Here is a 72,089-nt window from a genome sequence, read left to right as displayed (position 1 = left end):
AGAAGTTGGACAGGAGATACTGATTTATTGATAATAATGGGAAAAAGTATTACAATGCTACCCTGAAGGGACAGACAGGAGTTGCTTGATAATGGACCTGCTGTTTCCGTTGAATGTAGCACATGGCTCCAACTTGTGATGTGGAAACTTTCAGAAACTCTGAGAACAATACTGGCTGAAATCACCCAGTTTGCCCCAAACTGAAAATACTAAGGTGGACTCAAAGATCCTTGGAGATATAATACTGGATAAAAGACCCATTCTGATGACTTTGTAGTACCCAGTCCTTTTTCATTCTTTATATTTCATTGTCTAAAGTCACATTTACATTCAAGATGGTCTGTAAGGACAGTATTTAAATATTGTGAAGAAATAGTAAGATAGGCCATAGAAGACACAGTAAGACCAAAGTCTTTGCTGTATCCATATGTTTTTGAAATGGATATCTCGAGATAAAACTTTACGCTTAAGCATAGGAAATTACTTCCTAAAGAATGTAAATCTTTGAGAAGGAATATTCCCATGCATTTGATGATGTTCTTTGGGTTGATACAGCAGTATTTTAGGATGGCTATTAGGTGGAAGAATGAAGAAGAGAAAACAAGTAAGAAATTACCAATGGTTGCATCTCCTCAGCGGGACTTTAAGTGTCCTGAAGCCCTGTCTCCAGTCTCTGGCAGCACAAGGTTCATGTCTCTTTTCCCAATATGTCAAAGTGAGACATATACTCACTGCTTCTGCCAGGGGAATTAGGAATTAAGACATAAGACATGTTCATATGGAGAGGAATGTTTCCATATACGTATCTAGGGTTTGTGATTCAGAAGACTAGGAGATATGTGGATGAACGTCATTTTGAATCCACTCTTCTTTACTTGCAGTCATTTGAAAGCTCATTTTCAACATATGCTCAGATTCTGATGTATAACCTTGTCTATCAACTTTGCTATGTGTTGTTCTAGGGAATTTGGCTATTCTCACCTGTTTCTGATTTATTGTGCTCTCTGAGATGAAAGTTGAATAGCTAATTCCCTGACTTCATTTGAATGTTAGCTCGAAAATTTTTTCACTCTAATTGTTTTGTCATTTACCCAATATAGTTCAAATTTAAAAACAAAATCCATGTGCTATAGTACTAGGTTGTTGGGTTTTTTTCTCTTATGCTGTAAAACTCTGGTGTTTGCAAAAGGTGCTATAAATCAGTAACAGTATTACTTAGCACTTAAATAGTGCTTGCTATGTTTAATGTGCTTCACAAACATCCATCCTAATTAACTGATGATCATTACTGAGCCAATAAGAAAATACCAATATTTCATATTCAGGTCAGAGGGAAACAACTTTCTGTCACAGTAGCAGAAACCACATTTTTGGTAGAAATACCTGCTATACAAAGCCAGTTCAGGAGAAACGCATTTTCTTTCTGTGTTATCTCTGTACATTGCACAACGAAAACTTTTAAGTGTAACTTGAATACCATTATGGTTACACATTATGGTTACACTACATGAATGGATCCCTATGCTTTGCAACCTGCAATTCGAGGACTGAAGACATCTGAGAACTAAGGACCATTCTGCTGCATGTGCTTCAATATGCACTAAAACTGTTGCCATAGTTCATTATTTGTTCTGCATCATGTAACAAGATTTTGCAGATAATTTAGTCTTCTGTTCTACTCTGTTCCATATGGTTTTATTTGCACACTCCTTTTACAGTTTTTCCTCCCCCCCCCCCCACCCCCCCACCCCCCAAGAAAGCTTTCCATTACCAGTGGAAATGAGACTGTAAATATTCCAGGGAAGGAAGCATAAGACTTTTGTTAACACACAGGATTAGAAGGCAAGAGAACTGAGTTCTACTCCCAGCACCACTATAAATCTTATGTAATTTTAACAATTCATCTTCACCTCTTTCTGCCTTAATTTCCTTGCCAGTAAAAGAAGACAATAAGCTTTTCATCCTAAACACCCCTATGTTTCAAGTGTAAATTCACCAATGTTTTTAAAGCTAATTCTAGTCTAGGAATTAATTTCTAGCATAGGTGTGGCAGTAGGAAAATATGGTGATGGAGTTCAGATTATATTTGCCAAAAGAGGAGAAAAATAATCTATTGCTTTGTGGTGTGGTGGCAACACAGCAGATTTTACTGAGTGAAATGTATACCACATTACTGAATAAACTGTAGATGGAAATTTTTCCTATTCAGAAGACTTGTGACTACAGAAAACTTTCCAAAATTATTAATGCTTAACCAATGGTATAAAAGAGAAAAGTTTCAAGTGTTTTGAGTTTCTCAGAAGAGAAGCTATTTTACTGATACATTGCTGTCAGTTGGAACTTTTCTAATCCTCACATGGATGGTGAGGATACTCTGCAGAAAAAAAAATGAAGAAAACCTCTGAGGCTGACAATTCTTTTGTACCATCCTATGTTTGCTTTCCTTGTCTCTAACACTCAAAAGGCTCCTTTTTGTTTATTTGGGGCTTTTTGATTACTGTTACCATTTATTTTTATTAAGGAAAAAAATATTTAATTTCAGATCTTTCCGGATGCCTCTATTCACAGTCTGAAAAGAAAGTGCCTTAAACAGCTATTCATTGAGGTACCATTCAGAAAATTCCTGCATTAGCCTAGCATGACTACCTCCATTTCCAGAAAACAAAACAAGAACCAGGCACTCTGGGCACAGACTAACAAGGTTTTTTGCAGATGATGTTTTAAGTTACTTTCCAATGCCTAGGGGACAGAGCAAATTGAGAATAAATCTTCAGAAAACAGCTGGCTCCAAGTTTAACATTGTAATACCTCAAAGCAGTGCATGCCTGTTTAGAAAGCACACTTAGAACACATTCCAGGCAAGGTTCATTTCAGTCCTGTACTACATGCCCATTTTAAGTATGTCCAGCATGTCAATTCACTAGCTTGCAGGCTTGCTGTGAGTAGTCATAGCGATTAAAGTTGTCAAAGGAGCCCTGATCCCATCAAGCCTAGCCAAAGAGATGACAGATCTACAACTAGCCCTGGAGGAAGGAAACTGAAAGCACCACATTTTGTGCATGCGTATGTGTTTTCATAGTGTCCCACCCACCAAGACAGACAGAGTGTATTGAACAATTTTTACAACTCAATCCCTGTTTCAGTAAACCTTTCCCACTCCAAAGGAGGCAATGACCACGACAGAAAGTGAATCCTGAGTGTAAAATACTAGCACTATAAATTCCTGAGAGACACATTATTAAAATTTCCAGCTGTATAAATGCAGCTATTAATCACTCCCAAATTAACCTTATGCCAGCTAAATTATTATGAGTGTGTAAATTAAACAGCTATTAGTTCCACACTCTTGACATAGACAGCAGCATAAAAAAAAAAAAAAAAAAAGAAAAAAAAAAAAGAAAAAGTAAACCCCACTGGTTTCAATTTACAAGAAAAACTGAAGAAAAAAATCCCTTTATTTTACTTGATTACAAAAGCAAAGCCACTTCACAGTCTAATCTCACAGTAATTGTAGCCATATATCATAACATGTCATAACTCTAGGACAAAGCTAAGCTGCCTTTCCTGCAAACAGCTAAGAATGCAGAGGAAGGTAAGTGGTGAGGTCATGGAAACTTTTCCCATATTCCACTAGAGAGCAGTATTCTTTTGTACAAAGCAGGTAGGTTATCCTCTGCAAAGCAAGCTGTGGGGAATCTCTCACTGAAAGAAGCTTCTGTGGTCCTTTATAAGAGCGCTTTTGCTTATTCTGTAGCATCATGTGTTCCCAAACTAACAGTAGAGCAAACATCCACGGCAATGTCTTCTTATCTGAATTACCTGACGTAAGTAGTTTCTTGTAAGGTTTTTTGGCTTTTTTGGTTTTGTGCTTCTTTTCTGTGAAAAAAGTGAAATCTGAAAATAGCTAATTAATAGACTTCATTTTCAAGAATAAGAAACTCTTGTATATCTACACTTAAGTAAGACTCTAATCATCTGCATGATAAGAAAGCTGCAAAAATTTTAAAATTAAGATGGTTATAATCCAGAAGAATTTGCACATCTTTAGCTATATCAGATTTAATAACAAGTAAATGTGATGATAAACTATTGGGGGGGAGTAGATGGGAATTGAAATCCCTGCAGCTACAAAAATCTAGAGGAATTTTAATGCTGCACTAAAAATATAGCACTAAAAATATAGCCCTACAGGCGATTTGTTAATACTTGCTTTACAGATGACTTGGCAATACAAGATACAGAAAGAAGCCTCTGCTTTGAAAATGCAGAATTTACAAATGCTTTTGCTATATAAATATATTTCTAACCTTATGTCTTGATCACACATAAACAGAAACGGGAAAATAAATAGCTTTAGGCTGCCTTAGTTGCTTGATAAGCAAAAAACTCCTGGGTAATCCATTTACTTTTCTCCTGAGAAGGAAACTAATGTCTGTCAAGCAGCTAGGTTAAATTCTTTTCTTAGGGTAAAGGTTTGTTTCTGGTGCCAATCAGCAGCAACTGAAGTGTTTCTTCCCCTTTAGGAATCACAGAACCATTTTTATCCAATTATGCTTAGGGGTTCTCCCCACCTCCCGCATGCCATTACTGGTTTTGGTTTTACGTGATCTTGAACTCTAGTCACAGGCAACAAACACCAGGGGCTGGGGGCATGGAGGGAGAGAAAAAGCTGATACTGGTATGACAGCAGAAGGAAATCCTCTTCAAAGCAGAGGTAAGACTAAACCGTGCAAGTTTTGAGCATTTTCATGCAAGTAGCTCTGGATTTTTTTCACTAGAGCTTGGGATATTCACTGCTGTGCTCCATGATTCAGCACTGGTTGTATAGGGCAATAAAATAGGTTTCTTTCCACAAACATCCTAAGCTTCCACAGAGAAAATAAATTGATGCAACACAAGACTGAAAGGGTAAGTAGAAGATGAGGATCAGTCCTAAATATACGATAACACATCATCTAGGTACTTGAGCAGTCAGGTGTGTTGGGGAAGCAAAGCCAGCACCTCTCTCAGCACCTACCAGCTTGACAGACAGTTAAGTCAGGACTCTGACATCCCACAGCCACTTAACAGCACTTACCAAACACCCTCTCCTAACCCACCGGGTCCCTCTGTCATCCCTGTAGTCCCCCATGCCATCCCATGCCATCCCATGCCATCCCATGCCATCCCATGCCATCCCATGCCATGCCATGCCATGCCATGCCATGCCATCCCATCCCATCCCATCCCATCCCATCCCATCCCATCCCATCCCCCCGCCGGTACAAAAATTTCCCATTACCAGATGTGTAGAGCTCTTAAAAAGTTCCTGAGCTTCCCATGAATTCCCTCTTTAAAAAATGGGCTCTGATACCCTCCAGACCTGTGCAAAGAAACCTGGATTCAAAATACACATGCAGGTCACAAAGTAGAGGGCTAAAATCTGTGTGAGCAGCATTCAGAGTAACAGGTAACAATTAAAAATGTACATTCATGTGGCACCAGTCCCTGGGAAAAGGTGAGAAGAAATAACACTTGAAAAGTAACCATCAAGGAAAAAAATATGTATAAAAGCTAATTTTAGTGGTCAGGTTTGTCCAGATTTCAGCCTTTATAATTCTAGTATGGGCTTAGGAGTCCTGTGTATAAATGCACTAACACACACTCACTCATATTGTAGCTTACTCAGTTAACTGCTAAGGTAACATGTGTGTCTTATGGCTGCACTTTCCTCATTGCACACTACTGAAGCTTTGTTTTGGCTCTGATACAAAGGGTGAATTAAATTTATTTTCCTCTTACTATTTCCATTATTATACTACTTTTCTAACCCTTATAATCCAGGGGATTAGAGCAACAGGAATAGGATGGAATCCATTTTTTATGTTTGCCCATTAGGGCTTTTAAAAATGGAAAGTGCCTGTCCAAATGTGAACAATATATTTCCATTATTTTAAGGGCAAGTAAAAACATTTCCTTTCCCATTAGGGATCCCAGAATCCACCTCTGTTATACAGGTTTCTGACTTGCAGTATCAGTCCTTTAAAAGTGAGGAGGATTGTAGGCAGACAAGTATACTTTTTGTATGTCGGTATAGATGTCTTACATTCAAGGAAGTTGAAATTCTTTTTCAAGACTCCCATTGGTTTTGGATTCCATTAACAGTGGGATAAATCACTTGTAACTTGATAAAGCTGTTAGTAATTCTAAAAAAATGTTGTACTGCTTTAGCCAAGAGTCCGATGTGTGGGCCTTTGCATTTGTAATACAGGCCTGGAAACTCACTGGCCTGCTCTGATCAGGACCAGCTGTTTGTTCCCCAGTTTGGTAGATCAGCTTTTAAATAATAAAAAAAGACAAGTAATTTTCTGTAGAGCTCGCATCCAGCCTCAAGAGGCAAGCAAGAAATAAGTCTGCAACAAAACCTGAGACTTTTTTATCAGGTTTGGTAAACCCTCTTTTGCTTAATAAACTGATTTGCCTGTACCCTCATGTCCATTTGCAATTCTACTCAATATGATATTGCTCAGATTAGGGAAAGACTGTCTGCAGCACGGGATGATCATGGATCTCTGAGTAATAGTTTGCTTCATAGGGGTTTCTATAAATTTCTGCCTCATGTTTTGTTTTGCTTGTTTTGGTTTTGGTTGTTTGGTTGATGTGTTTGCTTAAGAAAATATGTTGTTCTTCATGAATTGTGAATCCTTACAATTAACATTGAAACTATCTGCTTATATTCTTTATTCCTTGTCAAGATATCTGGAAAATACTTGAAGATGTATGAAAACATAACAATACTTCATGTCATATATGATACTGATCTCCCAGAAGTTCACAGGTTCTTATTTAGTGTTAAACTCTGCATAACTTTAAGCACATAAACATCTCCACTGTCTTATTGAAAATTACTCTTATGTTTAAAAATAGACATATGTTTAAGTGTCCTTCTACTTTTCTTTACACTCCTGCTGTGTTACTTTTCTCAATAAGCATACTACCTGTACAAAGAAATTAAAAAACGTTTGCATATGTATAGGTAGAAATGTAACAACATCAGGACGAGACACATGGAAAATATACAGGATACAAAATATTCCAGACACTTCTGTTAGATTTTTCTTTAGTATGACTGAAATCAATAGGAGTTGGCATTATTACGAGCAAGACGCAGCTTTAGGGTAAGGGCATTAGGAGGATATAAATATCAAAGGGACAAACATTTCTTACCAGCGGAGTACCATTTGGTGGCAATAGGATGGAAAAGACTGTGTCACATTCCTGTGGGCAATGATGCCCTGCTGGAACCATGGCCTGAATAAAACGGGGTTGGATTGAAGCTCCTGGCCACAAGCTAAATCTGCTGAGAGGGGAAGCTGAGAAGGAAGCCCTGATGAGCAGGCAGCAGAGCACATCAAAGAGAGACAACAGCAAAAGAAAGTGGGTTTTGCTGGAGCCTTTATCAGGTTGTTTGTATGGTACCAGATCAAGTACTACAAACCCTGTGTCCAGAAGCATGCTGAACTGAACAGGACTCCACATAGATTTTTTTAATTCCTCATTTGCTGCTTATCATTATAGAATGAGGACTCCAGGTGATGGGCTGTATAGGAATATTATCTCTTGCTCACACAGATGATCCTGTTCTTGCAGAAGTTTATTCAGCTCTGCAGTTCTATGACACATAACTCAGTCAGTAATAAAGTAACAGAGGAAAGTTGTTCCATTGCATTTGTCAACAGCGGGTGATTGAGTCAATACAGCGCTATTTGAATCATTTCTCTCATGAGGCAACAGATAGATTTTATTCAGTGCAGGTGCATCTTTCATTCTCATTTAGTTTTTCAAGGAAAATCCCAGCTTCTTCGCTTCTTGGGTCATGTATGTTTATAGCTGTCAGACAAAAACAGAAAGAAAAAAAAAAAAAAAAGCCAGCAGTGCAACAGAGAATAGAAACTCACTGAACAGAAATATCAAGATCCTGTTGGAGCAGCATCTTATCTTGTTCAGTTCAGAAGCAAGTCTCAAAGATTTCAGACTAAGGAAGGCAAGAGAAGCACCATTTTTATTGCTTCTAAAAAACTTTAACATAGATTTAAAACAGGTGAAGGATTTCCTCAGTTAGCAGTGAAATTGTCCTTTTTCTGCTGATGGTGAAAGTGGTAAGATCACAAAGTTGTTAAAAACAGAGGAGAAAGAAGGGGTAGTTGCCACTGTGTCATTTAAAAATTAACAGCTTATCAACCGAATGATTCCTATATTTTCAGGGTTTATGTTAAAATTACTGGTTCCAGGATTTTCATCCTACATTTCTCCATGATGTATAATAACGTGTTCAGTTGCAACAGCTAAAGCATGCAAACTACAACTCAGTCAAGGTTTTCTAACTTTACAATTCAGGCCCATGAGCTTGATTTTAGTTTTATAGGATCACCACAATCATTACCCTTTTAAATGCAATTACACAGAGGAATGTGGCCAGGTCTCCTTTCCCTGTTAAATGATTTCCTAATATTTATTTGAGCAAGCCAACAAAATTAATTTGGAACATGCAAGTTTTTTGTATGAGACAGAAATTCATATTGGAGAGATGAAAGCAACAGCAACAGGCAAAGCAGATTTCTCAGTAACATGATTTTTAAGAAAAGCGTTATTAAATGTGAGCTTTAATATCTGTAAAAAATTTTCTTTGGTCTAAACTGCATGTTAAAATTGAACCACTTGTCAGAGCTCACACATTTGTGTGAGAACCGTACTGGGTATGCAGCACTGTTGTTCTGTCCTGCTGTCATCTGCTAATTTGCGATTAAGACATTTCTAAGAAGATGCAACTAATACATCTTGTTTGCTTTCCAGCATGGGGAAGGTAAGACTATTTTCTATAGCTTTGTGTTTACTGTGCAAGACCTAATACTGGACTTTTCAGTAAACTACCTGTAAGGAGAACAAGTGAATACAAATCTTCTTTTGAAAAGGTCGTGAAGCAAAACTTAGGAAAACTTGTACAGTGGATCCTCTCAATTAACTGAAACATTATGTTTCTGTTTGATAAATACTGTTAAAGAAAATCTGTTTGACCATCTCCTGTTCATCGGTCTTTCTTTCTCATTTCTGCACTACAGTTCACCCTTTCCTCTGTTGTGCAAGTTAGGGGGATCACGTGTACAACAGAAAAATAAAACAATTAGATTTTAAAAAATAAGCAAACAAAAAACAAGTGGAAAGAGAAGATTACAAATCTACTTTACTAATCTTGTTTATAATATCCTCACCCAGAAATTACATATATGTACTTAAGAAGCCAGTGCAGGCATAGGAATGGAATGCTGGGGTGAAAGAGCAACTTTAATTGGATTTGGTGTTTGGGAAAAAGTACCCAAACCAACCACATAGTAATGACAGTAATGAAATTTACTTCACGCTTTCTCCTCTTCTTTCCTCCACCTCTTGTTTTCCCTTTGTAAAGAGGAAGCACAAAGAGAAATCTAAAGATTCTTTCCTGTGAAGGGATTGGAAGACAGACCGGCAACGCATTGGAAGAAGCTGCCAATTGGTAGGTGTTCAACTATCCCATGAATGTAAGGAAAGGGCTTGAACTAGTCAGAAAAAGGACTCTACACATGTATACAGATGCTATATAAATCTATATACTACATAGATGTATGTAGGAAATAGATGGTGGAAATTTTTAGAAAAGATATTTTATCTAATAGCGACTGCTGGTGGAAATTTATTTTTTTTTCCTCACATTGATAAATCTCCTTGAGGGGTTATTCACATTTCTTCTGAAAGAGTACAGAGATAATCAAGGAATCGTAACTTTGTCAGAAGTCATAATAGTCTTCCTCTGACCTCAAATTGAATAACCTGCCCCTAAAGTAGGTGATGCCCATAGACAAAACCAATTACAGCTTCACATACAAAGTCATGGATTCAAAACTGTTAGATTTAAAAACAAGACCTTGAAGTTACAAAACATAACTCAATGAAAGCAATAACAACCAAAAAGGCAAATCAGGGAATTACTGGGAAAACAACTGAATGCAGTCAGAAAACATTACTATGTTGTCATGTAAGTTTGCACTTCTCTTTGAATAGTGTGCATGATTTTGGTCAGTTCTAAACACACCTGCCACATTGTGCTTAAAAGCTTCACTGAGCTGGAGATGAAAGAAGAATCTTAGGGGAAAAAATCATAGAAGCCAGCCTACCTGATCAGATAGTCATGGACATAGCTGGAGTCAACACTTTATCTTGAACAGGTATGGTTGGTCTTATCTTCTTAATAAAAGACATTGCCTACAAAGCAGAAGTATTGCCTAAAATAAAAATCACACAAGATAAAACCCAAGAAAGGTACATTGCAGGAAGGACCTCAGAGGGAAACAGATGACAAATAAAGAAAAGAGGGAACTAAAACACAAACAATAGGCAAATTGAATTAAACAAAAAATTCAACAGACCAGTCCAGCCAGAGCTTTCAGAAAGAAGTGCTTAGTAGAAGAGAGTCATAAACTACCTCTCATTTCCTTCTTAACTACACTGTAGTTATAGACTTATTTCTTATTGGTGATAATAGATGAGCTCAACAACCTCTCAGAATGCAAAGGCACTCTTCCAATTTATCCCTTCCTTTTAGAACTGTGGGACTTAGTATTATGATAAACCAGACAAAATTATTGGCTTCAATTACAAACACCTCCTTAGAAATTGTTTTCTAGTACCAAACATGTACTGCATTCCTATCTGTGAGCAAAGCAGCAAAATATAAGCAAAGCCTGAGAGAGTTCTGCAAACTCCTAGGAAGCCTTTTTCTGTGATGACTGTTTTGCATAATCTATTCAGATATGCATGAAAATAAAACTTATTGTTGGAGGTTTTTTGGCTGTAAGCTAGAGCACCTTTTTTTTTTCTTTTCTTTTTTTTTTTTCCTTTTTTTTTTTTACTTCCCAGAAGTATCTTCTGTGATAATGTTGAGGGCCAGAAGTGTAGCACTCTTGTAAGAGCTGAATAAAAACTTGTTAGTACTTACTGAAAAACATTGCATCTTGGCTCCTCATGTTCAGCAAATGTTGATAACAGAGGAGGCCACTCCAAACAGATAAAGCTGCATTAGTGTTTTTAAATTTGTCTATGGGAATATGTTCATCTGAAACAATGATTGCAGAGGTAAAATCAGATGAATGCTGCTTTTAGGACAAAAATACTGCTCCAAGAGAACAGTTCTGAAATAAATACATTTGAAGAGTCTGGAGGGTAATTTCATGGAAAACAGATTGGGTAGGTTTATTTTTTTGCTGGTGGTTTTTTGGGTTTTTTTTTTAAGGAAAAAGAATAAAGGATTATTGAAAATACTGTAAAGATATTTCAATGAAATACTATTTTTTTCACTTCTGAATTTTATTATTGACAACAGAAAGAAGTTAAAAATGCGGATGTTATACACATTATTTTTCAAAATATAGATTTTTTCAAACTTGAGTTTGTCAAACAAACCATTATTATCTTGTTTTAGATCCAAAATTTTACATTGTAAATGTCCATTAACTGTTTAAGTTATACAGATATATTAATTATTTTTTCTTACTATTATTCAATCTGACTTAAATTTTAATTTTAGGAGGGAAATTCAGGGTCTTGTATGGGTTTTGAAGTGTTCTTGTAGGAGTTTTTTTTAGTATAAAAATCTGCATTTCTAAAAATCATAATATACGTGTTGTCATTAAAGAAAAAAGATTATGTAGAATTAGTTAGTCTACAACATATACCCAGTTATATGAATAACCTTTAAGAAACTGTTAATCTCCTTCCCTTTTTTATAACATCCTTTGTTAATAGTGAACCTGCCACTGCCTCAGGCTCTTCATAATGTTGAAATTAAGTGTTGGGTAAAACTAGATGAGCATAAAAAAATAATTAAACCCATAATCAAGCAGAAATGGCAATTTTCCTACTCTGAAAACTGTTGTCATCACATTTCCTTGCCTTCACAGGATGATATCCAGCATGACAGAGGTTATAAAAGGGAAATAGTTAGGCGCCTGCTTGGTTCAAGGGCTAGAGGGAATGGAGTGAAGATGGCCATCTTCTCTGCGGTTTGAAGATGGGTTGAATTGCAAGAAATGGTCTCATCTCCATCCCTCCCAACATGAAACAATAACTATGCGGTGAAAATCTGTTATAAACTGGGTTGCTTGTCTCTAGCTATTTGATAGGTCATATTCTTTGAAACTTTCCCATGTTTTTGAGTTTTTTCCAAAGCATATTTCTTTAGTATAACTAAAGAAGTCAACAATCAGAGGAAAACAATGTTCCATCATGAAAAAGCAACCTAGTTCTAGATTCTCTCCCAAATAATAGTCAGATTTATTCTTTTCAAAACTGATATTCTTGGCAGTTATAGCTTTCAAAGAGCTACAAATTGACTTTGGTTGGTTTTTTTTTTCCCAAAATCTATACATAGGAAAAGTGATTTTGACTTTTTTCCCCTGCTTACCAAGTAGAGAGGTCAGTCCCACTACTTCAGTGTAAATTATTTGTCTTCCAGATCCGTATTTGTACTTTATGTCAAGTCCCGTTTTCTTTTCTTTATAATGCTGCCTCGTTTTCCCTTCTAATGTAGAGTAGTGGCCATGTGAAATGAGTGGCCATGACTAGAAATGAGACACTGACAACCCATTTATTTAATTTCCGTAGTCCCTTGTCTGTAATAAGATTAGTGAAAGTGGGCTGGAAAAAAATGAAACCAAAAGGTGATATTCTGAAGTCCTCTCAAGGGGTTCAAAACTTATGCTTGATGGAAATTTATTTTTTTTTACTTTTCTGAAGTATTTTCTACCTCTGATTTGCCATTAGTCTTCAGAGTAGTGTTTTCAAACATTAACTGAATTCTGAACTTCCATATATCTGTCATTTTTATTTAGAGTAAATGAACAATCAATTTGATAAATTAACCAACAATCATCTAAGAGTATAACCAGAAAGATTAAATTGGATTTTAATGAAGATGCATACAATAAAGCTCTACCTTAAAGTGTTTCCTAATTTTAATAATAACCTATGTTATATTAGGATGGAAACATGAAGATATTCTTGGCTAATGGTCCGGCTTCACTAGTTCTCAGAAAGAAAATGAGACAGTTACCGTCTGAAATTACTCAAATGGGAGTGTGAAGCAACAATGAAACAGTAAAACCATTTTTGCAATTACATTTCAAAATACAGAAATGCTTATTTAATGCCATCAACAATAGTATTTAACAGAAATGCTTGACCGTCAACAAGCCATGGATGTATTTAATTTATTCTGAACAATACGGGTTCCGAATGAATTTACACTAGCAGATTCTAAGGAATTATCCAAGAAAATCAGTCGTAATGGAGCAAAATTGTGCCAAAGAGCAAATACATCTAGGCAAATGTAATGGGTTGAACCTAGTAGTAGCTAAGCCCCACACAGCTGTCCACTCACTGTGCCACAGGAGATGGGGGAAGATAATAAGAAGGGCAAAAGCAAGATAACTCCTGGCTTAAGATAATGATAGGTTAGTAGATAAAGCAAAAGCTGTGCTCACAAGAAAAGCAAAATGAGGAATTAATTCACCTCTTCCCACAGGCAGGCAGGTGTTCAGCCATTGCCAGGAAAGCCAGGCGTCATAACGAGCAATGGTTACTTGGGAAGGCAAATGCCATCACTCCAAATGTCCCCCCTGCCTTCCTCCTTCATTCCCACAATTTTCACTGCTAAGCATGATGCCATATGACATGGCCATGGTGACCCCAATCAATCAGTCATCTGTCCCAGCTGTGTACCCTCCCAACTTCTTGTGCACCTGCAGCCCTCTTACTAGGACAGTGTGAGAGCACAAAAGACCTTGAAGCTGTGCAAGCATTGATTTGCAATAACTAAAACAACCCCGTGTTACCAACAAATCCAGAACACAGCACCATATAAACTACTCTGAGGAAAATTATCTACATCCCACCCAAAAGCAGCACAGCTAAGTTTCTCAAAGCAGATTTTGCCAACTGTATTTCACCCTTTATGTAGGACAGTTACATCAAATAAAATTGTATTTATTTTTATGTTTTCATATATATTAGCTGTTTCTATTCTACATCTTCAGGTACCCAATTAATAGAGAAAGAAACTGATAAGCGGGGGAGTAAAACCAATAGATTATTTTCATAAAAATCAGAGCATTATTATGCATTTGTGATATTTTGCTGTTGTCTTTGATGCTGTGGTGGAAACACTCTAGATTTGACTACGTACATAGACCACTGCTGACATTCTACAAATAGGGTTCTTGGGACAAGTGTTTTATTTTTGCTACTAAAATCTAAGATGAATTCAAAAATGCACACAAGAGCGCACACACACAAAATATTTGATTTTATTTACTTTTCATTATAGATTTATTTAACTATATTAGATAACTTATATCTATCTATTTATTTATCTATAACAAAAATTATATATTAAATAAATTTAGTTAACCAGTAAACATTACAACAATTTTGATTTCAATTGTGATTAGAACTGAGATATATTAAAAACACTTGATCTTATAACACTCCTTTGAATACCTAGCTCTTTTCAGGATTTAGACAAAACTGTGTGCCAGAAAATGTATTTCTATGATACTACCAGATTAATTCATCTCATAAAAGCTATACAGTTGCAGCCAAATTGATCCTTAAATTGGTCATTTGTATGTGAAGTCATTATAACAAATAGGACTACTTGTGCTCCCACAGGTAGTTCAGTGCATAAAGTAGGATCAGACTCTTATACATGTATGTACATTGTTCCTGGGAGTTATTTCATTAACTACTTAATAAAGGAAGTTTTTCACACACAGGTGTTTCCAGAACCAGAGATAGAGTTCACAGCATTTAGTAGCGTAGTTCAAAAAGTACTGTTGCATTGCTATCTCTTACATTTTTCTAATCTATGAAATACTTTTCATCTTAACATTGCTTCCCTGAAACCACAACAAAAGATACAAACATTTTTATCAGAAGCAATATATATTTACACATGCAAACATATTTTAATATTTAGTTTATATACACATGCACACACATACTAAAAATTGTATTTCTGTTTGCAAGCAGTCATCTCACTGTTACCATGTAAGATTTTAGTAACTGCTCAGGAGAAATACAGGTATATTAGTAATTCAGTTTGCATCTCTATTCAACTTGACAGAGTTAAACTTACTTCCCACCAATGATACTAGTGTTAAAACATAACATGTCAATTAAATCTTATGGAGTGTTAGGTGTTAAGGGTTTTTTCAATTTTGATTGCTATGATGATATTTAAACTAAAAAAAAAAAAAAATACAATCCCAAACGATTTAAATAATCCTCTGAGCACTTTTATAATTTTAAACACCAACTTTACCTTGTAAATTATTACTGGTTTTATGTATGTCTGTCAATTCCAAGCACAATGGGAGATCTGCCTAGCTCAGCTAACCTAAGATATATGCAATTAGCAAAGACACAGAGCGGTGCTTGTGCTGAGTAGCCAATTTCCTTCTCCTGTTGTGTTAATAATCCTCACATAATTATAAAGTAGTGGGTCATAGTAGTTCTACTTCAATGCATGGAGAATACTAGTTGCCTGCTTAATGTACTGTTACCATGAAGCAAATTCCAGAGATTTATAACCTTGTTTACTACTTTCCCACCCCACCAATAATTGAAAAGGATTCAATTCTTCATTGGAAGTAAAATACACAATAGTAGTACAGATTGTATTTGTTACCTTGGTAACAAATACTCCCTTTACAATAACTTCAAATATGTTTTCTTGTATAGAATGTTTATTACAGGTTTTAATAAACGTGGCTGTAAATAAGGTGCATTTGGCATGATGGCCTCAACATGAACTTTTTAAAGCTAGGGGTTTGTAGTAAAGAGCTATGCAACTTGTCCATAATAATGGAATTGTGTCAGAGAAAAATTGCAGGAACACTTTTTCTTTTTTTCCTATCTTATAACTAATCATTACCAGTTGACGTAAATAGTACTCTTTCTACAGTGTGGTATGCTGCTGGGTTCTCAGAATTTTCTGTGAAACTCTTGAAATATCTACACATGGGATAAGGCAGACCAGTGGACCAAATGATCATGGATTCCTGTGTCAAAAGCTGATTGAACTAATCAGTAGAATTCTTAAAATCTACATCCTTTTCAAAAATATTTTCATTTAAATTGACAGGCATTTCCCACAGAACAAAGTGCTGTAGTGGTATGTGTTTCATGTAATTCTGTCGCGGTCTAACCCCAGCCAGCAGCTATGTACCATGCAGCCGCTCCCTCATTCCCCTCCCCCACCTCTGAGGGATGGGGAGGAGAACTGGGGAAAAGGTGAAACTTGTGGGTTGAAATAAGAAAAAATTAATAATTGAAATAAAAAAAAGACAACAAACCAAATAACTGTAATGAGAAGGAGAGAGGGGGAGAAAAGAATGAAATCCAAAGCGGAAAAACCCCCAAGTGACGCACAATACAACTGCTCACCACCCGCTGATTGATGCCCAGCCAGTCCCCCAGCAGTGATCAGCAGGCCCTGGCCAACTCCCCCTAGGTTATATACCGAGTATGATGTTCTGTGGTATGGAACATCCCTTGGGTCAGTTCTGTCTTGGCTGTGTCCTTTCCCAATGTCCCGTGCCCCCCTAGCCCTCTTGCCGGCAGGGCTTGAGAAACTGAAAGTCCCTGGCTCGGTAGAAACATCACCCAGCAACAACCAAAACCATCTGTGTGCCATCAGCATTGTTCTCATACTAAATCCAAAACACAGCACTGCACCAGCTACTAAGAAAATTAACCCTATTCCAGCTGAAACCAGGACAAATTCTAATCAGTATTTTTATTGCTTATCTAGTGTTTATAATAATAATTCCAAATAATAATAAATAATAATAATAATAATAAAATCCCCACCAATTTTAATGCTTTGGCTGCAACAGCCTTTATTCTTTGCTCCAACTGGCAAAGCCATCTACTGGAGGCAGCCACTTGCTGAGAAACCTAGAAATCAAAAGCAGATATTCTAAATTTTGTCAGTCCCTTTTGCAAGCTGGGTATTTTAAGTCAGTCTCTAGCTACAGGTAAAGGAAGTGTCCCAGCTCACACTGATTCCCTGGACTATCAATTAGCTTTCCTGAGTCTGGAAGAATCAGCAACTTGGAAATGTTATTTTTTCCTATATTATATTTAGTCTGTGTCTTCTTTGTGGTAAAATTTCATACTAACTAATGTTTAGTATGGCAAATATGGGAATATTACTATGTTCCAATCATGGCCCTGCCTGAGTGGAGAGATGGACAAGATGACCTAAAGGCACCCTTTCTAACCTCAAACATGTGATTTGGCAGAAATTTCAAGAAAAAAAAGTGTGTAGACAAAACACTAGATGGATATTACTGCAGAACTAAATTTATTTTAATGAGTTACCAAATCATTACATACTAAGTTTAAGTTTTAAAGGATTAAGTTTTACCAGCTGTAGAAGTTTAAAGTTCTAACAAATTCCTCATACTTAAGCAACACATCAAAGAGGCCTATGGACACAAACCCATTTCAAAAGAGACATGACGTCTAACAAGATAATGAGACTGTTTGCAGGGATAGTTTATGATTCAAATTAAGCATTTCAAAGGAATTCAGAGTGGGCAGTCAGGCCTTTGAAGCTGTCTAGAGGTAACAACCGAAGATTTCCATTTCAAAGGGAGTATAAATCAGGGTCTGGATGGACCTGTGCAAATGGAACACAAACTGTAGTTCAAAAGTCAGTGAACAATTTACATAGGGTTAACTGAAGCCATTTTTACAATCCCATAGCCCTAATCCTTTGCAATCCTACACTTTTCCATGACAGATTGAAGACCTCCATATTTTAGTGGCTATACAGTTACATCATTAAAACATGTTTAAAAAGATATGACAAGTGTCAAGGGCCAAATAGTCAAAAGCTAACAGATCCTAGATTTATGATTGCTTATTAAAACATCATTATTTTGTCATGCTACACAGCATACATACATAATTTGAGCTGTGAAACAAACAATAGTTGTGTGAATAGACAGGAAGAGTACATAAATTCTGTAATCAAAGACTTGGATTTACAGGGACACAAAGAGAAGGTCACAAAGACCTTAGGTAAGGGTTTTTTTTTCTGACAGCTGAACACTTCTATAATCTAAATATAAATCATTAATATAGCTATTTCACATCCATATTCCTCCTCTACAAAAAGCAAAATCAACAGAAAGAATACACTGCAGGACAGTGGGAGCTAATCCTGTTGTGTGACTGCTGGAGAAATCATTCTTTCCCTAGGGTATAAGACTGTGATGTCTCAGAGTGACACACTCACCCATTTGCTGTCACACACAGTCATGCTTTTCTCCCTGAACACTGAAAGACAACTCTTGCACTCTGCCGTATTCGGAGATGAAGGTGGGGAGTTAAATCCAACAGCAAGGTCTGTCTTTGCACACATCATTTTGGCTGCTCTCATGGTCTAGGTGCCCAGTATGTTACTAGGTTTGGATAGCCTAAAAGTGGGCTCACTCTTAGTTTCCCTTAAAGTTGGTATAACTGTGTTGAAACCAATCTCTCTCTCTTTTTTTTCTTTGTTTTTCTTTTAATTTCTCCTTTTTTCTCAAGAATTTTTCATATTTTCTAAATCTGTGTAAGTTCAGCAAAAGCAGCAAAAGTAGGAGTTGAGACAGATGTGTTATAACTGAGATGTAAAGGCATTAAGGCATTAAAAAGGTATTTCTTGATTGTTTTAATCACACAGTGGTTCTAAGTTGCATTAGAGAACATCTCAGTACTCAGGATGTGTCAGCATAGTTGCCATTGTTACCACTGATGAAAACATATATTTACTCCTTCTAAAAAGGTGTTTGATGATCATTATATTTGGATATAATAAGTATAGTAGTAGTAGTAGTAGTAGTAGTAGTAGTAGTAGTAGTAGTAGTAGTAGTAAATAAGAATAAGAATAAGATTGTAGAGCAAGTTACTCTAATCAAATCATTTTAACTGAGGCAGTTGTTTCCCTACGATGAGAAACTGGTGGTCTCCAAAGACAATACTGATGTCAAGGATTTGCTGGGTAAATAAACTACCCAGCATAAAACCAATTGGGTGAAGAGATTATGATGCAATAAAATGCAAAGACGGTCTGTGTATGTGTGTGTGCACACAGTCACACACTTACAGGTGGGGGGCGGGGGGGTTGTGGGAGAGAGAGGGAAAGATTTAAGAGAAGATAAAGCAGAAATAGAACAAAATTTTCTTTTTTGACTCTGGGCTGTAAGAAACCCTGTTGCATCAAACTATTCAAAGGTCTGATAGAAGATACATGCCAGATAATTCACAGAAAAAGAGATCAGTTTTTACTTTCATCTTTACAGCTGAACATTTTGTCTGACTATGCTTGAACATATTTTCTTCAGTTCTTAAAAGCCTTCTTTTAAAAAAAGACCAAATATGAGGTATGAGAACAATAATTTACTAGACTCTTCATCCAGTTAGGCATGTAGTCAGTTTGAAAGCAGAAGATACTTCCCCTTATTTAGTCTTTATTACCCCCTTATTTCAAGGAAAGCTTTTGTTTGCTGTTTTTGGGGTTTTTTTTTTGTTTTTCCAAATTGGATTTTAGCCAACCTTTCTGATGAATCATTCAGGAGTATATCATAACCAGTAGTAGATGCTATGGAAAGAGTGTATAAACATCACAGAAATTCAGTAATAGTTTTCTGGATCTGCATTCCCAGCTTCTAGCTCTCTAGCAACAGCTATGCAAATAATACTACCAAGGGCAGGAAAAAGAAAAATGAAAAAAAAAATGGTGGAAGAAAAAAGAGAGCTATGACCTTATGACCTCTGTTTTAATACAGTGAGATTACAATAGATAATACTGTACCTCCCAAGGACTTAGCCAAACAAAAACCACTAACATAAGTGCATTGCTTCCAAGTTTTCAGTGTAGAAGAAATAATAGAAGACAGAGTTGACCACGAATTGAATGCAGAGAAGGAGGTGTACAGCTTCATTTGAAAGAAGGATGTGCAAAAGAAAAAATGTAACTTGAAGCAATAATGCAGAAAGAAGTGCAGGCAGGAAACAGTCGTATCAAGGACAAAGGAAAACCAAGGGAAAATGTGATTATTTAGGTTTTCAGACTTTAGAAAGGGTGATCCGATTTGAGATTTAGTAAAAAAAAACAACATTGCCATAAAGATGGTGAAAGTGAAAGAGAAAGAAAAAGGTAAAAAAAAGTTGTACCAAAATGATAGGCAGTTTGTTAAAGGAGTTGAGATAAGGAATTCATCACAAAGAGGGGGAGAGAGAAGATTGCATATGACTTTTCTCACGATAAGTGATCAGACAGATTGCAAAATATATGGTGTACGCTTCTAGATAAAGGAAATGGGTGACAAGAGAAGATTAAGCAAAGGGAGAGGTTCAGATGTTGTTTGGTAAGAAAGATAAATCACAGAATCATAGAATAACAAAATGATTTAGGTTGGAAAGGACCCTTGGAGGCCGTCTGGGCTAACTCTCCTGCTCATTCAGGCGCATGTAGTGTAGGTTGCCCAGGACCATGTCCAGACAGCTTTTGAAAATCTACAAGGAGAGAGAGCTCACCACCTCCCTGGGCAATCTGTTGCCATGCAAAGTCACCCTCCCAGGGAAAATAAGAATAATAATAAAAAAATCTCCTTATGTTCAGGAGGTCTCCTTGTTTCGGTTTGTGCCCATCGCCACTTTTCCTGTTACCATCTTCTTTGCGCTATCCCTTAAGGTATTTATATACTTTGATGAGATTCCTCTGTGAGTCTTCTCTTCTCTGGCCTAAATAAGCCAGCTCTCCCAGCCTTTACTCATGGGAGACAAAATTGTACAAAATAACAATAATGAATCATACAGCCATCTCAGACACATTGTTATAGTTAACATCTCAGTTATCTCTAGTTTCATTGATGACATAATGAATAGGTGTGAGTAAAAAGTATCATCAGTGAGCTGAACAAGGCCTTTATGGTATGTAACTGAACATTACATGTGATGTAGAATTCATTTTATATATCCCTTATGAAGGGTTTACTTTACTGATACTGAATCTGCAGTAGTATTTACTGATACTACCAGAATCTACAGACATTTAAGCAAAGTTTCCAGGAGGTACTATTACTTTCATGCTTTGCCATGTCTCCTCTTAACTGAATTGTTGTAACAACCCCATGACAGTACCATGACAAGAGAGATGTGGTTTAAACAGGAGCTTTAGTTAAGGGATGAAAATAAGTGTTTTACACATATAAATCCTGCCAAAAAAAAAAAAAAAAAAAAAAAAATTCCTCACATGCACATGAGTATGTGTCCAGCCATTCCCAAATTAACTGTGATCAACTTGTTCAGATGCGTGGCAATAATAGCTTAAACTTTTGAATAATGAATTGAAGGTGCTTACAAAGTTTTCTGAATAGGAATAGGTTATGCATGTCATAAAACAACCAGGTGTTGCCAACATACAAAGACAGAGAGAATGTGAACACAAGAACTCAGCTCTGGACAAAACAGAACCCACATGAAATTTGTATAACGTCATTTAATTAGTAAGTAAATTGATTAATTTTTTATCTTTATTTACAAATAAATTAAAGCCATTAAGCCCAGAGGGTGAATCCCTTATCTTACAGATCACTTCATTCCCCCACATAAGTTTTGGTAGCAGGACAGATTTGCAATGTGATCAGACTAATATCTAAGGAACTTACAGCAACAGTTCTGGATATTGGTTCATTACGCACATCAAAAGAAATAATTTGAGAGCTGCATTTTTTTCCTGTTTACCAAGCAAAAAGATATAATCAATTTGAGATGTCAAGCTGTTGTTAACATCCATAACTTCAGTCAGTATGAGTAATTAGTTCAATATCACTGTGTATGCCTTTCAGTTCTATTTTTTTTTTCCTACTCAGATGGTAAAAATGGTCTAAGTTGTTTAAAGGAACAAAAAATTAAATAAACAAAAATCAGACTTCTTAAATTAGTTTGTTTCTAGAAATGTTGATGAAGTCTATAACTTCAATAGGTTTGGACATTTATACCTAATTAACAGAAAAATACAACACATTTAGTCTGAAGTATTTTCAACAGGAAAATTTATTACTTTAGCATAGTTACATCTCAAACACATTTAATAAAAGGAATCATATGGCACATACAAATTTGTGTGCACATTCGGGTAATTATTCTTTTTATTCCTGTTTGGTTAAAATTAGCTAATGTATTGTTTTCCTGCAGTAAACGTCCACAGTCCCTGCTCCTATTGAGACAAAAATAGCCAAATCTTTCATTTAAAATAAACTATCAAATAAAAGAAAATTCTTTCAACTAAACATTGGTTAAAGAATACTTTTGGTATCAGTTATACCAAAGCGTATTAATAAGGATGTCACTGACAAAAGAGTATAGTCAATATTTTCTTAACCAACCCATGGCATCTGATCATCTTAGCTACCTACTGATGAATTATGAAAGTTCCCTTCACTAGTATTTTTGTGTAGGTTTTGGGTTTATAGTAAATGAAGCACAATGTTAGATAAGAATTTTGAGAAGGATAAGGTAATATTACTAGTCCCATCTGCTTTCCCTAACTCATTTAAGATCTCTCAGAATATCAACAGGTACTGTAGATATACTGTTGATTTCTTGACTCTTGAAGTACACTTAGCTCTCAGGATACACTTAAATTAAACGCAATATGCTGGATATATGTCCACTGGAGGCACCAAATGAGAAAATTGAACCCAGTATTTTGAAACAAAGCGTACAATTAGACAATATACATACTTTCTCACTTTTAATTTTCTTGTAACCTTTAATATAGGGATAAATTCTCTCTGTCGGACTACTTACAGGTACTTAACTTGCCCTTTGGGTTTTCTTAGGTTAATTGAAAGCAAACCCTCCTTCATCTATAACTTCAAACCAAATGAGTTATATTTTTCAGTCCTTTCTAAATGAATAAATGTACATGGTTCAACACTGAACAGAGAATATGAAAGCCAGTTTCTTGTCCAGGGTCAGAGAACTATGTGAGGAAGTATCTCTGAGCTTAAAAGTATTCGACCAGCTCTACCATCAGGAAAGAGATGGTTCAAATTATTTGTTGCCTGAAACTGCCCCCAGAAATTGCTTTGATTCCTTTCTTGGTTCCCATACAGGACAACCCTGTTTATAGTCCTTGGAACTGGCTATAATTTTTATACCCATTACCATACTTCCATGTTTTGTTTTGTTTTGTTTTGTTTTCTAATGGTAGGAACAAAAATAATTGTTTAATGAAGGCAGATACTTGCTATCTTTACCAAACCAGTGACAAATATGCAGATTCCCAACCCCAGAAATCTCCAAAATCCCCAAGAAACTGAAAATTTTAATGCAGAAAGAAGACAGATCATGTTGATGTTTTTAATGTTATACTGAAACCCTTTTCCTTTCCCCTCACTTCCCAATAAGAACAGGACCAGAGGGGGTGGTGGTGGTTGTGGTGGTGGTGGAAAAGAACAAAACCACGCACACACAAAAAGCCACCCACCAAAACCAAAAACAACCTACTGAAAACTTCATTTTGAAGCTAAAAGTAAATAATCTCTCAACAAAACATATGACAGCTATGCAGTAACCTTGCTCTGTGGATCACACTAAAATCAAACCCCATTTAAGAGCTTGACTGCTTTGACTGACCACCCATCTAAAAATAAAAATCAATGTGTAGTAAGTATGTTACAAAATTTTACACCTGACTACTCTGAGGTAACAAGAACCAGAATGTACTGGTGGAGGCTATCACACTACATCTATCAAGCCAATATATAATTCCCTTTTGGATGGTACTGTTTGGCTAAATCACTTGATGTTTTCTCCTGCAAGATCAGGGACTTGGCTGCAAAAGTGGCATGTCTGCAGTCTTCATGCTCATTATTCAGAGCCTCATACCCAGCCCTTTTGAAAAAGAATGAGCCCTACAGTGGAAAAAAAAGTATCTAACAACTATGGCCTTCTCTTGGCAGGAAAGAACTAAAATTTAGATTGACTGTTCTCCCATTTTGCTATATATTGACATAGAGGAGCAAGACACAGCAGTGTTTCTCTTTCTGTGTAGTAGTGGGGTGAATTTAGCTGAGGTTGTGAAACACAGACGTGATTCTTCCTGATGTTTATTGTTCAGGAAACAGTTATTTTATCATATAGTACTGGAGACTTTGAGACATGAGCAAGTTTGCTTTAGAAACCACCCTACAGATCTCAAGGAATACATGGCATTTTTTCTGTTATGAAAAATGGTAGTTTTTCTCTACAATCAAAAATAAATTGTTATTTCTGAATTAAATTAGTCCTATTTCTGAAAAGCAAACCCATTATTTCTGTCCCTCATTTTAATAATTAACCACCTGCAAGAAGAAATGGTTAAAATATCATCTTTGGACTTTGTTCCTTCTATTCAAAAGCAGAGGATGTAACCAAGTCCTGATTTATCAAGTAATCGAACAGGTGTGTAGGTTAAGATCAAGGGGACCCAAAGGAGCTACCTGTATGAGATAAGCTTATTAAAGCTTGCTACATGTTCAGAAGCCTTGATGAGTCAGCATCTTCCTAATCTTCATGAGTTATTGAAAATATCTTCAGATATGAAATAAACTTTTTGTGGATGAATGAGAGTTGTGGCACCTCTATTTGTCACTCAGTAAGAATGGAAATTGAAAAGGAAAGGGTGTTCAAATATATATACATAACAATAAATCAGAAATCATTCACTGAGCAATTAAATTACATTTTCCCCTATTTAAGAAGAGTGAGAATGTCACTAACTCAGATTAATATGTCTACTAAGAACAGGGAAATATATAAAACTGCACAAAACTGAAAAATGTTGTAAAGTGTGTTGTATCATTTCAAAATCCCTAACAAACAACTGTTAACAACCAAAAAGTTCCTACTTTCAGTAATTAAAACCTTTTTTCAGTACAAGTAAATACTTCTTGCTAGGCTCCCTATGCATTTGAAAACAAAAGTGCACTTGTAACAATCCCTATAGGATGACTTCTGGGGACATAATTACACTCCAAATATTTGAGTGTAATTTTGTTGAAGTCATTAGAGCTATTGATATACAGGAAGTGAAGCCTATTCATGGAATAAGGTAGAGGCTTCAACATAGTTATTGCAGAATTCCAACTTTTAACTTGTAGGTTCTTACTATCATGAAATACAAAATAAACAATATCAACAGCAAATAACAAAAATAAGGACAGTTCTTGGGGCAACTTATCATTTTTATATTTATTTGGATTTTTCTCTACTATTTTTATGATGGTCCTTAAAATTTCTCCTCATAAAAACTATTAAAGAACTTAGGCAGAGCTTCTTCAGTCACTTTCCTGAAACAGCTGAGGGTCTAGCAGTGACAGAAGTTGAATACAGAGCTTTGACTGGTCCTTTTTACCAGCTGTACTAATAAATCAATTTGATGGTATGGATCATCCTGATGCATTCTTTCGTCTAATGCTGCTAACGTGGAAGGGCTGTTGTTTTACTATTGGGCCTTCATTTGCCATACTGGCCAGCTGTTCTGAAAAACCAGATGTTTGAACAGAAAAATAAACAGATGACCTAACTGAGATAAAAAGCTTACAAAGAGCTTGATTTTTTTCCCTCTGCATAGCTGGTCTTCTGCATCAAAGCTTGATACATCTGAAATTCTGTAAGGCTAAAAGTATTTCCGTTAAATCAGCCCCAAGCAGGCATACAAACACATTTAATACAATTTAAAAAAACCTATAACACTACTTTACAGAAGTCCTAAACTGCTACAAAAGTACTTTGTACAGTGCATTTCTATGCTTTGAAACAAAGCTATTTTTGAGTCCAACAGACTGGAATTGATTTTCCTGCTTTCATATGTTTTAAAATTAATATGGGTAACATGGGTAGAAGGTTATGTTCTGACCCTATTACTATTACATTCATTAAAAATTAAAATGAACGTTCTTATCAATGCATGTTTTATCTGAATCTAAATCCTGGGCAATTTTGTCTTAGAAAATACACTGTGCACTTTATTATGATATAGAAAGCTTCAAAGACTGCCTTGCTACTATAAGGCCCAAGGTTTTTGTGATAGTATCCATCTAGTTGTGTATGAACAGCCACCTAATGTGTGTAGATTAACAGTGACTGCATGTGTTAAATCAAGTTTAACACTGAACATCATTTTACAAAAAATGTTGTGTATGCGGTGCATGACACTCCATCCTTCTGTTATCCATTTAAACACCTAAATGGTCACTAACTCTATACTGTGGGAAAGTCTCAGAATGATCAATAGCTTCACCTCCATAACGCTAAGTATTAGCATTCTGGATTTATAGGTGGAGAACCAAAGATGAATGTGGCAGAAATAACTTGTAGATCTTACCCTTATGTGCAACTAAGAATGACATGCAGCTGGGTGACTGGCAGCTGATGTTGATACAATTCTTCTGTGGTGACTGGGAACCTTTGTATGATTTATGGAGTAAGTTTTTCCTCTGATTATCAACTTGTCTCAATCAAATTATTTAGACAAAAGTCCACACTTTGGTATGAGTTTTGGAGTCTGGACAAAGACCTTATGCTTAGGTATGAGATCCACATGCTCTATGGCAATGAAGGGATGAAGCTCTATTTCTCCTTAGCTCTCAGAGGAAAGAGACTACCAAAAGCCAGTGAAAAGGGAATTACTCAGAAATCAATTCAGAACATAGATATGATTTAGGTTTTCGGAGTCACTCTAACCAAGCACAGCTTTGTGCCCAAGTAGTAGAACTCTACTGGGTTACAGTAGTTTCAACTGCTGTGCTGGTGTAACATTGAGACTTCTAATACCAACAGTAAAAAAAATAAAATAAAATAAAAGCATAAAAGTTTGGCTTTAGTTAAATATACTACATTGTAGACATTAATAGCTGAAACTAGAACTGCCTTAGCTTCATCTGCAACAGAAGAATAAATAAGCAAGACTTTTAATGTTAACCCAAAGTTACTGCATTGTGAGCTAGGATAAGAATTTATATTACTATAGATACTTAACAATAATTCTTTCTCATTTCTGTTGTACAGTAAGGGTATTTTATTGTAAGACAGCTTATTCACTCTGAAGAGTGGAAAACTAAACTTTGAAAATGGTTCTCAACTTAGCCGTTTCCTCTCAGTGAATACTAAGAATGTCTAAATAATGAGCAGTGTAATGTAAATAAGGAAGAAGGGTTGGCATGATATGGTAAACTATGAATTTATATGCAGAAAAGTCTTCCAACTCTTTGTATAAGATAGGTCAAGTTGCCTTTCTTTTGTCATTAAAGTATACAATACTGTTGGTCTTAAGGCTAATTCTTGAAGAAACTACCATGTACCCTCTTTTCAACATGACAGATATCCTTTCAACAACTTTCTCATCCACCTTTGAATTTTCTTTTGATTATCCTTTACTCAAGTTTGATTAATAATTTCTCATGTGTATGAAAAGTTTTACTGAAGTCCAGAGGGGTCAATAAAGACTTTACATGGACCTTACAGAAAGGTAGACATAAGTTAAGAAGCAGGGAAAAGGAGACTACTGGAAACAAAAAGTCATCCTTTAAACAAGAGAAGCCAGTTCCCAACAGGGAAAATGTTAAGTCACAATCAGAAAAGCCAAAAATGATTCTGAGCATCAACTTGCTAAAATCATGAAAGCTAATAAAAGGCAGCATTTTCAAACATCTGCCTTAGAATTCATCAGGCCAATATGTGATTAAGGTTTAGAAGGAATATCAAAGAATATTGATCCATAGTAGAAAAGTCAAATGAATTTCTTTTTGGTCAATATTCAGTACAGAACTGCTTACAGAAGTTTCCCCAAAAAGCTGTTCTTCACAGAGGACAAGGGATTGGTTCTTACAAAAAATCAGTATAATAGAATTTATAATAAACTGGTTAAGTGAACAGTAACAGATTGCATTAATGAGATGGTATTTTCATTCAAGTGCTCCGGAGGAACTAAACCGCTAAATTTCTGTTATGTGGAACCCACCACTGTCATTAAGGTCTATGACAAAAGAAAAAAAAAAAAAAAAAAAAGTGTGACATCAATTTTTAGAAGAGTAACTATGATAGTTCCAGAAATCTACAGCCCTTTGTTTCTGACCTCTGCAATGAGCACAGTAGCAGTACAGTTCCTTGCTGTAGTAAAGAATTTGATCATCTACATTATTAATGTTACCGGGGAGGAACCCCCAAAATTTTCACAATCTAAAACTTTCTTTGAATATTCAATACCACTGTGGAAGAATAGCAGTTATGGTGATTTGTGATTGTAGATTGTAGTAAAAACTATGTAGGAAAGAAGGTCAATGGTAAGTTACAAATTTTGCTAATAAATAAGGTAACCCAAATGAAAGTTGACTTTGAAGAGTTACAGAAGGATCTTACAATGTTGAATGAGTATGCTGAAATTATTTGCCAGGATAAAGTCTTTATCAGTTCAAAGTAATTTACATGGAAAAAAAAAAGCCTAAACATACTAAGATAATGATGTCTTATTACTACCCAGAAAAGTAATAGTAGATAGTTGCTTGAAATGGTCAGTTAAAGCCTTAATAACATTTAAAATGCCATACAAAATACTAGGAAGCAGCAGAGAATTCAGGATAGATTAGAAATCACTGTCACTCTGCTACTACATAAATTCACATTTAAAATGCAACATAAAGGTTCAGGTCATTCCTGCTAAAATAGTAACCAGCAGAACTAGGAAAGCACAGCAAAGAGTCAAAACAACGCTCAAAGGAAAAATGGTCTCCATAGAAGGATACATTAATTAGCCAGGAACCCTTTATCTTGGAAAAAAGTCAGCAGATAGGAGAGAAAAGTGTGCTAGATGTCTATAAAATTCCGAATAATAATAATTCTGAATAATACTCACTCTTTCTCCTATGTATTGAGTTTACATGGCAAGGATTTTCTAGTGGGGTGGCCGTAAGGGAGCTTATTCAAGAAGACACCAGAAGCTGCCCCCAAGTCAGACAGAGCCAGTTTCAGCCAGCCCCAAGATGGAGCCACTGCTGGCCAAAGCTGAGCAAGTCCATGACAGTAACATCTCTGTGATATTGTGTTGAAAAGTAAAAAGCACTGCACAGCAGCTGAGAGAGGAATGAGAAAAAGTGAAAGAAGCAGCCTTACAGACACCAAGGTCAGCGAAGAAGGAGGGAGAAGAGGTGCTCCAGGTGCAAAAGCAGAGATAACTCTGCAGTCAGTTGGGAAGACCACAATGATGCAGATTGTCCCTTTGCAATCCGTGAATGACTGCAGTAGACCAGATGTCCACAACTGCAGCCCATGGAGGACCCCATGTCATAGCAGGCAGATATGCCCTGAAGAAAGCTACAACCTGTGGAGAGCCCATGCAGGAGCAGATGTCTGGCAGAAGCTGAAGCCCATGGAGAGAAGCCCATGCAGGTGTAGGTTTTGTGGCAGGACCTGTGACCCTGTTGGGCATCCACACTGGAACAATCTGTTCCTAAAGGACTGCACCCTGTGGGAATGACCTATGTTGGAGAAGTTCATGAGGGACTGTATCTCATGGGAGGGACTCCTTGCTGGAGCAGGGCAAGAGTATGGGGAGGAAGGAGAGGCAGAGGTGAAGGGCTATAAACTGACTGCAACCCCAGTTCCTCATCCCCCTGTGCCACTTGGACGTAGGGGGTAGAATAGTTAAGAGTGAAGTTGGGCCTGGGAAGAAGAGAGGAGTGTGGGAAAGGTGTTTTCATCCTCCTGTTACAATTAATTGGCAATACATTAAATTAATTTCCCCAAGTCAAGAATGTTTTGCCCATGATGGTAATTGGTAAATGATCTTCCTTTCTTTACCTCAATCCATGAGTTTTTTCCCACTGTCTGCTGAAGAGGGGGAGTGGCTTGGTGGGCAGCTAGAGAAGGTCAACCCACCACATCCTAACATAAACATTAGTGAGTGCTCATTCAATTGTCTGGAAGCAGGTTTAAGACAAATTCAGTAAGAATTTTTTTTTTGACCCTTAAAAAGGCAAAAGTCATTGCCATACGTTCTTAGAAAACATTTGGTAGTGGTGCTGTGCTTTAATGTATGAAGTGTTTTAACATTCAGAGACAGTAAATGCCATACTCCAGTGCATTCACTTAAAGAACAGTATGAGTTAACCTCAGAAGTAACTTTGACTTTCATGCCTCCTCCATCCCCATTATCCCTTACTTCTTTATTCACAACATAGATCATCCATGTTGAAAAACAAAGGTAAAAACATATGAAATGTTCCGTCATGACAAGGTTGCAGTTTTACAGGAATGGCTCAGTGTAGCGAGGCAGTGGGAAATGAGGACTGTCCCAGCTGCTCTAGGATGCGGTCTCAGTTTTCCTGTGGAGTGTTTCTGTAATCAGTGATCAATGCATCACTGGATGAGCAAAACACAGCAGGGATCCTGCGTCTAATTCAGAAGTAGAAATATATGACCATATAGAAATATATGACCATAACCTATGCTGCACCACAACTGCCTGCAAATCTCATCCTGAGAATCTTCAGGGCTGTACCAGCACAGGGGTGTGTCTGCTGTTCCCAGGGCTCAAGTTAGTTCCTCAGCATGGCACTGGCACTACCCAACAACTAATTTCCCACTATCTGTATTGCGGCACATATGTACGCTCTCAGTCCTTCTGTGTTTCTCCATACACAAAACAGGAGGCAAAAATACTTGGTTTTCTTTCCTTTAGAAATGTAGGAAGTCATTACTATTTGTACAAAGCGTTTACAAACAGAAAGTTCAGCAAGATTTTTACCCAGCCAAAGTTGGTGGAAGTTCTGCCACTGACTTCCATAAGGCCAAGGTTTTCACCACCTACGTAAGCTCTTTGCTGTTAAGAACTAAAAGGTACTGATTTACACCTTCTATCTTAGGTTTTGGTGTTGTGGTTTTTTTATTTATTTTTTCTCTGACTTTCTTGGAGTAAATTTTTCTTTGCTTGCCTTCTGCTCAAAAAAGCTTTTTTTGTTATGTAACCATGAAATTAATACACTTTTCCCCATATGTTCAGATCAGAATTTTTCCACTTGAATTACTGAAAATTGGTTTGAAAGGGAATAAAACTATTTTTTGAATGGACACATAAAAGCAAAAGGTGTTATAAATGGTTAAGGCTGCCAGTTTCACAAACACAAAATAGGGTTTCTGGTGAGTTGTATGGATTGCATCTTGGAGGTGTAATGGTTAAGTTCATGCATTTGGGGAAGATTTGTTAACTTGTTAATTTAACACCACAGTTTCTTTCTTTCATTAGGGAAAATTTTGCTGTTCCCTGAATGCAAAACTGCATTTATGGAGATTTCGCTGATTAGAAGAAAAGAAATTAAGGATCACTTCTAGTGTAACATAGTTTAGCAAAAGTTATTTTAGATAGCTGAAGATCTGTCTCCTAACCTATGCATTTTACCCATTCTGTAAAATTATTATAATTTTTTTTGTAATTCTGCAGTTATCAAATGTATCTTTGTATTTGTTACAGATAAGATGCTGAATCTACATTTCCTGACTACTATCCTATGCATGGGTACCTGAACACCTTATATCTTTTGATGTTAGTATTCCATGTGTCTACAAGGTAGGTTAGCATTCTTTTAAGAACTGAGACAAAGGCAATGAATTTCCCAAACTGCCAATGGGATCTGAACATCATGAACTTAAAACTAAGGCTGTTGTCAGTGAGTTGGTCTTCTATCCTGAACAGGAACAGCAACAATTCCAATATTAGATCCTCCCAGATATAACTTACTTTTTTTTTTTTTTCTTTTTTTTTTTTCCCCCAGAAAGGGACATCAATTCACCTAAATCAAGTGTTTTCCCTGAAGTGGATTAGTTTTGCAAAATCTCTGTTAAAAATAAATAAAAAAATAAAAAATTAGATTTCCACTGGAAAGCTCAGAGCTTTAATGCCACCTTACCCACCCTGCTGCTTCTTAGGTACGTGCTGGAAATAGATGCTTCCAAGATGCTAGAACTTTTTCAGACCATCTGTTGAGCTGGAGAAAAGTGGAACTGTGGCAATACAGAAAAAAACAAATGTTTCTGTAAATTCTTTGGAATTTTAAGATTCATCTTTATAGCTTCCCAGATTAAAAAGATAAAAGAGTGGGGGCTGGATGACTTCTTTGAAATCATTTATACACATGTATCCTTCTACATGTATATGTTTTACTCTAGCCTACTTTTTGAATACCTGTAAAACTATTATAAAAAATAAGGTGTTTTTTTCTCTTTGAGGTTTCCATCCTAACTTGCCAGTTCCTCTTTAGAGAGCTATTTGTTTACATGCCTTCTCAATGACACAGAATGTTAACTCTATTTCCTGCATGAAATACAATTTCTTTTAATATAAAGTGGTTATAATTTGCCTCACTAACTTTGTAAAGATTGTAATACCTGCTAGCAAGATGACTGAAAAGCCTTGCTATGAATCCTAATTGATTAATTCATAAATATAAGTGTACAGAGAAACTCCAGTATTGTCATTTAAGCAGTGTCTTATGCAGAATGTTTTAATGATAATTGTATTATCTTCTATTACATGTAGATAACATAGATGTGATCCCAAAAATGTTTGAATTTCAGCCTCCATTTTGTAACTTTTCTTAAAATGTTGGCTTCTAAAAATTAAAGCAGCTGCCTACATGTAATTGAGTCCAGTTGCACAGGAACTCATGCATGATCACCTGAGAGTAATACCACCTGTGGCAAGATTCTTCTGGTCATCTCACACATCCACGGTTCCCTGCCATGCAACACACTTCCAGTGACCATGCTGTTACCTATTTTCTAATGAAAAAAGCTGAGAAAGAGGTAGTTGACCTTGGTGCCCACCTGTTTTTTACTACAGTTTCTCCTTTGATGTTTAAATCCCCTTGTGTTAGCAAAACAAAACTGGAACACAAGACAGACTCGAGAGGTAGAAGGATGAAGAGGAAAAAAGTTACCTCCATCTGATTTCTAATGCGCATTTCTGCCACCTTACCTTTGTGACACATGTGAGCTGGCCTGTTCCTGGTGTTCCAGAGCAGAAAGGGGCGAAACACTGTCTGGCTTTAGGTTGTCCCACTACATATTTTGATGAGGAAGTAATTTCTTCTCATCTATTTGTGGCAAAGTCTATACCCATCCTGTAATAATACTAGGTTTTAGAAATCGTCGGAGAATGATGCATATACATAAGATTTTAAATACCCTTGTTCTACCTATTATGTAACATGCCTCACATGAATGATCCTATTACCTACAAATTACTTAAAATTCACTACAGATGGCAATCTGTTTTTTCTTCATGTAATGACTTACAGTTCCATTAGGTGGGTGTTACCCCAGATTACATACACAAAATAATGTGGAATGTCAGTAACTTAGAGCAAGTTTTCTGATCAAAAGTGGCTTGGATCGAAGAACGATTTACAACACAAATACCACATTTGTTTGCAAACAAGTTTCTTCCCACAGATATTTTCAGGATTTTTGCACATATGTGTGTGTTTATACATACATACATATATATATATACACAAATACATGCTAAGGAATGTAAGCTGTTTTCTTAGAAGGAAAGGAACATCTTTCCCCCTCCCAATCACATTTTGACAGATTCATAGGTGTTTGCACTTTACTAAAGGACTAACTAAGCTTTTTGAAAAGTAATGTACCTCAAGAAGGAGTACATGGTAACAACTGGCACACAACTTTCTATGATTCAAGCCTTACATTTAAAATCAACTTCTCTAATAATAAATGTACTCTTGTATAATCCTCCACTAACAGATTAAGTAACAACAGATGTGGTTTTTACTCTACTGAGCAGCAATGCATTCAGTTTTGCAACAGCAGAGTCTTCTCTTTCCTTACTGTTTCACTTATGTTTACATGAGTCTTCGACAGGCATTTTAAAAGAATAAAGCCAGGCAGAAAAAAATTGTATGTGGCTAGTATCATCAGGTCATTTATACCATCATCAGAATATTAATGTTTACAACAATGTAGAGCAAGTATTTTATAGTGTTCATTTTGAACCTATGGTATATACATCTACATCTTCCATTGTCTTTATTTCCATTTTTTGTAAGTTTTACTGAGTCAGCTCACTTTTCAAATACAAGCGTTGAAATGACAATATTATTTCTAATCATAAAAATGCCCTTTGCCTCTTTAGGAAACTTTAAACTGTTTGTTTTGAATTGGATGTTTAGCATAATTTTATGTGTGTTAATTAGGTACACTAAACCTGCACTGCTAGAAAAACATACACTAGCAAAAATACGTTATCAGTATTTGGCTAGCACAAGGGGGACAGTGACAACTGCCAACTTGACTTCCTTAGCTAGGCATGTTTGTTAGAGAAAATCAGTTTGCTTTTGGAGTAGAGGAATCACAGAAGTAAAACTGATGGCCAGATCTCATGCAAAGTGCTGTTTAGTCGAACCCTATGAGAAAGCTGGGAAATGTTTTAGTAACTGGCAAGTGAATCTATGATGCAAATTCAAATTACAACACTTCTGTTCACAAGTGGGCAAAGACTATGTGTAAAAGCTCTGTACCTGTGCATCTTAAAGTTTTGTTCAAATAGATGTTTTGTAATATGAGATCAGTATTTACATTTTCGAGGGGAAAATTTTATGCTGAAGTGCACTGTTTTATATCTGAAAGCAATGAATTGTTGTATTTCTAGGTTATTTTTAATTATTTTTTTAAACAATATTAAAAAAAATAGCCCTAATAACTTTTTTTTTTGGGGGGTCACTTTAAGCCATATTTTCCAGGGGTTAGTGCACGTATGGGATTTGACTTAACTAAAAGTATGACATGTAATAGAGTTTATCTAATGCAATCTCTTTGTGCCTGCAACAAACCATTCTTCTAATTACCTCACATTAAAATCTGGCAAGTCTCTTCATTAGTAGTTACATGGATCACTGACATGCCAGCCCATGATGATCCCATGTCTTGATTCAACGTGTACAACTGTTTGAGTTTGTCTGTGGCTTCTGAATCTTAAACAGTGCCTACTGTAGCTTGGTTAACATTTTAGGTTTTGTTTGACTTTCTTAGATTCGTTTTATTCACCTGAGCAGTGTATTGCACATTAACTTCTGTGGAAATCCTAATGCTGAGTGTTTTAAATACAGACTTAATTCATGCAACAGTGACTTTTTTGTCTTAAGGTGCATTGGTTGTATTACAGAGTTGCAGTACACTTAGGCTTCTAGAGTATGTCAATACAGCAGTCATATTCAACAAAGAAATCAAACCCAAATAACTTCACAAACATTGTTACAGAATTTATAAAGCAGTTGTTCCAACCTCAAAAATTTTACCACATTTTCTGCTATGAGAACATTAGGTTAATTATTTTCAGAACTCTGTTTTTATGAACTAACCATCATTATTATATTTATATGAGACTGTAAATAAGCATGCAGTATGCTAATTTTTTTTTCTCTTGCCCTTCCTCAATTTTAGATGTGGAAAATAAAACTAAAACTAAAGTAATTTATTGAAGTTCATTCCTATCTGAAAAAAAAAAGAAATTATCCAAGATCACAGTGAACCACACAACATTATACCTTGTCTGAACCCTGAAAACAGAGACTTTTAAGTCTGCTTTTGTGATATGAGTCTAGATTTTGTGTAAAAAATGTGCATAACAGCAAAAGGAAATATCTGAAAGATTAGATGGGCATTAAAATCTTTCCTTAATTTGTTGGCCACTTGGTCAGATGGACAGGGATATTTTGTAATGTTTTCCTCACACTGAGTATAAAATAAATTTGAAGCTGCAAGCTCTAGCACTGTAAAGCAATAATACATCTTCATTATTTGTCATTGAGATAGCACATGGTTACCAAGTGGCAGAATTTGGTTTTTTGCTGGTATGTGAATATGACATAATTCTTCATACTCTTTCTTTAGGGTCTTAAATACATAATGACAAAGCTAATGAACAGAAGGGAACTTAGATAAACTCTTAATAAAGATATCAAATTATTTTTTACTTAATTTATACATGTAACGGGTACAAATAATATATTTAATAAAGTTACTGAAGCTAAAGTTCAATGCCTTCTTGATCATTCAAGTGAAATCCAGGTAGATGAATGATTTTTAATAGTTTCGATATCTAGGGGGAAATTTACAACTTAAAAAAAATGTGTTAGTACAATTATTCACTGTATCTGAATTAGTGCAGTCAGACACATTGCTTTTCTGAATACGAAACTATTAATTTGCAGAACCAAATTTGACATGGTGGCTTAAAGGAAACCTTCATGGTGTTCTGCTTCATTTGACTTCATAGGCCCTGCTCATTTTACTGGGATTTCTCACATAAAACAGTTTTAGAACTGATGTGAATCATTTTGTGTCTTTTTGAGAAGAAAAGGATAGAATAGCCAAAAATATATGTACAGTGGTATTTTTGTATCTTTCTTTAAAAGTCTTCATGAGGGTTGATTCCTTGTTTTATTTCAGTGACGTACAAAAGACCATGACTGTACTGGTGAGAAGACCAGTGAGGCTTTTTGATCATGAGTCAGGAATGCCCAGACACTAGACTCAGCTCCAATCTGAAGATGGGGGACATCCTTGATGCATTCATTCCATGCCTGTTGTGGCCAGATTTCTATTTGAAATGCTGTCAAGGAGGGATGTGTATACTCAGTCTCTGTACAAACATGCAGAAAGATGCCTCTGAGCCTCAAGGTAATGAGCGTCTGGGAGTTTGCCTACTTTGCAGACCACCTTTACTGTTGAAAGCCAGATATAACTGAAATGTGCTCAGGTCCTATTATAGTCAACAAGGAACAAAAGCAGAGCACTGGAAAAGCTCTGCCACTGAGTGTTTATAGCCTAGATGGATAATGGATTGCAAAGGAAAAGAATGAGTGAGGAAATAATGGTATGCAAATAAATAAAAAAATGGTCTCCCCTCATCCACGAATCTGGTCATTTTATCACAGAAACCTATCAGGTTGGTCAGGTCTATTTTTCCCTTAGTGATTCTGTACTGGCTATCCCAAATCTCCTTCTGCTTCACCTGCCCCAAAATGTGCTCAAAAAGAACTCCCTTTGTGATTTTCCCAGAGATGGAAGTGAGGACAACTGGCCCATAGTTCCACAAGTTTTGTTTAGCCATGTTTGAAGATGAATGCAAGATTTCTCTTTCTCCACTTGTCAAAGGCCTTCTTCAGTTTCCATGACATTTTAAAGCTGATGGAGAATGACCTTGAAGGGACATTGACCTGCTCCCTCCACATCTTTAGGTTCTGACCATTAGGTCCCAGAGACTTGTGCAAGTTGGTGTCTTGCAAGCAGTCTTTGACTCAACCTTCCTTCCTGTCTGGCACCTCCTCTCCTCCTTGAGCCCTGTCACTAGCCCGCAAGGCCTGTGACACCTTGTCAGAGAGGACTGAGGCAAAAAAGGTAGTGAATACCTCAGTTTTGTCTGTCCACTATCACTAAATTACATGCCTCATTAAGCAGCATTCACATTTTTTCCTTGTTTAGCCTTTTACTATTAACTTAGCAGCAGAAGCTCTTGTTGCCTGTGACGTCACTCCAAATTCAGCCAGGTTTAAATTTCCTGAAACAATCTGAGCATACAAGGGCAAAGTCCTAAAAATCTTCCTTTGTAGCCTGTCCCTGTTCCACCCCTTTATACTGCTATTTTGATTTGGAGCTAGGCTGTGAGTTTCTCACTTGGCCAAGACAACTTTGATTTTCTGACTATTGGGATGAACCATTCTGTAGTTTGTCCTTAAAGACTTACTAGCTTTCCTGAGCTCCCTTGCCATTCAGAGCTTCTTCCTATGGAATACCATCCACCAGTTTCTCAATAAGCCAAAACCTGTTCTCCTGAAGTCCTGGATCCATGCTCTGCTGTTCTCTGTCCTCAGTCCTCTTGGGACCTCGAAGATGATTACTTCATGGTCACTGTAGCTGGGATTGCCATTGAAGACCACTTGCCCAGCCAACACATCCTTGTTAGTGAACAGCAGATCCAGCTGTGTGTAACCCCTGCTTGGCCCATCCAGTATCGGTATCAGGAATTTACCCCTAACAGTCTCCAGAAAACTTGATTGCTTGTGTCCTGCCACACTGTCCTTCCAGGCAGTGTCATGCATCTGTGACACAGACACGTCCTCAAATATTTCAAAGAAGGGTTCGCCCACTTCCTCACCCGGCCTGGCTGGTCTGTAACTTACCCCCACTACGCTGTCAGCTTTACTGGCCTCTCCTCTGACCCTGGCCCACAAGCTCTCCCACTCCTGTCACCTGTCCCACACATCTGACCGGTCCATCCCTCAGAAAGCATCCCCCTCCTCCCTTCCCTGTGTGTGACTCCTGAAGGGCTTGTGTCTGTGCACCGCAACACTCCAGTTGTGTGAGCTATCCCACCTCCTCTGAGCGACCCCACTGATGTCCCAGCTGTGTGGGCAGCAGTTCCTTGAACTGGTTCCTTTTCAAGACAAATAAACAGGTCAAAACAACAAACTTCCATTATCATCCTTTTCATATTAATACAAGGTTACAAAAGTTTAAAAATCAACGTGTATGAATGCTGTACATACAAAAACTAGAAAGTGTACATAAAGTTGTAAGAAAGGTAATCCATAACATTTGTCTCTTGAATTTTGATTAGTCATACTTTTTTTAAGAGACACCGAAAGTTGTAGCTGCTGTGAATTGTGCAAGCAGTAGCGTGAAACGGTCTGTCAGGTATGAAGCTTGTCATTTGGATGAATACCAGTCCTGTTTTTTGCAATTATTGAACTTGTATTCAAAGCATGCATATATGACTCTTGGTTTGGCAGAATCGCACAGTAATTTTAAGAGCATAAATGACTCCATAGGGTACAAGGCTGTGTGACTATTTACCTGAGGAATGTTTGGCTGTTTCTGGTGGGGACTTCCTAATGTGCTAAACAGTCAGGTTTGCATTAGTCGCATGGTCTCAACTGGAGTCTCAGAAAGTGTTGCCATTCTATTTTTCATCTAGCAATTTCTCCATGAATGTGAATTCGTACTTGCCAGTTTTTGGAAGACTGAAGTTGAAAAGTTAATATTGCGTGTGGTAAGGAAGAAACTGAAATTAAAATGGTGGTTCCACAAATACCATTTTTTCTCAGAATAAAAGTATATTGTTCAGTGTGACTATTCTGCTCTGTTGATGGGTTAATCAACAATAGAAGAAAAGTACAAGATCATTTTGCAACACTGGTAGTTATAAAATATACTTGTTTGTATGAAGCTATGAAGATTAGCCCAGTAACATATTTTTTTAAAAATGTTTTTATCCATGTAGAAATCTTTCTATACCTGAAAAATAAAGAACATAGCCTAATGGTATGAATTTAACAAATTCTTGCCTCCTATAGTGGAATTAAAAATGTGTAAGCCCCAATGTTTTAGCTATGAAATATTCAGTAAATTTAAATTACTATAAATATTCAAAATGTATAAGAGATGTAGGAAGTAAAAAAATACAGTGCTAGCTGTACAAAGACCGATAGATACAAGTTTTTTAGTAACAGATAATCAGATTACTTAAATATGACTGTAGACGACTTATTCTTCAAAGGCAGGTAACTGGAACAATTCAAAAATTAATATCACTTAAATAAAGATGGGTCTGTCCTGGCTCTGTATAGAAATCACTGATCTCATCCAGACCTTATTGTATTAACTTGTGACCTTAAAAGGAGCCAGAGGTACAGGCGGAAAAAAAGGAAGTTATTAACAACATTTCTATGAGCAATAGATCTTTTCATGGATCTCTGGACAAGTGGGGACAATTAGCTTGACTCAGATAGACCCTTTACTAGGAATAAAATGGCTGGGTTGAAGGCTAATTGTGTTTTGCATCTGCAACCTAATATAATTTTGTATCCCTCAGGGTTTTTCATATGACCAAGATTCATCACTTCTCATCATATTCAATTCTGAATCCCTGGATGCCCATGCAAGAGCTGACAGTGTGACCTAGGTTCATCTGATAAATCCTTTGAGAAACGAGGAGGGCATTTTGTTATAGTCAATCAATTTAAAACTGGCTTATATTTTCAAGAGCATGGGGGGAGGTTTTAGGCTTAACTGGTTTTATTATGGAAGCCACCTTGAGCATTCTGAGAAATACTGACTGTTATAATCAGGGGAGCAAAATCAGGTCAATGGGAAATTGAATAATAGAATAGAATATTCAGTGAAATCTTATGGGATAGGAGCTCAATAACGATAACTTCAGTTCTTTTGCACCAGCTTTCAGTGCTTTGCTAACTGCAAAAACCCCAAAATATGTTTAATTTTAACTAATATTACAGTACTTTCCAGAACAGACTTTGAAATGCTACATGAGCAGATTATAGTATTTTTAAGAATAAACTCCAGTGAAGAAGACAAATGGTAATATTCTTGGTCTCTCATGCCTCATTGCACATTTTCAACACACATAACATGTTTCTTGAACATAGGCAGCAATGAGCTGAGGAAGGAATTAGCATAGTCTTCACTACTTTTGAGAGACAAATGAGAATTCTCAGTAACAGGAAAAGAAGATTACCTTCACTAAATGAGAGATGGTCATTCTATAAAAAATGCAGGAAAATTCTGTTTCAGAAAACACCAGTGCAAAACTTGCTAGAAGGAAAAAGACAACATGGAGTGAGGAGACCAGACAAAATTATTTCCTGTATAAAAATTATCATGAAGTGAACAATTTTAGCCCAAGTATATGCTAGGGCTTTCATTTAAAGTCCTTCGAATGTCTACTATTATTTGTCAGTCACCCATTTAGCCTGATGGCCAGCAAAAAAGTAAAAGTCATTCTGATTCAGAAATACTGTTACAATGAAGAAGTACCTTTTGCTTCTGTAAAACATAAGAAAGATTTTATGTTGCTGCAGAGTTGGCCTTTATGCAGTCTGCAAATAGCACCTCAAATAAACTAGCAGAAAAGCAAAGTATTTTTTGAAGGTCAGAACTAGAAAACCTGTATGTTTAAGCCTTCTCAGGGCTCTGATTATTTGGTAAAATTACAAACGTATTTTAAAATACTGAGTTATAAATTTTGTGTCTCATTTTTTCTCTTATTTGTGTGGCTACCACTTTGGAAAAATACTGTAATGACTCTCAGGGCTCAATACAGGACACAGCATTGACTTCCATTTCCAGTCAATTTGAGTACAAAGCTCAGTGAGTGACTGAATTTTGTGCTCAGCTGCTAAACTGAAAAAGAAAGGGGCACAGACTGAGGAAGGACAATGAACAGCAAAACAGTGTAAATCAAACTGAAGTTCCTGATTTAAAGAAATGCAAAGCTGAAATGGACTGTCCCTCTAAAAATTTCATAAAATGCAAAATCTTCCCTAGGACTAGAAGGCTTTATGTCAGGAGCACCTACTCCAGGGACATTGCAGGGTGTGGGAATACTTGATTAGGTTCCCAAAAATGGAAGATGAAGAGATAAAAATGATTTTTAAACATCTTGTCGCTCAGTAGCTGACACAAAGCTTTTTTATGACAGTTTAGGCCTAGTATAAAATACTAAAATAGAACCATACAATCACAGAATGGTTGCGTTTGAAGGAACATTTAAAGGTCATCTAGTCAAACCTCCTTGCCATGGGCAGGGACATCTTTCATCAGATCTGACTGCTCAAAGGCCCATCCAACCTGGACTTGAAACACATGAGACACCCACAACTTCTCTAGACAACCTGTTCCAGTGTCTCACAACTCACATTGTAAAATTTCTTCTTTATATCCAATTTAAATCTACCCTCTTTCAGTACAAAATTATTGCCCCTTCCCCTGTCACTGCAGTTCTTGGTAAAAAGTATACACATTTATGGTACGTATATGTATAGAAGTCCAGGAGATGAGGACAACGTACGTGTGCATGTAGGGCTTATAACAGAATATTTGACTGGCAAGGTTATGCAATAGACATATAAGTCCCTCTTGTACCTGCTTTGACTTGAGCTGTTGCCCTTCCCACAGCAACTAAAATATCCCTTTCTGCAGGGGCCACTCCAGCCCTGCTGCTGGCAGCAGTGATGCAGTCAGGTTAAGCAATGCCTCGGCTCCATCTCAGACAGGACCACCTGCAGTGGGTAGTAACTGGGGATGCCCACTATACAATCTGATCACCTCCTTCTGCAGCCACAAATTGTGGATACCCAGCTTTCCTGAGTCTTCCCTATTATTTTTTTAAAAAAAATCATTATATTCTAGTGGTACTTAGTGTTAGAGATATCATTTTGAATCCACATTTCTACTTGTTAGAGAGAAATACACTGAAATTTGTCTTGAGGCAAAATAAAGTTATAGACACTTGAACTTCATACCAAGTGGACATTCTTTTCCAGAAAATTGCAACAGAAAAGTTTTGGGAGAAGAAATATAAAAAATTCTAATGTTTGTATTAGACATTGGAAAAAAAGATAACTGAACAGTATTACAGAATCATAGAATGGCTGAGTTTGAAAGGGATCTCCAAGGGTATCTGGTCCAACCACCTTGTTCAAGCAAGGCCATCAACAGCCAGTTACCCAGGACCATGTCCAAGCATATTAATGTGCCTGTATCTTCTTTCTACATTACAAAAAACCCCAAGCTTTGAGATACCCAAATATTCAAAATTTTATTGCATAGTTAGTAAATGATGGTGATTTCTCCAATAGATAAAATTATAAATTCACATTTGCATACAAATAAAAAAATAGCATTTACCTTAAGAAACACATAAACTGGTCAACTCAATTAATTAACAATAAGTATTTCTATATATAACAGAGTATATCATACACATGTTATTTTATATTTTGTAAATGTTTTCCTATGTTATTTAGCAGATTAAATTAATTCAGCTTTCTACTGTTCATCATGATTTTTCTGAAGGAGATTTTTCATAATTAGACTTTTGTATGTAGTTATCTTTTTCAAACTTTAGTCTATGATTTCAACTGTCTGTTCCACATGCAGCCTGCTTAACCAACTTTGTTGTATAGCTATCAAAAAAGAAAACCAGCTAAACTTGTTTTGCATGCATGATACTGTAACTTAAATGTTTGTTTAATTGCTTGGCATACCAGTATTATATAAATAACTGGTTTATACCGTAAATTTAATTTAAAGTTCTGATAGACAAAGTCACCTGATAGTTTGCTTAAGAGTTTTATCCTTTGCTTTAGTCTTTGAAATAATCACTTTCCACCCAATTTGTAATCCTCAGCCAAAAATGGACCTGAATCCTTGTGAACATATACGTCTCACAAAACACATAGAAAATGCAACTATATTGTGAATTATACCTTAAAGATACTTCCTCTCAAGACTTGCATTTAAATCTAAAGTGAAGTTCCCTTGACTTCAGCCATACTATGCAAAATCTCAATCTGATTTTTTTCACTTGGTTCTCTCAAAACTGCTTACTAGTTCTCTCAAAAAAAGTATTTACAACATTTGAGAACCTTATTAAAGACCAAAATTGTCTTCCTTATTACTTTTTTGTATTTGATAAGGAACCATTATTGTTCAGTCACTACTGGGACATGATTTTCATATCTCTGTTCAGTAAAAAGCTAAATAAAGCCACTGCCAAGGAAGGACATGGGAAGCTGAGCCATGTACACTGATTAACTCTGTCAAATCATAGAAGTTTAAAAAGAAGTTTCTCACAATGACCATTAACAAACTCTGGTTAAAGTATATGGTTTCCAATTGCAACACAAAACATGTTAGCTTAGACTTGCTTTGAAAAAGACAGGCTTATAAACATACTGTATTTATCTTGTGGGCTACTAATTAGGGTACACCCATGCTTCATGGTGCAAAAAAAGGGAACTGATGTGCATTGCTGCAGCACTGTCAAGGCTCATTAGCTCTAACAGCAGGGCTAATTAACTCACATGTGGTACATACAGCAATGGATATTTTGCTTCAGGAATTACTACTTGCATTAGTATTTGCATGGTACCACTTGCTCTGAAGAGACGTCAACTCTCTCTGAGTTAACTGGATCTCTTTAGGGTGCTGTGCTTTGTAATGCAGACATTCACCTTAAATACTTCAGTGCAGTTCTCACATCTTTATTTTTAACTAGGAAGGTATTATAAAATATTTGTTTTGGTGGATCTGTCCCCACCATATCTCAGATCCCAGCAATTTTAGTGTTCAAAGTGCATTCTCTGGTTAAATATATTTTTTCAACAGTGACTTTGACTCCAAACATTGAGTCCAAGCACATATTGTAAACAAACAATATCTTCCTACTAATTGCCTAGGGCCTCATATTCAAATGGTGTAAATTATGTCTCTGTCTTACAAATGAAGAAAAGACACTTTAATTTTGTGTTTCATAAAACAACTTTTTTCTTTGTTTTTGTACTAAACCAAAATGTAATAATTTCATACCCTTTCTGAAACTTACTCCACTCATTCCCTCACTGTGCTTTTCAACTGTTCTTTCTCTTTTTTCATATCATACTTTAGTTAGTTAGTTATTACCACACATTATTTCCTATATTATTTTTTCCATATTAACTGGTACTTTACTCTTTCTGATTCCAAGGAACCATAGAAGAAAATAAGGATAGATACAAAGTTAACGTACATGTATTCAAAAAAATTGCTTACATATGAGAATAACAATGACAATAAATCATTTCAAATACTCTTCTAATAGATATTGATGCAAACTAAAAACAAGTATTTAAAAATCATCATCTTAGGCTAGTACAAAGCCTCAATCAGCACATTTGGGAAGACTGAAATCAGCTGATGTGAGACATCAAATGTCATACTTCTGATTTCATTAACCTAGCATACTATAGATACTATTTCTGCTCTTAAAATTTTGAATGTACTATGTTAATTTTTTCACAAATTCTAATATTATTACATTACCCAATTACACTCTTAACCAATGATTTGGAAGTGTGAATATCTTAACATTTCCATGTAAAGTTAATTGTGAATACAAAACTGCATTTGGTTCTCTATATAATAAATTATGTTCAATGTGGGGTTTGTTTCTGCTTTATTTTGAAATCAACAGCCACATGACTGCTAAAAAACTAAAGACTTCCTAAAGATTAAAAACACAATAAAGGGACTGACAAAAGATCCCAATCCCTTTATGTTCAAAACATGAAATAGACATTTCATTATCTCATTTCACTAGTTAGGTTAGCACTATCCTTTTCCATGAAAGGCAAAACACGCATTGCAGTTTCAATTTGCATCATAGATTCACTTGCCAGTTACTAAAACATTTCCCAGCTTTCTCATAGGGTTCTACTAAACAGCACTTTGCATGAGATCTGGCCATCAGTTTTACTTCTGTGATTCCTCTACTCCAAAAGCAAACTGATTTTCTCTAACAAACATGCCTAGCTAAGGAAGTCAAGTTGGCAGTTGTCACTGTCCCCCTTGTGCTAGCCAAATACTGATAACGTATTTTTGCTAGTGTATGTTTTTCTAGCAGTGCAGGTTTAGTGTACCTAATTAACACACATAAAATTATGCTAAACATCCAATTCAAAACAAACAGTTTAAAGTTTCCTAAAGAGGCAAAGGGCATTTTTATGATTAGAAATAATATTGTCATTTCAACGCTTGTATTTGAAAAGTGAGCTGACTCAGTAAAACTTACAAAAAATGGAAATAAAGACAATGGAAGATGTAGATGTATATACCATAGGTTCAAAATGAACACTATAAAATACTTGCTCTACATTGTTGTAAACATTAATATTCTGATGATGGTATAAATGACCTGATGATACTAGCCACATACAATTTTTTTCTGCCTGGCTTTATTCTTTTAAAATGCCTGTCGAAGACTCATGTAAACATAAGTGAAACAGTAAGGAAAGAGAAGACTCTGCTGTTGCAAAACTGAATGCATTGCTGCTCAGTAGAGTAAAAACCACATCTGTTGTTACTTAATCTGTTAGTGGAGGATTATACAAGAGTACATTTATTATTAGAGAAGTTGATTTTAAATGTAAGGCTTGAATCATAGAAAGTTGTGTGCCAGTTGTTACCATGTACTCCTTCTTGAGGTACATTACTTTTCAAAAAGCTTAGTTAGTCAAACACCTATGAATCTGTCAAAATGTGATTGGGAGGGGGAAAGATGTTCCTTTCCTTTTAAGAAAATGGTTTACTCTCCTTAATGTGTACGTTTATGTATATATGTATATACATATGAACATACACATATGCAAAAATTCTGGTTAGATATACAGGAAGGAAATCTTATAATTATAGCAGGACTGAGCAGTTTTTCAACCTCTCTTTGGTTCTACTCATATTTTAAAAGAAAAGAATGAGGACATGTTAAGTAGGTGTTTGTATACAGCAGAGTGATGCTGGTACCTCTGAATTACACTCAGTAGAATTTTAGAAAGTTTTGTTCAAAGAAAAATATAAAAGGAAGAGGGGAAATAGCAACAATTTAGTCCTTTGAGAGATTTGGATTTGTTAGCTAAATTATAAGCTGGTTACACCACACAGATTTCAGCTGTATTGGGCAGGAAATTAGAAAGTGATATGTGGAGCCCACTGAAAGTGTGGGAGGACAGCCCAGCTCTTCAGCATATCTCATTCAAAGATGAGATATTTTACCTAGCTCTCATTTAAATTTTGACAATGTACAGAAGACATGTTATTAGCACTTGCAGGTGAAGTTTGACCAAATCTAGTGTCATTTCTAAAGGCATTTTGTCCAGCTGAATACCCTCACTTCAACAGAAGTTGGAAATGTTAGTTGTTTCCCAGTGTTACTATAGCTGAAAATTCTGCTCTGAAGCTCTCCTGTATCACTGGGACTGTGTATAGTCAGCAGACCTTCCTTAACAACTTACAGACAAGGATATCCTTTCTCTCACTAGACTCCTACTCTTTCCTTGTAAGTTTTAGTCCTCTAATCACACAGCTTATTTTATTTTTAACTTTTAAATAATGATTTAAATCTCTGATCAGGTTTTCCTTTCCTTTGGATTGCACCTCTTTATTAGGAATCTGCTAGACTGGATGCTGTCTTTATATTTGACAGTTATAATAACAAAAAAACCACAGGAACCCTGCAGCATTTCACTATAAAATATCAGAGGACGTCTTGATTCATGCTTCCTCTCTTATTTGTGTTCTTGGTATCAGAGCTCACATGACATACATTCTTATCTCTATATGCAACTATGTATATAAGATAATAACACCAGATAAAAATATGAGTTCTTTCCTAAGTGCTTAGAAAACCTCACTTCTGCCTTATGCAGTACTTGCTAATAGTGTCTTCTGATGGTAAATCTCTTAATGATAAATCCTGCTTTCCAATTGTGTACCTTTGCAGCAAGTTACCTTCAATACTGTTGAAAAGGTCCCCAAGTTGTAACTTAAAAGTTTATTCCCAGCTAACACTTCTAAGCCAGTCTTTTAACTTACTTGTGCTGGTCCTAAAATAAATTTTCAGAAATCCCATGCCTCCTACCAAATAGCATATTAATATTAGAAGAGTTCCCATTTTTCTTCTTACTTTGTTTTCCTGAAACAATCTAAATCATTGATTCTTCAGCTTCTTGTTGCAAGGAGTGTGTCTGAAGAACATGCTTAACTTCAAAACTCCTATTTTACTTACAAGATAATGGTACATGCAACGCAAGTTGAAGATATTTTTTTCACTTTCTTTGCACAAATTTAAGGTCTAGCAATATCCTCAAAAAAGGAAGAAATAAGAAAGCCCTTCTAGAATCAACCGTTCTACACTCTCAAGTACCTCTGGAACAAAAGTCTGTAAGTACATCCGTTATAATAACTATAATAACATATCCAAATAACAAGTATATTCTTTTGATCCTTGTACATAAATTTGATGTTGATTAGTTACCTTCTGAAAAACTTCAAAAAAATTAAGGGAACAAACACATATCAACAAGGAACATTACCTGAATCTTGGTTTATACACAAATGCACCACTTTTCCTGGCTTTGTTCTCTTCCTACTTGTCAATTTTGTATTTCTTTCAGGCAAAATTTTGAGTAGTATAGTAGACACCATGCACATTTACATTGAATTAAGAAAAGACAGATAATGAATCACTCTGCAGACAAAATAAATTTCTTAGTAGTTGAATACAAACACAGTGAAAGCTGCTATCAAATCAAAGGGGTTTTATTGACTGTCTTTTAATGGAAAACAGTCAATTAATTTCTTCCATCATGAGTCACAATTAAACACTTCCCACATATTCATCAAAAACTGCATGGATATATAAACAGAACTTAAGTATTACACCCTACAGTAAATAGGGACTAGATATTTTGCCAAAGACCCATAAAGTGTATCTCACCTCCCATGTTAAAGCTGATTATAGTCTTTGGTTAAAGAGGGGGCTCTTTCAATAAGAACAAAACATTGCCTACAAAAAGCTGAATGGCTGACCAATTAAACAAAAGACATCATCTGGTGTTTAAATATATACAAGGACTCTGAAATATGTGACAATATGTAAAAAAGAGTATTGGAAATAAACTGTAACCCTAATTCTGTTAAACATTTTGCTGTTGCCTCCAAATATTATCTTCATCATCTTGGTAGAAAAACAAAGGAAACCTATGTAAGAAAACTTGAAAAGAGAAGTTGACTCATTCTTGATGTATCCTATAACTATGCATGTTGATGTATCTGTAAATGCTGAAAACCTGCTATAGGTGCATGTCCAAGTTCAGATATTTGGAAAAAATCCTTTGTATAGATGATGTATCAGTTATCAGGTATTGCCTGAGGAGTTATTTTTCCTTCTTTCTTCTTCCTTTCCCTTACATCCTTCTATCTTTCTTTTCCTTCCCTCCTTCTTTCCTTCCTTCCTTCCCTCCCTCCCTCCCTTCCTGTACTGTAGACCTTCTAGATCCTACTGTAAAAATACTGAATCTTTTTTGTTGTTGTTGTTCTAAAACTTGCGGATTCTCATTCTTTTTTTCATAGCAAGGTAAAATTTCCAGCCACTTGCCACTTAGATCATGTAACTTTATACTCACTACAAGGGAAAAATAAAGATTTCCTTCTCTGCTGCTTCTTATAGCTGTATTTGTACTTTTTGTTCCTGTACAAATATAACTTGAAAAGTTTTTATTGCTTAACCTTCTCTTTTGTATGTCTGACCTAAATTGAGGTGTTCAAAATCCTGCAAAGTTCTTCACAAATGTACAGAAACAATTAATTGAAATTCAAGCAAGAATGTGGCAAATTTTTCTTTACAAAGATAATTTGGAATATTCTGTTCTAGAATGATGGAGTTAAATGACATTATTTGAAATTTTCTTTCAGTCTAAATGATACTTAAATAGAGTATTACATTTCTTTAAGGTAGGCATAACTTAAAAGAACATTGAACAATCTTTTTTACCAAGTGTCTGCAAATATTCCCAGAAGTTCAACAGGTCCCAAGTCTCTGTTTTGAGTTCTTTTCATTAATGTGTACCAGGATGTAAATGACTCTCTCAGTAAACATGGACCTTCCTTTTGTCTTTCTTTTTTTTTTTTTTTTTTTACTGACACTGGATGGAACTGTAGCTACCGAATCCTTCTCAGTCGTCTCAAGAAATGATGGGAAGTTAGAGACCACTATTTCAGTGCTCTGAGCTGCAGTCAGCATGCGACTTCCCTGCACTTCAGCAGAAGTGCTACGGATTTTTTGGAACACTGTTTTATGGTATGGCTACTGGTATTAGAATACATCCATCAAAACTTCCTGTCTTTTAACAGAACTGACAAAATGCTAATAATACAGGGAGAAAGTCTTATTTGACCTGCAAAATGAAGTAAAGAACTCCTAGAAGTTACTTAAAAGAGGAATAGTCTACGACATTTTGCAGAGGCCATAAGCAAATATTCACAGAGTGGTTGGAATATCTGCAAAGAACGCATTCAGCTGGAATGTTTTGAAATGTGATGCAAAAATGAAGTAAAAAAAAATGTGTACAGTTTGACCTATGATGAAGATGCAGTGTCTCAGCAGAACCTTACATGTGCAGGGGTAAACCCATTCTTGGACTAAGGCTGGTTTATCTATGCTGGTTTCATATCTGGTAGAAGGTAATTGACCTGTTTTTAAAACAGTGGCAGGGGTTGAACACACCTAGATAATTTGTTCAATTGCAAAATTATTCCCATTAAAACATGTTCCTAACTTCTAGAGCTCAGCATCCTTGTAAATTAGTTTTCTCCTGTGTCAGTGAGCTTGGATGATGAGCTGATCATCTTTAAAACAAAAATTTTACATAATCGAAGATTGTGACACTGCTTACATGATTCTTTTCCACAAACTAATAGCTCCAAATTCCCTCATATTTTTAATATATTGTGCTTTTAAAACCATTTATATTTGTCGGTCTTCTTTTGACTTTTTCTTATCAACTCTGTACGAATCCGTGTGACCTATGTTGTGGGTGCTCTGCCAGGGGAGACAACATGACTGCCGAGATGAGGAGAATAATTACCTCTTATGTCTAAATGCTTCTGTTAGTATCACCTGATAGACAGCAGCCTGTCTTGTAATGCCATTTCATCGTCATTCTACACTCAGTCTGTATCACAGTGCAAATACTTATGCCCTTTTCTGCAGTACTGCTTTTTAAGCAGTTGTTTTTCAATTTGAAATTATTTTTCTTCCTAAATCTAGCATATTATTCTTATCTTTTTTAAATTTAATCTTCCTGATTGTGGCTTATTCATCAATTTATCAAAATCAATTGATTAGGATTTTAGTTCTGTACTCTAAAGGACCTGCTGTCTCTCAGTCCTGAATGTCATCTGTAAAATTCCACTGGTTCATTATTACTCCATCAAACATGTGCTAGACTGCAAAAGGGAAGTTTAGCATGAAAATTAATATAATTGTTCGTACTAAATGAAAAACAAAAATCCTTGCCAAATCATGTTTGAAAACAAGCAACTATCCTTTGAGGTTTTAACCAGCTGTGACCCATCTAACAGTAGTAATATCTAAGCCATAATTGCTTCGTTTGCTTATAAAAGATGTGGTGCATTCAAAATTTTAATAGAGTCAAGCAACAGCACTTCTGCTGAGTGTTCCTTAACCACAAAGTCAGTACCCTGTAGGAAAAGAAAATTAAATTGGTTTGACACCATTTGTTCTTGACAAATTAATGCTGACCATGCTTTAGCACCTGATTATCCTCCAAGAACTTGCAAATTGATTGTTCAATAATTTGTTCCAGTAGCTTTCTAGTATTATATTTAGGCTGAATAATCTGTAGCTCCCTAGGTGCTCCTTCTTCCTTTTTTAATGATAAGCATCACATTTGACCTTCCTTACTCCTCTGGGACTTCACTTGTCAACCACAGCTTTCTGGATATCTTTGCTAATGGTTCATAGATTGCTTCAACTAGTCCTTTAACAGTCAAAGGCAAATTTCTTAAGACCCTGGAAATTACTATATATTTAACTCATCTAAACATTATTTAACCCAAGCCTTCATTATTCTTATCAGTGTTCCTATACTCTTGAAATCAGTTGTGCTATGCATCTGGTTACAATTTACATTTTTAAGAATTCTGAATCTAAATGGCAAAAGATCACAGAATCACAGAATGATCAGGGTTGGAAGGGACCTCTGGAGATCATCTGGTCCAACCCCTTGCTAAAGCAGGTTCACCCAGAGCAGGCTGCACAGAATCACATCCAGGCAGGTTTTGAATGTCTCCAGAGAACTCTACAACTTCTCTGGTCAGCCTGTTCCAGTGCTCTGTCATGCTCAAAGAAAGAAGTTCTTCCTCATACTCAGATGGAACTTTCTGTGTTGCAGTTTGTGCCTGTTGCCCTTTGTCCTGTCACTGGGACCACCAGAAAGAGCCTGGCCCCGTCCTCACTCACCCTTAAGATCTTTGTAGACATTGATAAGATCTCCTCTCAGTCTTCTCTTCTCCAGGTTGCACCGGCCCATCTCTCTCAGCCTTCCCTCATGAGGGAGATGCTCCAGCCCCCCCACCCCCTTGGCAGCCCCCCGCTGGCCCCTCTCCAGTCGCTCCCTGTCTCTCCTGAACTGGGGAGCCCAGCGCTGGGCACAGCACTCCAGGTGCGGCCTCAGCAGGGCAGAGCAGAGGGGCAGGACACCCCCCGCACCCGCTGGCCACGCTCCTCCTGATGCAGCCCGCGCTGGCAGCGGCCTTCTTGCCCACCAGGGCACACTGCTGGCCCACGGGCCGCTCGGTGTCCTCCAGGCCTCCCAGGCCCTTCCCCGCAGAGCTGCCTGCCAGCAGGTCAGCCCCAGCCTGTGCTGGTGCGTGGGGTCGCTCCCCCCCGGCGCAGGACCTCACACTTCTGTTCATTGGACTGCATGAGGTTCCTCTTTGCCCAACTCTCCAGCCTGCCCAGGTCCCACTGAATGGCAGCAAGACCTGAATACAGTTTCTCTGTATTATACTATTTCCTTAGTAGGTTATTTTGTGCAGATTACTGTCTTGGACAGACCTAAAACTATTTTACATGGAAATTAAGGTAGGTCAAACATTAATGAATGGATTATTTGGATTTCTGATGTTTACAACCACATTTGTAAAAGTATTTTTTTTTATCATGTCCATACATTTCTGATATAGATTGACAATCCAGGTTTACAACACCCAGCTACTAAATCAATAGACTAAAGAAAGAGTATTGCATTATCTATGAAGTCATCTCTCCATAAATCATAACTACAGGGGGGAGCAGTGTAAAAAAAATACTTGTAAATGACAGTAGATCATACAAAGTTTTTCAAAGATAAGGGCTGCATCTTCTGAGATGTCCCTCCTTCTTCCAAAGTTTAAGTACTGTTGGCAAACCATTAAGTGACAATTCCCTGCCTGGATTTGCAAAGCACAGCTTGCAACAGTTTTGTATACCCTGATAAGGGTTTTTCACTACTGTAACAAACATGGTGAAAAGTGGGTCAAATTATCAATAAGCCTGAATCTGTAAATCCCCTTTCTGTTTCCTTTTAAAATAATTATTTTTTCAAATTAAAGCCTCTTGTGAGAATAGATGCTATCAGGACAGAAATTATATGACTTCTTTTTGATTCACAAAGACAAAATCAAGACATAACTGAGGCTTTCAGATGTTATTTTTAACATCTTCTTAATCCTTGAAATTTATCTAATGAGGTGAAGTTTAAATGTGTGAGCTATCATTTTGCTGAAGAGGAGATTTACATTATTAACTTTCGAGAAATTTTTAGTCTTCCTCATAATACCACTGGATTTTCTGATGAACAGTACAATGTCAAAGTTTACAAATCTGAAAGAAATTATTTTATGGTTAAACAAATTATTGTAGTGAAACTCTATGCTATGAGATAAAAGATAAGATAATATACCTTCTCACAGTAAGTGGTCAGATCCATAGAGACCCTTAGAGCTCTCATGAAGTTCTACGAGAGATGTTTAGCACATAAAATGCCTGCTGACATCAAAAGTGGTTTTCTTCTATTTTAACTTGCTTGCACCAAATCTTACATTTAAAACACGTGCATCTTGATAAGTATTTAAAACTGTTGTGCATTTATTTACTGTAATTATAATAGGGTAATGGAATCTGTTAAATAAATTTATAGAATGTTTACTTACATAGGAAAATGTGAACATTTTTTCCAGTCAGTTCTGTACAAGCCATATCAGCCTTACACTTGCTGCAATGATACAAATATCATAGAACTGAACAGTTTTCAGTTTTGAACAGTATCTGTGGTGTGCTTTGGGGTGCTCTGGAGAAAGACCTCCTTTTTAAAGGAGCATGAGTGTATTTAGGAAAGAAAAATGTTCTGTTTTCTGAATTTCCTAAAAGACAAATGTCTGGATTAAAGCTTTTAAGAACAGTATATCCAAAATCTTCTCTTGAAACATTAGTTGTTATTCCTTTGCTAGTGATTCAAACCGAAAACAAGTTTGATTCAGTTCCTGTGCAAAGTAGCAGTCAAAGGTTATGAGCTATATGTACTGATTTCTCTTACCCTTTCCCCCCCAGCCTTTTAGCCACACAAAAACTCATAACTAACCAACCTTTCTTCCTTCCTTCCTTCCCTCCTTCCCTCCTTCCTTCCTTCCTTCCCTCCTTCCCTCCTTCCTTCCTTCCTTCCTTCCTTCCTTCCTTGCTTCCTTCCTTCCTTCCTTCCTTCCTTCCTTCCTTCTCTTCTTTCTTTCTTCCTTATCACTTTTCTCTCCTTTCCTTCTTTCTTTCATCCGCAATTAGCTTTTGAAAAGAATATGAGACAACTTTTGTTGTCTTATTTTTCTCTTCTCTCTCCCTGTCTCTCTCTCTCTCTTTTTTTTAAATAAGACACATTATACTCCATAAACTATTTATAATACAGTGCAAAAGAATGAAGTTGGATGTTAACCTTTCAGTTTATTGTACCATTACTATCTTAAATACCTTCCCCTATTGTTGTATGTTAATTAAAGATGGAGAAAAAGAGGTTGTTTCATAGTTTGCTTAAGGATGCACCCCTCAAAGTGAACAACTGCAGTTAACGATGAGCCAATAAATAAATAAACTGTGTAGTACACTCTACTGATCTCTCTCCATCATCCCCCTTAGAATTAGGCATTTGCTGACGGCACACTTACTGATTCTGGACTATATTCATTACTATCACGTAAAGCAGATTTCTCAGATAGATATGCCTAACTCTTAAATCACCTGTTAGACAAAATATGAACCCAAGAACATGCCTGGGAATAAATTTGATTCCTTTACTGACCTTAGAAATGTATGCTGTGGATAAGATGTTCTGGTCAGATGTGGTCAAGCACTGTAACATTAATTTGATGTCATGAAAATGAGTAACATTGTGTTTTGCAGAAGGTAAGTTTTCTTTCAGTGTTTCAGAGCTGCCCACATAGTGGTTTTTGTAGGCATTAAGGTAGTAAGTCACAAGGACATAGTTGTGGCCAAAGATACTTACAGTCATATAGGCTGCAACATACATAAAACCCAGGACTTTTTGCACTGCCAGCCTTTAAAAAAAAAAAAAAAAAGATATAAAATTCCAACAAATAATTCAGGTAAATATTAATTCATGATGCTTCATTATATAGCATAAAATTTATATCTATCTAATATGTCATGTTTAAGGGAAGTAAACAAGTATATAAGCCAGGAAGAGTTTCAATCCCTACTGCAATTGGATGTAACATTCCACTGTACTGAATGTTACAGGACTGTTCAAGTCAGGAATTAACATTTATAACAGGTGCCTAAAGAGTATCTAATTGAACTTATGTAATCCAAAATTTAAATGTTCATACTGGAATTTACTTGGGTTGTATTTTAGCCAACTCATTACTCCCAGCTATGTGTCTTGTATCCATTGCTTCAACTCAGTTCATAGGCAATAGTTTCATTCGTGAACCATGAAATCAAATAACGGAAAATCCAGGAATGAGGGTAATGTTTAGAGTGACATACTTTTCATTCACACAGAATCATGGTAGTTTTCATATTGTATTTGGTTTGGTTGGCAAAGTTTTGGCAGCAGGAGGGCCTGCAAGGGGAACTTCTGTGAGAGGACACAAGAAGCTGCCCCTGTGCTGGACAGAGGCAGTTTCAACTGGCTCCAAAACAGACCTGCTGCTGGCCAAAACTAAGCCCATCAGTAATGTTGTTAGCGCCTCTATGATAACATATTTAAGAAAAGGTAAAAATGCTGTGCAACAGCAGCTGAGGGAAAGGAGTGAGAAAATGTGTGAGAAAAAGCCCTGCAGGCACTAAGGCCCGAGAAGAAGGAGTGGGAATCGATACTCCAGGTGCCAGAGCACAGGTTCCCCTGTGGCCCATGGAGGTCCATGTTGGAGCACGTGGACATGCTCTGAAGGAAGCTACAACCTGTGGAGACCCCACACAGTACCAGGCACCTGATAGCTGGTACAGCCACGGAGGTGAGGCCATGCAGGTGTAGGTTTTCTGGCAGGACCTGTGACCCTGTTGGGCATCCACACTGGAACAATCTGTTCCTAAAGGACTGCACCCCATGGAACGTATACATGCTGAAACAGTTCTTGAAAAGCTGCAGGACATGGGAAGGATCCATGCTGGAGAAGTTCATGAGGGACTGTATCCCATGGGAGGGACTCCTTGCTGGAGCAGGGCAAGAGTATGGGGAGGAAGGAGAGGCAGAGGTGAAGGGCTATAAACTGACTGCAACCCCAGTTCCTCATCCCCCTGTGCCACTTGGGCATAGAAAGTAGAATAGTTAGGAGCCTGGGAAGAAGAAAGGGGGTTGTGGGGTGGTGGTGGGGGAGAAGATGTTTTTAGTTTTGTTCTTATTTCTCACCATCTTCCTCTGTTACAATTAATTGGCAATACATCAAATTAATTTCCCCAAGTCAAGACTGTTTTGCCTATGATGGTAATTGGTAAATGATCTTCCTGTCCTTACCTCAATCCATGAGGTTTTCATTGTATTTTCTCCCCCTGTTCTTTTGAAGAGGGGGAGCCATAGAGTGGATTGGTGGGCACCCGATGGTCAGTCAAGGTCAACACACCACATATACACAACCAAACACTGAGGCCCACTTCTGTTTTTATGATAGACTTGCATCCCAATGTTGAGTGTAACACTATGAACTTGAAACATACAGATTTTACATTCCACCTGGGATTCAAGCTCTGTACTTATAACTGTGTAACACACTGTAAAAATTTAATCCCATCTGTTCTGCCTTTCCCTTGAAAGTGATATACTCATGTTGGTCAGACACAGATGTGTTGTAGTAGGTCTATATTATTTTATTTCAAATACTCTCCGGCATTTGTTAAAGTTAAAAGGTATATATTTTACCCAAAATTATCTCTGAAATGAGTGAGAAAGAAAGAAGAGAAGACAGATGGTATAGTTTGTAGAAGGAAAGCTGAGGAATTATACATATATCTTTCAATTTAGTGGAAAACACAATGCCAAAATTCTTGCCTGAAATTTGCAGTGAAATGTAAGAATGGTAGAATACAAAAGAAGGCAAAGACAGCTAGCGGAGTGCAATGCAATAAATTGTCATTCGCTGACCCAATAGAAGTACATGGGAGCTATTATACTTTGGCAGCTATTTTATTTTTCCCTTCTGGAGTGTCAGACTTGTACACTAAGATGGGTTTCATCTGATTAAAACTTGCACCATGTTTAATTTCCTTCAAAAGCACAATCAATTTAAAAGGGAGACAAAGGGAGTGAAAGAGACCCACAAGAGAGTGAAATAATGTTGGGGGTGGAAAAGGGGCAGTAATTTTGCCTGGATAATGTTGTCATACTCTGTAAAGCCTTTAATGCTGGAATTTATTTATTAATGATGCATGGGTTATTACCCACCATCTGTCTTGTGTTAGCAGTGGGCTGTTTCAGATTATGGAAATGTGTTTCTGATTTGAGTCGTGTTGAAAGCCAGAACAAGGCATCTCATGTGCAGTCCTCTTTGAGGCCTGCTGTTTTCAATTCCTCTTCACAGAATGGTCTTTTATTTGATTTGTTATGGGGATTTTTTCTTCTGTTGCCAAAACAGCTGCAAGCCTGGAAGGGAATGAGACACAGGGCCACATCAAACTTGTTAGCTCATAAGAGAAACAGAATGTTCCAGGAACAAAAAGGGGAGTTGAAGGGAGGGAGAGGGAGAGATGAGGAGAAGAGAGAGAGTAGGGATAGAAGAAAAGAGGGCAAGTTAAAGGACAAAGAGCTCTAATGAACTCTTTACTTGGTATCAAGGGCACATCAAAAAATGCTTTCTATTCTAAGTGGCATACAACATATTGTTTTGTTTTTAATTTAATGTCCCAGTTAACACAGAAAGTATTTTTTTTTCTTTTTTCCCTGTTTTTGAAACACTTCAACTGCTTTTATGCTAGTGCAAAGCAGGAAATAAAGCATTTACCCCAAATGAGCTGCCACCAAAGTAAAAAAACAAAACAAAACAAACAAACACCAAAAACCAACAAACAACGCAAAGCCAAAACCCAGGTCTGCTCATATTTCTGATGTGCATGCACTGCGTTCATGGTAGAGAGATGTGAAGGCAAGGAGAAAAACCATGTAGCTCCCTTGCTCAGAATCCTCATCTATAGGTCTCAGCATCTGCCTTTCAGGCTGTTCAGCTGTATTTATGAAGTTAAACAGCAAGTAGACAAGCTGATTCTTCTCCGCAACACCTGGGCTATGGCCTTTTTTGCATTCCAGCTGCATTTGTGGTACATTTTTAATCTGGGGAATATTTTTAGAAAATAACGGGGGTACTTCTATATTTAAGTTAAACCCTATTGAATATTTTACAGAAGTCTGTTGGTAAGAAACACTTGAACATTTCACACACTAAAATTGAGTTCTTTTATGTCAAATACTAGATCAATATACCATCTCATTTTCAGACCATGGCATATGCTTGTCCCACTTGGTATGATACATAGATTAGCTCTTAATTTCCAAGTAGAAAGTTTCACTCTTTACTGATGGAGAAATACCAGGTCAGCATTTCTTACTCTTTTCATCAGACTAACTCTCTAACCAGCAGTCTTTTTTCAGTCTTGGCCATACATACATTTTCTAAAAGTCAGCAATTATTTTAATATTTTTCATGCAATTCATAAGAAAATATTAATTTGCAAATTTTTCTTTTGTTTAGAAGCTAAATTACAGGCATTCATATCCCTTTTACACCTTTTTTTTTTTTTCTTTCCCTAGTATACCAGTAAGAACCCATGTGCGTGCAAATATTTACACAATAGAATTTCAGACCAGAAACGCGTAATCTCATGGTTTTGCTAAGTATGCTGAAATTGTAGGAGTGACAGCATCACCCACAGTTTACTGAACTGTAGCTAATTTCAAATACATGAATCTCTGGTATGTACCAGAAGACTCAGATCACTGGTGCAATATGTTGAATAAAGTCAGACAGGTGCTAGTTAATGCAGGTTAAGTGCCACAGTCTTCAACAAGTGATTTAAAAACTCTCCAGAAGAATATCTAGAAAGCAGCCATTTTTCAGTTTAATAGTTCCTTTAGAGTTATTCAAAAGGCATGGACAAGCAGCTGCTATAACTTTGCGTGTGCTGCCTCCCACCCCCACCCCCCACCCCCCCCAGCTAAATTTCTTGACCTTTACTAATCAAAGTCTAAGAAATTATATGATAGAGGCTGTCTTAAAGCTGATTTAACATTGAGTTTCTGTGTTATTTCTTAGTACAATGAATTAGGTTGAACTACTTGTTTGTAAAAGCCCTTAGCCCTTTTAGAAATTATGACTCTGTGGTAGGACTTTTTTCATAGAGCTCAGCAGTCAGGAAAAACTGCTAAACCCTTGCCAACAATCTTCAGCAGAAATCTTTGTTTCTGTGTCATGGTGACTGCAATTTCTAGTTTTAATTAGCTATGAATGAGCTGATCTGTTTTAGCAGACTTTTTTAAACAATTAATAACACTGGGAATATAAATGTATTCATCTGAGGGAAATATGGGGGAAATTTTCTATATTGAAGATGTTAAAAAAGGAAAATTGTAAGGGAAATCTAAATCTGAAGAGGATATCTGCCTTTTAGAGGGCTTTTCAAGTGGATAGGAACTTATTTAGAATACCTTAAAAAATATTCTATCTTCTCTGTATGTGAAAAAAACCAAGCCTCAAAAAGCACAAACAATGGTGAGAAAGTACACAGAAAAACCAAATTCAATAATCCAAAATTAAAATCTGTACAGAAGAGTGTAAATTCTAATCTTTTTCTACAGCAGAAATGCCTTAACTGCATTTGATCACAGCACATATGTATTCTGATAATAGTTTATCCTTAGAGTGAGGGAACCAAATTCAATTTCTCTTGTGCAGTTGAAATAAATTTGGAACAGAAGCCAAATGCACCTGTACGTTCCCTCACACTTCTTTAATGCATGTGATTAAAAGTTACTAAAGCCTTTTTTTCGTGTTTCTTGCTACACAGGGGCTTCAGAGAAATTGATATATGTGAGTTCTAGTGACACAAGAGTTATTATCTCTTAGGAGTTAAAGATTAGAGGAGAAATACTTTAAAGCAAATGGCTGGGTTGTCCCAACATTGTTAAACATGATCTTTCCTTGTTACTAATTTTCTTCATAATATCAGATGTCTTTGCTTGTTTCAACACAAGGGGAAAGCAGCTATTTCAAGTTGTTTACACAAGGCAAACCAAGGGCACAAACAGGGAAGGATGTGCATGTTAATTAGATACGGGCTTCAGTAAGATAAGAACCTGATGTTGTCTCTAGTCATGTTCTCCACTGCCTGGCTCAAAGATCACAGAACCCCATCAATGATTTTATAATCATTTAGTAGATGAACTAGATATGTTCTTTCTGATTTGATTGTGGTAACTCAAAGGCTTTTATCTTCATTGTGATGGTGTTCATATTCACCCTTAAAGATGCCATTGCTTTCTGAGTGATGTCTTCAATGGGTTTAAAAGTGAAATACACATGATGGTTACTATTTTAACCAACACTCCAGGCTGACTGGCAGCCCTCTGCAGCTCAGACATGTCTAGCAACAGAATATCTGTACAAGCTGAGATCAAAAAGACTTCTAATTGGAAAATTCTGGCTCTAACAGTAGCCAAGAGTATATGTTTAAGAAAAGAGTATATGAACAAGAAAGGATGATTCCTTGATTACTTCCACTGGTTTATCTTCTGACAAAGTGAACTACAAGTCTTGATTCAGTTGCATGTTGCATAGAAATAGTACTTGCATTTTAAAACTGATACCTGTTAATTTTTTTAGTTTTCTTCTACTTCTTACAAGTGGTAATGAATAAATATTTATGTTCAAAACACCATTCACATCATTGATCTACACTTCAAGGTAATAAGCTATTGTTTCAGTCTGAGTTCTAATAAAAAAGCCCTCTCTATGCACTGAAGACAAAGTATGACACAGTATGTATTAATAAAAAGCTGTGGATCAGACATCCACAATTTAGCATTTGACTGCGTTATACTTCTAGGACAACAAAACATAATACAAAAGCTCTAAAAAAAATACCAGGAAAAAAAATACTATAAATATAAATTAAGCCAGATTAACATTTGAAGAATTTTAAACTGGTAACAAGTCTTCAAGTATTTGAATATGAAAAAAAAAAAACTGTGGTAAAAGTCAAGAACTTTGCCCTGGGTTTGTTTTTTTTCAGTCATTCTAATTGAAGTATTTAATTTTTATCAAGCCTTAAGACTGCCTTCCTTTTCCTACCACAAGTTTTTCAGAACCACATAAGCAAGTGAGTTCCTTTGTACTTGAGGTAATGAACAAATATTTAATTTTAAATAGAAACCTCCATGAACTGGAATCAGCTTAAAAACAAAAAAAAAAAAAAACAAAACAAAACAAAACAAAAAAAAAACCACCAAAAAACCCAGATGTATTTCAAATGTATCTGACCAAGACTCATGCAAATACAAATGTTCCCAATTTTACCTCTAGTCATCTCCTAGTCATTGGTGAAAAAACAAGGAGCTATGTAACCTAAAGATATACACAGGTCTAAATGAAAATAATAAGATCTAACTGTGGCAGGCAACATCATGGAAATGAGAAAAAAGGGTAGCCTTCTGTAACTCCACAACATAAACCCATTATACTCCACAAGCAAAACAAATACCTGTTCAGATTTCTAACTTGCGCAATTTCATTTGAAAATGTCACAATTACTCACTATCTTTCCTTAGCTCAAGTACAGTTATTGTTACAAAGTCCTAAGTATATCCTTTTTACATGCTGTTATACCCCAATCCACTGATCAAAATGTGATGTCAGGTTCTAATTAATTTTATCTTTGTAAGAAGAAAATAAATTTCTCTTCTGAAGTCATGCTGTCTTCTAAACACTTCCGTCAGTCTAGCATATCGATCTGTGAGCAGAACATAAAAGGAAAATGTAAATGGCAAAAATAAACATTTTCTCATATCCAGTAAAAAAAGAAATATAAGACCTACAAAATCATACAATGTAGTTGATAAGAAATGTGCATATAAAGCATCTTAGAAGTCCGTTACATGAAGAGTGAACTATACCTGCAGGCTAATTAAAACACTTTAATTAAACAAAACTATAAATTTGCACACTGTCCAAACTTTGGTCTGCAAAGCAAAACCAGAAGAGATAATTGTATATTGTACACACACTTTACAGCTTATTTTGACAGATCGTAAAGCAGGACCTGTTGAAACAATTACTTTACACTCAGACCAAGAAGTTTCAAAGGATCTACAGGCCACAATATCTGTAATTTTTCTATTGTCAATATAAGGTATTGATTTGTCATCTTCTTTTCACTTCAAATAATATGTATTAATGTACTCCACATTTTCTTAGAGAATTGTGATGTGGGGACGTAGTTGTGTGTCATACGGTACTGTGTAAAAGTCTGCTTAACTGCTAAATTGACAAATCCTCCCACCCCACCCCCAGTGCATGTGAACAGCAGTTCTTCTATAAGAAAGCTGTACTTCTATTGTGTACATGTGAATCTTTCCTTCTTTTTTCCAAGTTCCACACTGAGTAAAAACTCAGCCAAAGCCTCTGGAATCTGGGTGGCAAAGCTGCACTTTGAAAGACAGAGAGACGCTGCCCTTTATTATTGATGGAAAATCCACAATAATATAGGGAAACCACAACTCCCATTGATGTCAAAATGTTTTCTGGCACTATATACCTAATGGAAAAAGATGGTCCATTGTGTCAGCTACACTGCACTGCAATTCAGACTGAATGGGACCGCAGGAACAAAGAGGAGGAATACCAAAGAATGTAAAAATATGAAAGACCACTTGAGTTCATATTTCACATGCATGGCCTTTGAACTGGTCAGAAAGATTTACTTACACGTGATTATGTCCAGGTTGTCCATGTGTCCTCTGTGAGAACAATCTCAAATTTAATAGAATACTCCCTACATCATCCCTTAAAAAAAGCTCTAGTACATTCTCACCCCCTCATAGCTTGACACTCCAGCAAAGATGAGTAAAGGACAGGCTTGGTTTTTTCCCTCAGTTTCAAATAAAAGAAAATATAATTTGAATGGCAACACTAGACAGATGAAAATTGTTTTCAAAGTCTCTAAATTTGGCTGCCAGTTGCCTAAGATTAACTTAACTATCCATCTGCAATTAACCACCAACTAGCAAATCACTTTCCAAAGATGTAGTTACCCTGAAGGTGTTATGTGGTTGGTTTTTTCCTTGTTAATATGCATAACAAAAAAACCCCCTGCTTTCATGCAGATCATCTCTACTTTGTTTTGAGCTATGCAGGAGAAATGAGAAAAGTTACAGCTAAGGTATATCACAGTCTCCAAAATCCCACTGAGATGCAAAATACTGCACATATTTGTGCTTTGGATTCAGGTGATTTGTCTGAAAAACATTCAAAGGTTATAGCAAATTAAGAGAATATATACAGGAAAGTTTCAGTTTTGGTTCAATATGTTCTACCTTTCATGGGCAAGAGATCTTAATAAACTTAAAAGTGGATGGAAATATTCAAGTCATTGCCAGAAGTAACACTTGACACTGTCTCAGTTAGAGATAGGGATTCAAAGGCAGCTGCACCTTATTTTAGGAGAGGAGATTTCTCTCTGAGGAATAGGTATCATAGATCTCTTTGGTGCAGAGAAAGGTTTTGTGCAATAAGTCCTTATTGGTGCTTGAAATGCCTCATAATGGACACCAATGAAAACCTCCAAGTATTGCTTTAGGATCTATAAATCAGTCACCTGTTTTCTTACCCATTCTAATCCATATGTAGTCATACGTATGTGTTGCACAAAACAAGAGAGGGAAATATGTTAGTGCCACTACATCCCACAACATTAAGGAAGTATCCATATTTTTAAATATACTGGCAGTGAGAATATGTATCCAGGATGTTAAAGGGTCAGCTCCCAAAGCAGTTGCCACTTTCACTTTTAATCATTCATTTCCATGTCCTTAGTGAATATATTCCCCAGTGTGCTACTACGTTTATAGTAGAAGTACACTCACATGATATAAAATAAAACACAATTGTAATAAAAAAATAAAAATTAAAAATTAAAGACAATTTTTAGATTTGTGAATTTCTACTATGGATGGGGAAAAAATATTATTCTAGGCACCTGGCTTCTTTTAAACACTGCCTTTTCCTCAACATTTCCATTGCTTATACTAAATTTACTTTTGCAGATCCTACATTTGGAGCATAATTCTCCTCTGATGATAGGCTTAGAATGCTTAAAGCATGGGTTTGTGGGGGTTTTTTTTTCAGAAATATAATGATGCAGTCAGAGAAAAGCTATCAGCTGTCCTTAAAAATCTTGTCCTTAAGCTGAAAATATTCCATGCAACAGTCCACAGGTGGCTCAGCATTCCCCAACTTCCTCACTGTTCTCCAAAAAGCAGTTTTAGTAAAGTATCATTCACAAGTTAGAGAACCTGCTCCTCTACTGAAAAGGTATTCACACAATATGTGGGAAATGAGTTATAACTGTCTTAAAGTGTCAGAACTACAGTGCTGGTTACTCTGCACACAAATTGCAAAGGAAGCCTAAACTTTTAACTCCAAGTGTGGTTTACATAGAACAGCTATGCATATTGAGTCTCCTTTGCACATCCACCCAAAACCTATGAAGGAGGAAAAAAGTAGATGTTTTGGGGTGGTTTGGTTTGGTTTGGTTTGGTTTGGTTTGGTTTGGTTTGGTGTGATTTGTTCTGGTTTGGTTTGATTGGCTAGGGGTAGCTTTCCTCCCTTTGACACCCCCACCCCACCCCCCCCGACCCCCCCAAACAAGCTATCCAAATACCTAGCTGTGTAATTTCTGTCATTAGCTTCTGTCAGGACCTTGGTCAGCTCTCCCAAAGCAATCTCCCATTGGAATCGGAAGGGATAAAAGCTGAACATTAACAAATTAGGGAACAAGTGTGTGCCATCTACCACATTATGTTTATTAGCCCCAACAATGGGAAAGGGCTGGTGGTTTACTGTCTAGCTGAGGCACCTCCTCCCATTTAAAAGCCTTTCACCAGGGCCAAATTGCTAATTACTTGGAGACCCAGCAGAGACCAGCTACAGACAGACCAGCTGGGAAGCTCTGCCTGCCAGAACAGGCAGACAGCCCTGCTTTTCTTGTCCAACTGGCTTGGACAATAATGGCTGAGTTTGGCACAACAGATGAAAGTCTAAAAGCATGCCACCAAGTTTAAAAAGACAGTAACAAAGAGACTGATGCCTCAAACCTAAGGGGTCAGAAATTGTGTAACTTCTAAAATCTGAAGTTCTGAAGTGTCTAATAACAAGCCTCTTGACCCAGAAGTAGATATTTGGCCAGGAGGGACAATTACAGGGCTTTAAGGTATATTTAACTAACAAAATAACATATTTAACAGCACTTTCTTAGTTTTGATTCATCAACGTCCTTATGAATTGCTAAATAAATGCCTTATTTTTTAAAACATAAGTCTACAGCATACTTGAGAATTTATATCCTTTAGCATGCAGAAGACTACCTTTCTGTTCTTTTTAGAATTAACAATTTAAATTTAACTTTTATTTCTGGGTTAAAAAGAAAAACCAAACAAAACCCAAAAACATAAACCTACTACTTAGTGCTAAAAGCAAATATGCTATTATATATTTATATGCATTATATATTTAAAACTCAAAAAACAATGAGAAATTTTATATGAAGAAAGAAATTATTTCCTGGTAGCTATAAAATTTCAAAAGATTAAAATCCTGAGATATCTCTTATGTAATTTTTAAAAAACATTTTCGGAAGAGGTGAAAAGCAAAGAAAGAAGATACATCTTCTAAAAGAAGTTTAGATTAAAGGACTTAACAACATTACAATCCATGTAGGCATGGATTCCATATTGTTCTATTAGTTGTCTCTTAAAAACTTCCATTGAAGTGAACTAATTTCCCTATGGGTCCAAGGTGTTGATTATCTAAATTAGTTGTGAAATCAGGGGCTAAGTCTACAAGTGATGATCTACTTCAGATACACATATGGAGTATTTGAAGAAAGGTAGTTAGTATATAAAGAAGAGAATGATTACCAGAATCATTAAAAATTCAGATTTTTTTCCCCATGTATTTTAGAGAAAGTAATTATTGTGTTTTTTTCTTGTTGTCTGCATGTGTATAAAACCTACTAGAGAGCTAAACAAAGTCATTAATTTTCTTGTAACAGAAATGTAACTCGACACTGTAATTGACACATTAGCCAAAAACCTCATTGAGTTTTACGAGAGGCGTACTGCATTTTCTTAGAATACGTTAGTTTGGAGAATGAATGGACAGTTCTGTATTTTTGTTCTTTCAGCTTGTTTTACCTTTACCAAGGTTTTCCACATACCTGAAACTCAATAGCACCTGCTAAGAGGTTTTCTTATAATAGGCACAGCTGTTTGCTAGGAATCGGACAGACCATCAAACTTCTTTCCTAAAGCTGAAACTAATGTATGCAAGATTGTGGCAACAGAAGATCAATACAGGATTTGAACTGGACACTCAGAATACAATTTGCTAACTAAAGGGGATTTGTTCTGTGAAGAACATTCTTGGAAGGGACTATTTCTTTTCGTACTAATGACATGTATTTTGTATCCAGCATCCAGAGGAAGAATGAAATAGTTTGTTGATTTAATCAGTTAGCTTTAGAAGAAGAAAATGCATAATTTCTTCAGTAGCAGGGAAAGGGTAAGTGGTCATTAAAGAAAAGCTGGAAAGCTGTAGATGGATCAACAGGGTCATTTACAGAGATTCCACAACCCTATTTAAGATTGTTTGATTGCTTTATTTGCCCCAGAGGCCCCACTCGTTGCATGAATTTGCTCATCTGTTTAAAAAACAGAATGCCTACTAACCACTTTCCTGTGCTTTGATGCATTTGTTTCCACAGTGTTTCTTTTAAATTGAGTGAGAATTAACTTAATGCACACAGTTCCATAACAACATTTTTTGTAATGAGACCCATCTTTTAATGGAAAGTACTGCCCTGCTAAATTAAAAGCATACAAAGTGTAAACCACATATATCAGTATGTAAAAAATTAAGAGCCCCTTCATTTATTCATTTCGCTAAACAAAGTAAAGATGCATACTAAAATGAAACACACACACAAAAGAAGTTATATCCCTACTAGCACAGAGATCGTTCACTTGAAAAGGAGAAATACTGAAGAGTTAGTTCCCAGTTAAGCACGCAAACAAGGGATAATATCAATCCAATGTTAACCTGGATCTCTAACAACGATTATTTTTAATCTCATTTGCATTTAAATGCCATCAAATGACTTTATAGCTTTTTTTTTCTTTTCTTTTCCTTTTTTTTTTTTTAATTCTGGAAATAAATCTATGATAAGTTTCAAGAAATCACATAATTAATGCAAGAATAAAGCTGAACATTTTGGGGATTACTTTTTCAAATTTTCTTAAGTTTTTCAGTTTGTATTTATGAAATTCTAAGTGGCAAGTGTCCTATGTTTCAGTTCTGGTTAAGGAGTGTGCATGGTAGGAGCAAGAAGGGAATATATTTCCATAACTCAGCTTTGACTGCATTTTCGTCTAAAATACTGGAGTTCTATCCAGTTCTTCACAAGCTGTGATCAACAGTTAACAACAACCTAAAGACCCCAAATCTCCAAAGAAATGTTATGTATGTTGGTTATTAAATAAATTTAATTTACTTAGTAAGCATATTATGAGCATGATGGTAGGTGCATATCAAAATTAGTGTTTGAAAAGATATTTTTTAGTCTAAATCAATGGAAAAAGAAAGTGAAGTAATAGATTATAAAGATGTTTAAAAATTATATTTTTAGCAATGCATAAAATTATGGTTTAATGGCAAGAAAAAACCATTAAAACTCCATTGCTTGTTTTTTTATTTTTACACAGATATCTTGAAGCATCATATGCAGGCCATGCAATACAAAACATGTCAGGCCCAGAAAAAGTGTGCTACATTTCATTTAGTGTAAGCTGTCTAAATTGAATGCTAAGAATAAAGTCTTATTGTCAAAAGGAAAGCTCAAAAAGAAAACACAGAACCCAAAATTATATAAAGAATATTTATAACCATAGTGGAAGATCACAGTCACAACAATTAATCTAAAAAAACATTCCAGGCTGGTTTATTCTATACAGTGTTCTTCAAAAGCATTATGTGTCAAATTTCTTCTACAGTTCATAACAAACATCTGTCAACTGTTTCATGATGGCATTTTTGCTTTTACTTTTTTCAGAGACACAAGGACTCCAAAAGAATGGTGTCTCTTGTGTGCTACTGACGGAACACCATATGTTCTAGACTCTCTTTACCTATCACTAAGCTCCATAGTTTACCTTTGGATTCATTTTCCTCTGCTCAATTTCTACCAATAACATTATTGTTTCTCCTGTCATTCATATAAAGAAATAATCTGTGACTGTCCAAACTCCTTGTTCCTTGACATTTAGGTAAAAATCTGTCCTTTTGTCCTCTATAAAAGCTAAAAGGAAAAAAAAAAGGAAAAAAAAAAGAGGAAAAAAAAGAAAAATCACCATTTCTCATTGCTAATAAATCCCTCTGCCACGAGATACTTTTACAAGAAAAATAACAGTATTTCAAGAACAAAGGGGATAAATTTAGGTGGTGGGTCGCTTGGGTTTTTTTAACCAAACTTTATAAGCCTCTAAACATAACTTAATTCATCACATTTCATGAAAGCTTATTTCAAAATGTTCCACAAAATGAAATCATAAATAATTGCAGAAGGAGAAACTAAAAATATACGAAGGAGAACAGTTATGTGGGAAAGGTTTGCAAGAAATAGGAAATCAGATAAGCATAACCAACAGTTTATGAGTATATCTACATTAGATTTTTTTTTTATCAAGAGTCTGATCTTGACTAAAATATTCTAATTATCCCCATTTATCATATTTTGGTTCATATCACAGAGCACTCTGGGAACATATGAACTGATCTTTAGATCAAACAAACCCAGAAGCTGCATTCCAATTGCCTGAAGTAAAAAAATCCCTGTGAATGCTGAAATACAAAAATCAGATTCTCAACAGGACCAATTTTGTTCTCCAAATCTATTTTTCTGGTTCACACTGATAGTTAGAGTTGACATAGTCTAGCAGGAACTGAAAAACCCTGAGCCAAGAGTAATGAAACAGCGCAGTTTTCCACAGTTCTTTCTCTGTCCGAAAATCTTTTCTCAATGAAAATGAAAAGCTTTGGACAATTTTTTGGACAATTTCTGGAAATGTTGACTATGTACAATATACAGATAAGATGTATAATGTATTCACTAGAAACGTTACATACATAGCATTCATCAGATCTACTGAACACTTGTCACATAGATAGTGTATCAAGACACATCAGATGTACTGCACTCACACATGTTTCTGTTTAGAAACTCCTTACAAATAGAGCTAATAAAGAATTTCCTGAATAGACATTTGGAAAAGCAGTGGTTTAATTACATGAAGAAACAATAAAAGACCAAAGGAAATTTGAATACACCATACTTATTTACAGTTTAGGAATCCTGAACTTCAAGGATAAGAGTAAAGGAGAAAGAAAAATGAACTTAGAAATGGTCATTTTCTCAAAAGAAACATACTCCTCTATCTTTGACACGCATAGTGGCAGATATTTGAAATGGACAGACTATTTGGAAGAAAAGTAGATGGTAGGTAAGCAAATGGTTCATGAAAGGAAGGACAAGTTTTAAAATCCTGTAACTGATAGAGCATATTGCAGTTGATGGCATTGACTAGCCACAAGCTGAAATAGAAAGCAAGCTGAGAACATTTATGAAATTACTATCCCTCTTTAATGTTCTTCAGCAACCCTGGTTTTCATTTTCCTTACTTCCTACTACAATGTGCAAACCAGTATTATTGATATTGGCTATTAACATGTCCAAATTTAAAAGATATGGGACTTTATAAGTTATTAGTTCTATTGAAAAAGCAGATATACTTAAAGAACTAATTCCATGTACTTTTAGTCGGATCTTGAAAATCTTGATTTCATTACACACACAAATACTTGTGCTTCAACCCCTAAATATCTTTTATGCACATCTTAGACTTAACTATATAGCTTTGCTTGCTGCTGTATATGTAAATGTGTGAATGTGCATACTATTTGATAACAAATTTTTTAATAGACTAAAGTTGAACCCAAGGTAAGTTTTAGGGCCAGTACTCTTTAATGTTTTATGAATTACCTGGATGCGGAAATCAAATGTACATTAAAGTTACCAATGATACTAAACTGGGAGGACTCCCTGGAGGGGAAAGCCCTTACAGAGAGATTTGGATAGACTAGAGAGCTGGGCAATCACCAATCATATGACATTTAACAAGAGCAAGTGTAGGATTTGCTACCTGGGACTGGGTCATCCTGGTCATATGTACAAGTTGGGGCACAGGATGCTGGCAAGCAGCACGGCAGAAAGAGATCTGGGGGGATGTGTGGAGGGTATGGTTGAAGCCAAAAGGGCCAGCTGTGTCCTGGGGTGCATCAAGCACAGCACTGCCAGTGGGTTGAGGGAGGTGGCTCTTCAATCTGTACTGCACTGGTGCAGCCCCACCTCAAGTACTGTTTGCAGCTGTGGGCTCCTCAATAGGAGAAGAACATCAAACTATTAGTGTGTCCAGAGGAGGGTGACCAAGATGGTGAAAGACTTTGAGGGCAAGACTTATAAGGAGTGGCTGAGGTCACTTGGCTTGTTCATCTTGGAGAAGAAAAGGGTTAAGAAGCCTGTCAGAGTTCAAGGATCATCTGGACGGTGCTCTTAGTCATATGGTTTAGTTTCAGGTAGTCCTGTGAGCAGCAGGGAGTTGGACATGATGATTCTTGTGGGTCCTTATGCAGTCAAAGGTCAATACTTCAGAGAAATGCCTTCCTAACTTAACAGTTAAACTAAAGAATAGGAAATTAGGTAATCATTTCCCCTCTAAAATCAGAAGAGTTGGGTCTGTCTGCTTTCAGTGTTACCTCGTTGATAAACGTTACAGAGGACAGTCAAAGGCATTTGAGTAATCTTAGCACTACAAATTTCTACATTTAAAATAATTGTGGAAGTAAGAGATAATGTTTTCCTCTTTTTGAAATGATTGTATGACCTAGCAAGCTTCATGGCAAATGAAACAAAATTTTTTAAAAAGTTTTGAAATTAAGCAATAGTAGAGGAAAAATGAATCCTGGCACTTTGGCTGAATAGAGATGGCAACATATACCAATTATGAAAAACCCCATTTATTATTTTTGCAGCAGCTAGTTGGATACACTTTTGGAAGTAGAACCTTGAGTACTATTACATATTTAGATTGATTAGAAGCTTTGGTTTTGGCTGTAGTCATCCAAACAAGATGGTTTGAATTTAAGTTCTGTCTGTATTCTGCTTTCACACAGTTCACAGAAAACAGAACTGTTCACAGAGAAGAATTTAGCCTTCACAGAAAAGAATTTAGCCTTCCAAAGTCCCTTCATTTAAAAGATCTTCCAAATGATTAATTTTTTTTTCTAGGAGGAGTACAACTATTGCATTTAAAGAGACAAAGCAAAAATTTTGCTACTATTATGAACTATGAGAGAACATAGCCTTAGATTCTAGCTCAGAATCCACTCAGATGGCTTTGGAGATCTTCTGATGATCATTGGTAATTTTTTTTTTTTTTTTTTTTGCAATCTACCCCCAACTTCTGTGTTACAAGTGTTGTAGAGTAGTTAAAAGAATTGGTCCCCCTGGATGGGATGGAGAGTAGGGGGAAATAAGGGAAAGAGAATGAACATCTGGCTATTACTTTCTCCTATGAGGTCTAACTTATCTGTTGGCATTTATAAGTTAACAAGATGAGTAATCATGAGTTCCT

The sequence above is a fragment of the Falco rusticolus genome, chromosome Z (genome assembly GCF_015220075.1).
Source record: "Falco rusticolus isolate bFalRus1 chromosome Z, bFalRus1.pri, whole genome shotgun sequence".
NCBI lineage: Eukaryota > Metazoa > Chordata > Aves > Falconiformes > Falconidae > Falco > Falco rusticolus.
This window is presented reverse-complemented; position numbering follows the sequence as displayed.